Here is a 72089-nt window from a genome sequence, read left to right on the forward strand (position 1 = left end):
GCTGATATAACTTATGGAGCCTAGGGGCTGATTATAAGCCCCTAGTACAGAAATCATGTCAGCCCAGGATACATTTATGATCGCTGGGGGTCTGACCGTTGGGAATCCCAGCGATGAGTAGAAGAGGGGGACCGAAATTCCTCGAGGAGAATGGAGTAGCACACCAATGATTTCTATGGGACATCTGAGACCGCTGTCTCCGGCAGCTCTATAGAAATGTATGGAGCGCATGTCATTCATGCGTACCAACACTGCATTCTCATCGAGCAATTCAGGGAATTTCAGTCCCCTTTTTTCCTTTTCGGACCCCGAGCAATCCCACCTTTATCCCGTATCCGTTAAAATAGCTTTTTTTTCCACCCCCCTTCCACAAAAAATGTGATAAAAGTTAATTAATAAGTCCCATTTACCACAAAATTATACTAATCAAAACTACATCTCATCCCACAAATATCAAGCCTGCATACGGTTAACTCGACAGAAAAAAAAAAAGTTATGCTCCCTAACCAAATGCCTAACCAAAAGCCTTTTTATGGGAAAAAAAAGAACTACACATAATTGGTATTACCGTGTATGTGGTTTTTTTTTCATCTTGCTTACCAAAAAACAGAATAAAATCTGATCAAACCGATTATGACTGATTTTCGTCCCATATATTTCACAGTCACAGAAGCCACTGCAGAACAGTACTCTTAGATGGGACACGGTTAGATTGCGCCTCTCATTCGCAGTAAAGTTCTCAACAGCATAGTTGATAATTGTCTGATCGATGGGGGTCCCAACACTGGGACCACGACCGATTGTGAGAACTAGGGTTAGCCCCGGTTGCTGCCAATTTGGACCCACCCACAACATGGGGCCACTTTTAAAAAAATTTCCAGGGCCTCTTTAAGTTCCCAATCCGCCCCATTTCATTTGAATAACTTGACATTTAAAACAACAGTATAACAGCTACAGTATTGTGTACTGTATATCCTGAAATACCCTCAGATTCTCTCATGTTCACATGGCGTTTTTTGTCAAGCAGAAAAAAATCTGTGTCCAAATTTCCTTTAGGATTTTGGAGCCATTTTTTTTTAAATGCAGATGATTTTTAAGGTATTTTTTGAGGCAGTTTTTGGAGATTTTTTTGGTTGAGAACCTTTTTTCATGTGTAAAATCTGCTAGTGTTTTTTTGACAAAAACAAATGTCAAAAACCATTTCTAGTCGCAGGGCGCTGATTTTTTTCTGCCTTCAATTGATTTCAATGGAGGTTCAAAAGAGGAATCCGCCCAATGATAGAGCAGTACGTATTATTTTTTTTTTTTCAACAAGCAGAAAAAAAAATCTGTCCTAAAAAAGGATTCTGATACGGAAAACTTGTCAAAATGAGCGTGAAAAACTCCATGTGAACATACATTAACACCATTCATTCTTCAAAGGTGTTGCTTGACGCTCCTGCCCCCAATTCAAGAAGCATACCTTCTGTAACTTCACATTCACTGCATATGCAGATGTCCATCTCCCATCAATGACTTTACATGTTACTTACATGTAATATACATCACATGATATAGAGTATATGCACTGTAAATGATCATTCATTGATATAATGAGTATGGCTGGCCTTAGGGGTGTGTGACCTGTGCAGCCAAATTGGGCAAATCAGTCACCACTGCCAAAGGGGGCTCCTCAGGTGGTTTTGGCATCCAATTCTTGTGACCACTTCTAATATAAATACTAATTTTATAGCAGTATAATATAGACATTGTATAGCACTGCTATTAGATTACTTTATGTATGGAGCCATTTTTTGGTCACTGTATGTTGGTATTGTTTGAGCACTTAAAGAGGCTCTGTCACCAGATTATAAGTGCCCTATCTCCTACATAATGTGATCGGCGCTGTAATGTAGATAACAACAGTGTTTTAATTTTGAAAAACGATCAATTTTGAGCAAGTTATGAGCAATTTTAGATTTATTCTAAAAAGTTTCTTAACAGACAACTGGGCGTGTTTTTACTTTTTTACCAACTGGGCGTTGTAAAGAGAAGTGTATGACGCTGACCATTTAGCGTCACACACTTCTCATTTATTTTTAGCAGTACTCGCAACACAGCTTGATCTCGCGAGATCATGCTGTGAAGTCACATACACCCACATTAACTTTACCGAAGTGTCTTGAGAGTGAATAGACATTGCCTCCAGCCAGGAAGCGATGTCTATTCACACTCCCGACACTTCGGTAAAGTTTCTTGGGGACTTGCTCACACATCATGGCGTGATCTCGCGAGATCACGCTGTGCTGTCATTCACAGAAACTTTACCGAAGTGTCGGGAGTGTGAATAGACATCGTGAGCTGGCTGGAGGCAATGTCTATTCACTCTCAAGACACTTCAGTAAAGTTAATGTGGGTGTATGTGACTGCAAAGCGTGATCTCGCGAGATCACGCTGTGTTGCGAGTACTGCTAAAAATGAATAGAGAGAAGTGTATAATGCTAAATGGTCAGCGTCATACACTTCTCTAAAAAAGTAAAAACACACCCAGTTGTCTATTAAGAAACTAATTAGCATAAATCTAAAATTGTGCATAACTTGCTCAAAAATTATCGTTTTTAAAGATAAAAACACTTGTTATCTACATTACAGTGCCGATCACATTATATAGGAGATAGGGCACTTATAATCTGGTGACAGAACCTCTTTAATGATGATATTTACTTAGGCACTGTGTGGCACTGTACAGTATATATTTTTTGCAGTAAATGGTGGTGACACGATCTGTATGGAAGTGTTCTTTGGGCAATGCATGGCAGTATTTTGAGCACTATAGTGTATGGTGCTTATAAGTAGGCCCTGTTTTATATATTTATATGTACACTGTATGACAGTGAAGGTTCTGCACTGTGCATCATCTACCATCCAATGTAAGGCCAACCCTGATAATGAGAAAGCTCCATTAAGTGTGATTACATTATTGCGCAGTTTTTATGATATATCATCATACCTGGCACCATTACTTTTATGTCACTGGGTGGCCTATGGTGGTTGCTACCTCCTTAAACCTTTCTAACAACATTAATTTAAAATTAGATTTATAGGATGTTATATGAACTGTATTCCACACTGAGAGGTGGGCTGCTTAGACATTTGCAGTTCTGTGCGTCAGTCTCTGTTTCTGTGGCAATATGTCTGTGGAGAGATGTAGCTTAGAGCCAAAGGGGCTTACCCTAGGAAGGGTGCTTCTAGAATGCTCCCACCGCAGGTGCAGCGGCATTGGTCGCTATGTGATTCTGGACCTAACAGTAAGGACCTACTTGAACAAGTGACCTTAAAATAGCAATATGCTTATAACTTTATAATTTCTATGATGATATTTTAGGATTTTATTATACGGCCAGAAGGAACCAGTGCTGCAGGTATTGTTTTAATATTACTTTTCTTCACCTACATGATACAAGATTCTTCCATTGCTTTAGTAAATTCTTGAGTTGTAGTACTGACTATATTTCATGTTTACAGCGTTAACAAGGTGGAAAACACACTTATCTTTCTCATATTAATACTAGCCATCAGTGGTGATAAAACTGTCTCTTCCCAGGAAAAGACACATGAAAAGCAGATTAGTAGGTTTCATCTCTCATGGTCACTTGATCTGTCCAAAGCGGACACACTGGATACGCTAGATGTTTGGTATGTCAATCACATGACAGCTGATAGAGGTAATCCAGCTCTTAGGGTTACAACTACAGAAGCCAAGTAAACCTAGAGGAAGGTATGTATGCCAATGTGAGATATTTTACAGCCAGCAAGTGTTAGCCATTGTCCTATGTATAGATCTTTATAACTAACATGTTTTCTATTTCTATTAAAAGCATGTCTCTTCATTTGCATTGGATACATAATACTCAAGGGTCTATTTTTTTATGTAGAAAAGTTTCATCTAATTTATTATGTGCTGTAACGTCTATGGCCACGGCCCGTCGTTCTGACTTACCCCTCGACGGCCATGGACATCCGAGTTCCTTGCAGCGTCGTCCTCCTGTGAGGCTGCTGACACTCACTTCCGGGTATCGAGACTGTCTCCGGAGGGCGCGTGCGCCCGCGCGTGCACGGTCTTAAAGGGCCAGTGCGCACATAATTGCAGGAAGTCTGCAATCTAGCCCAGAATGCTCTTGGCTATAAAAGGGGCTCTGCCCTCTTGTTGTTTGCCAGAGCGTCATTCGTTACCCAAAGTCTGTCTTGCTAATGGTCTCCTAGTGTCTTCCAGTTTCCTAGTGTTCCCTGTTCCTGTATCCTGTTTCCTGTTCCCGTGCTATCCTGACCTAGTGCCATGCTGAGCTGTTGCCGTGTTGTTCTGCATTCCACGCCTGTTCTGCTACTCCACTCCTGACGTCTACCTGGTGCCTGGTCCCAGCCGTGCATGCCTTGCTACTGTCTACATTGCCTCAGGTATCCTCTCTGAACTATAGACTCTGTACTTACCTGTTTGGCCAGCTGCCATCCCGCTACGCGGTACGGTCCAGTGGGTCCACACCCCGCTTCGTGACATGTGCATGCCACATGATTCGAGGAACCTGTCCTGTGCCCACACACAATATATTATCTACTGCACAGGTATGCTGTACAGTTTGCAATGACTAACCCTAAAATTAACTAAAACACATACGTGGTGGGGGCCTGAAAATGAAATTTTTTTAAAAGTAAGTTTATTCAACAATGTATTATTTTATCATCTTTGACAAGTTTATTTATTTTTTATTTAATCTACAGACAGTGCTGCTCACCTGCATGAACCTTTTCCTATTGCTCTCACAGGAGCATGATAGGAATAATAAAGACATGATGCAGAGATTACGAGATGGAGCAATCACTTAAACAATGTGCAACAAATCACTTTCCAGGGGCCGTAAATCAACAAAGCAAGCCTGGAGATAAAATGGTTTATTTTCTTTTTGTTGGAAGGGTCTCCCGACCATAAGTTAATCAAAGAGTGTGGTGCTGCCGATATCTCCAGCAATCAACTCAGTAATCTTTAGGAGAATCCATCAGCAAGTGTTCAATTACCCTGCAGCTCCACTACAGGAAAAATGCAGCATTACACAGTTCTTATTGAAATCATGTGTGTGATGCATGGTCCTCCAGAGACCGAAACCTTCTTTGTGGCCTATATAAAGTACAGTGAAGTTTACCGCTCAGACGGCACTGGTAACAGTCCAATATCATTCAGTATGGACTCTCTCCCAGAAAAATGCAGTGGACAGTCCGCAATCCAATGAGGGTGTGGATTGTAATTCTTATCCTTGTAGTTCCACCAAGCTCCTTATCGTCTCTCTCCACATTCAAAGAACTCCTGGTAGGAAAAGGATCTTATGTCTCTAATAGATGGAAAAAGGAAGACACATAGTGCAACACCCTCTGAAAAAAGATTGCTCCACGCCAAGTTTAATTCATACTCACAGAAGTAACAAGAAATAAAAGCATCAAGGTAAGTAAAAATCTTTAACATTTCTAGGCGGCACTCCAAACACTCTCGCCCGACCCTGGGTTTCGCCCTTCCGGCTTCCTCTGGGGCATTGATGCCCCGAAACCCAGGGTCGGGCGAGAGTGTTTGGCGTGCCGCCTAGAAATTGTAAAGATTTTTACTTACCTTGATGCTTTTATTTCTTGTTACTTCTGTGAGTATGTGATTCACTGTAAAATTGGTAAAGAATGTCGTTCCAATGTTCAGAATTAGATTCACCGCCTGAAAGAACGATTAAGAAATTGTTTATTAATTGTATTAGTTAAAAATGTGGCTCAACTAGCCACTAATTCCAGAACCAGGCATAAGCAAGTGATTTGCGACAGAAAAGCGTCCAGAGTGAATGATGTCTCTCTAACACCCAGAGACCAACCTTCCCTGCTTGTAGTATAATGATTCGCTATATCCTTGCCATTAAATTACGATCTATCCAGATCCTACGCGTTTCAGCATCACACTCTAAGTGATGCCTCCTCAGGGATTACTAGATGTAGATTCTTAAATTGTAAAATGTTTGAACACTGGATAGCACTGTTCATGTGCTGATTATAGCCTCCAGACGTGTGCACGACTCTGATACACTGGCCGCACACGTCTGGAGGCTATAATCAGCACATGAACAGTGCTATCCAGTGTTCAAACATTTTACAATTTAAGAATCTACATCTAGTAATCCCTGAGGAGGCATCACTTAGAGTGTGATGCTGAAACACGTAGGATCTGGATAGATCGTAATTTAATGGCAAGGATATAGCGAATCATTATACTACAAGCAGGGAAAGTTGGTCTCTGGGTGTTAGAGAGACATCATTCACTCTGGACGCTTTTCTGTCGCAAATCACTTGCTTATGCCTGGTTCTGGAATTAGTGGCTGGTTGAGCCACATTTTTAACAAATACAATTAATAAACAATTTCTTAATCGTTCTTTCAGGCGGTGAATCTAATTCTAAACGTTGGAACAACATTCTTTACCAATTTTACAGTGAATCACTTATTTAACAACTTTATTTAGTGGGGATGGCAGGATTCCTGACTAGTGACATTAATACAGAAAAATGGATCACAGATGCTAGGGAGGTTTTCTCAGATAAAGAACTGATATCGCAGTCCCAAAATGTAAGCATTACTGCCTCCATTCGACAACTGACTAAAGTGTATAAAGACCACATTAGATCTTGGTGGGAAATCCAAACCTTAGAGACGTATATTAAAAATAAAATTGTTCCGAGGGGCCTTAGAATTTCCCTTATTCCTGCAGTGAGCGTCCGCTCCCCTGAACTTTTAAAAAAGTGGGAGAAAGAATCTATTGAATCCTCGCTGAGGTTTATGGGAATTCTGTTAGAAGAAGAGAATACCAGCCTGACACGTAGCACTCAAGAACTTAAGGAGTGCATTGCTGCTGGTAAAAAAAATAAAAAAATTCAATAATAATCCAGAATACGAAAGAAAGGAGGCTGTTTTACAACAAGCAGTAGAGAAGTTCACGTGTCACATAAAGCAAAGGAAACATTTCCAATTTGTACGTGACACGTTGGACTTCAAAGAAGGAAGAATCTTTGGCTACAGTGCTAGGGCTGGTATATCTCATGAGCCTGACACCGATCTTTCATCATCGGAGCAGGAACAATCGGACTCAGAGTTTGGTAGGAACCCACCTAGAAGAGGTCGGGGAGGGAGTGAGACTGGTAGATACCCGACCCGTCAAAAGCTTAGAGGCAGAGGTAGAGGAAAGAGTCAGCATCGTGGTGGTTTTTTAGCCAAGAACCACCCGATCTCAGACTATCTTCTGCGAGACAGAAGGGAGGTATAGGTACATCATTAGGGGAGAGTGATAGGCTCCAGGTAGTGAATCTCTCCACACGTAACCTTACAGGAGAGGAAGTGGAGGTGCTTAGCAAGGGTCTATCATTTGTCCCGACCAATAAATTTAACCTTTTCACGTGGGTCAAAGATCTCAATCTTTTCGCCAGAAAACTTAAGTGGAAAAAGTTTTTCAATATGCACGATAAACGGCAGTGTCTCGACTTTGGTATCATGGAAGAAGATCTCCCACACTTTAGACTGTTAGAGGGTCTATGGGAGGAGGGTCACAGGGAGGAGGGCAAGGGCCCATTTACCGAGTTAAGGGTTCCATCAACTAAATATGCACCCCTCAGTGACAATACCCCCATTGATGTTTTTGTGAAGGTGGTGGAGGACCAATTAAAACTGATTAACCAAAAAGAGTATCACTCAAATTTTTCTGGCAAGGAGATGGCGGGTCTACTATCTCTAGAAAGGGATGACAACATCATCATAAAGCCCTCTGACAAAGGGGGGAATATAGTCATTGAACTGTTAAGATTTATCCTAGAACACAACTTCTTTTTATTTGATCAGAAGATCTACCATCAGCTCAGAGGAGTGGCTATGGGCAGCCCTTGTGCCCCACCTTTGCCAACTTGTACCTGGGGTGGTGGGAAAAAGAGGTTGTGTTCAGTGACCTGATGGATAAATGGTCATCATTTATCTTGCTCTGGATTAGATTAATAGATGACGTGCTTATCCTGTGGACAGGGACCAGGGGGGACTTTCAGGAGTTTGTGGAGATCTTGAATGCCAATGAATTAGGTCTCTTTTTTACATCCAAGATTCAAGACACCAAAATTACATTCCTGGACATTATGATCTCCAAGACAGACACAGGGGTGTTACAGACAAATATGTACCGCAAGGAGACTGCAACCAATAGTCTACTGCGGTGGGAAAGCTGGCACCCAATAAACCTGAAGAGAGGAATACCGAAGGGCCAATATCTTAGGGCACGGAGAAATTGCTCAACCTTCTCGGATTTTAGGGTATCTGCACGTGATCTTGAGAGCAGATTCAGACATAGGGGATACCCCAGGGATGTGTTGAGAGGGGCATATCAGAACGTACTGGGGTGTAACAGAAACGATCTCCTGAACCCCAAACCGAAGAAAACGGAGGAAGAACAAATTAGGGTTATAGGCACCTTTGACTCTGCCAGTAGAGAGGTAAGGGAAGTCCTTAAACGTTTTTGGGGCATCCTCAAGGCCGATCCTGATGTGGGGGACCTGGTGGGGGACTCCCCACTGATTACATACAGGAGGGGACGCAATCTAAGGGATCGATTGGTCCATAGCCACCTACAACCGCAGGCACAATGCAGCACCTGGCTGGATAATAGTGTTAAAGGAACGTACAGATGCGGAACATGTAAAGCATGTGTGTCCATTCTATGTAGTAAGAAGTTCACGAGCACTAAAACCGGAAAAACTTTCGATAACAGGTCATTCATAAATTGTAAGACAAAGGGCATTGTCTATATGATCACCTGTAGATGTGGCCTACAATATGTGGGTAAAACTAGCAGGGAGTTTCGGAGAAGGATCCGGGATTGCATCGGGGATGTCAGAAGGAAAGTGGACACCCCGGTATCGAGACACGTGTGGTCTTGCCATGATGGGGATGCTACTGCTCTTGGTTTTCAGGGAATTGAACATGTTAGACCCCTCCTGAGAGGTGGGGATCTGGACAAGAAAATATTACAAAAAGAGGCAGAATGGATATTTAGAATGCAGACAATAAACCCCCATGGCCTGAATGAACAAATCTCATACTCCTGCTTTCTCTAGTCACACAGTGCGATTTTTATCACGATTTTTATCGCGGGCCATATGTCCTTTTGTTGACCCTGAATATTCCTTTAATAGGGCATCTATATTGCTATCTGGTACCCCATATGATATTAATATATGATGAGGTTTCATATGGGACCGTTTCTGGATAGGCGTAGAGATTGCGCCTGGTGCCCTTCTTGTCCTGCCTTATGTGGTAAGGGGCCGGGACGAGACTTTATTTAGTTCATCCCAATCCCTGTTCTTTTGTGCCTCATATATAGTGTACCTCAACTGTGATATTTTAGGGCAATGCCCTTACCTATCTGATACCCCTGGCTAATCTAGTGACGGTACGCAGCGATGCTGCGTGTGTGATGACCGGGAGTTAGTCTCTGATCAAGACGGCTCCCGTGACAGACTACACCTCCCTCTGATTCCACACTGCCCTGCATGTTATGGACAGGGCTAGGTGTGACAGTAGGGATACTCGATCACTATCCATATTGCTGTTTGATGTTGATGGACAGTGCAGGAGCCGCGTCTAGCGTCCTCTAGTTACTATGGACGCGTTGGTCGTCCAGGAACCCTCATTGGTTGCTAGGACCGAGGGGCGCCGCCTCCAGCACGTCACAGTGTGTCGTGTGCAATGCGGATTGGCGGTTCGCCCCGGTGATGACTTTTGGAGGGCGGGCTCTCAACCTTATAAGCCTGTAGTTTCTCCGGCGCGTGTGCGGCCAGTGTATCAGAGTCGTGCACACGTCTGGAGGCTATAATCAGCACATGAACAGTGCTATCCAGTGTTCAAACATTTTACAATTTAAGAATCTACATCTAGTAATCCCTGAGGAGGCATCACTTAGAGTGTGATGCTGAAACGCGTAGGATCTGGATAGATCGTAATTTAATGGCAAGGATATAGCGAATCATTATACTACAAGCAGGGAAAGTTGGTCTCTGGGTGTTAGAGAGACATCATTCACTCTGGACGCTTTTCTGTCGCAAATCATTTGCTTATGCCTGGTTCTGGAATTAGTGGCTGGTTGAGCCACATTTTTAACTAATACAATTAATAAACAATTTCTTAATCCTTCTGTGAGTATGGATTAAACTTGGCGTGGAGCAATCTTTTTTCAGAGGGTGTTGCACTATGTGTCTTCCTTTTTCCATCTATTAGAGACATAAGATCCTTTTCCTACCAGGAGTTCTTTGAATGTGGAGAGAGACGATAAGGAGCTTGGTGGAACTACAAGGATAAGAATTACAATCCACACCCTCATTGGATTGCGGACTGTCCACTGCATTTTTCTGGGAGAGAGTCCATACTGAATGATATTGGACTGTTACCAGTGCCGTCTGAGCGGTAAACTTCACTGTACTTTATATATGTTATTTAGGGTATTTGTTGGAACATACCCAAATTAGTTTTGCCTGCTCCGGTCTGAGAGAGATTTTGTGGGTATTTGAGCCAAGAGAAACCACCATTATATTTGCTTCTTTGTGGCCTGTCTATGGGCTGGCCATTAGAGGGGTTTCTGATCTCAGGACCTCCATCTATTAAGTCAAAATTCAGTTGTTTTTTTAAATCCCTTTAATAGCTATTTTTTTTATTTACTTATATACTGGAGATGGAGAAAACTGGAGCTACATTACGGCCTAATTCACACTTGCGTGGCGCATCTCGAACGGGAAAAACAACCGTTTTTCACGTCCGAGGTGCATCCGTGCTCTTCACCTATGGGATGCGATATCACGCTTCCCCCATAGACTAGAGTCTATGGAGGGGTGCGTGAAGCGTGAAAAAATAGGACATGTCCTATTTTCTCATTGACCCTTCTTACTGTCGTGGAAATCCATCGCTCAAAATATATTAGACTGAAATTTATACGAGTCCAAACAGACTCTCAAGGCCAGGCCCCATTAGTCAGTATCCTAATTAGGATATTTCACCGATATATATCGAGAGAGGAGAAGAAAACACACAGATATGCTGATATGTTCAAAAATACTCCTCTGAAGGATTTATTACCAAACTCAAACTGTTAAACTGAAATTCAGAAGGGGTGTAGGCTTGAGGTTAACCAATCAGAGACAATGTGACAATATTTGTTATTCAGTAAAAAGCATACAATAAAATACATCCCAGATACATCATTATAATTCTTCACACATTAGGTTTGCAGGCCTTATCTCTTTTGGACAGAATGTTCCCGTGGAGATGGGGGAGACCTTCCTTCACGCATACTTGCCACCCTCCCATCTCCCTCCCTGTCCATTCTCTACCAACTTCGCATGGGGACCAAGGTCAAAGATAAAACATACGAAATCAACATTACTTGTATTAAAGGAACAATGACTTTTCTATTCACTTCAAAAGAACCAAGACGGGAACTCCAGACAAGATGGCTGCTGCACGAAACGAAATCATTTAAACATTATGTAAAGGATCTGCCAGGCACAACTTCTGTGTATACGCCCATAGGTAATCAGTCTGCACCTGAGTCTATGTCTCTGAGACTGACTCCATCTTCCACCACTCAGGATGGCAGGCTTAGGAGTGGGAGAGCCTATCGCAGCCTGGCCAGACGGAGCTAGCTCCCGCCCTCTGTCTATTTATACCTGCCTTTCCTGTTCCTCCTTTGCTTGTGATTCTTCTCGTGTGGTTTCCTGGCCCAGCTACAGCTTCTGACTATTTGATTCTGCTCCATACTGACCCTGGCTTTCTGACTACTCTCCTGCTCTGCGTTTGGTACCTCGTTCACTCCTGGTTTGACTCGGCTCGTTCACCACTCTGTTGCTCACGGTGTTGCCCCATTTCCCTTAGCTTTGTGTACCCTTGTCTGTTTGTCTCGTGCACTTACTGAGCGTAGGGACCGCCGCCCAGTTGTACCCCGTCGCCTAGGGCGGGTCGTTGCAAGTAGGCAGGGACAGAGTGGCAGGTAGATTAAGGCTCACTTGTCCGTTTCCCTACCCCCGCCATTACACATTATCATCACTTTCACATAATACATATCTTAGTAATTCGGCATCCTGCTTGATAATTCACAATGTAATTTCATACAGAGAATATAAGCAAATAAATCATCCTTCACAAACCCCCCTTTTTCTCATATTAAATTACAGAAATTATATACTATGATTATGAAACTCCAAACAATATATCAATAGGGCCACAACTAATATGATGCCATCACCAATGTCCGGTTTGGATATGGGGTCCCACCAGTGTATTGACAAGTCCTGTACATCATCGTCCTCTTCTTCTCCTGTCTTCTGATTAAAACACTTGATACTGCTGACGGATTCACTCAGGTCTTTGGTCTTTACTTTGAACTTTGCTGATGTCATCAGGACTTGGTTTGGTCCTTCTCATCTGTCAGACCCCGTCTCTTTTAGTTTACGTCACCAGGCTGTACACAGCACCTCATGCTGTGAGCCTGGTGTGAGATCCCACGTAGGCGGATTAGTGGAGTGTTATTGTGACTACCACAAACCCTCCGCTCATCTGTCTTCTTCCTCCGGTAAGTTACTTGTCTTGGCGGCTGCTTGGAATTGTGACACTGCCGTCAGTTCATGACAAACGCGTTGTACTGGCTCCGGCTGCGCCTGCCGCATCTCAGTGATGGAGTTCATCGTATTAAAAGTCTTTTAGATCATGTTTACTGGCACTTGCTGGGGACCCCCAACTCTTGTCAATTGTTAAAATAAATACTAATCTGGTGATAACATCTACGTACTATAAAAGTTGTTCTAAGTACATACAATAACATTCTCAGGCCCTTAAACTAAATCAAACAAACACCTTTATATAAGAAAAACGTCTCTGCTCCAATGGACATGGCACCTAGAAGATGTGTAATTATTGGGTACATTTCATTTGCACTTGGTGTCACACTTTCCAGCAGGTTTTGTACCTTGATCTGAGCTGATTGCCTGGAACATCTCCAGCTCACCAAAATATACACAGATTCCACATGTTTATCTGACAAATGTCGCAAACCAATTTGTCTTACTCTTATTTGTATTGCATGGGAAGGCCTCTCAAGGTCTGTTCTCTTTGTGGGAGGCGGGTATGATAAGGTTGGCACCGGTCTGCCAGGACTGTTCTGTAGGCAAATCAAACAGCTCTAACAGAATTTAGCAGCAACAGCTGTAAAGCCTGGGACATACCAATTAGATCTTACCAAATCGATTCTTGCAGTCTTGGGGCATATGTGAGGTCATACACCATCAATACAAGTGCTATCAAGAATGCCTTGGGTGTTACCGGTTCACCTTCCCTTATCCGTCCACATTCTGTCAGAATCTGGTACTCACGCCTCCATTCGGAGTTGGACTCTTCCTGTGGAGAACAAGCTATATCATTGTATAAACATTAATTGATCTTAATCAAATAATTAATTTGAAGAAAAACATTAACAAATAACATGTTTACATCAAACGTTTACATTGAGCAATAACTAGAAGTGATACATGCAAACTCATTTTTCTTCTTTATATATATATATATATATATATATATATATATATATATATATATATATATACATACACACTGCACAGAATTTTCCTTTCATAATAACAACGACAAAAAACAAATAACTAAAAATGTTTTCAAATGGGAATATTCCACTTCTGTACCTTTTATCTGACGCATGACTCTAATTGTCCAATGCTAAGGCTGGTCCAGAACTTTACATAAAACTTAACTTCAGCATTTAATAGTCCCACAACACTTCTTAACCCGTTAGTGACCGGCCCATCGTGTTTCTACGTCGGTCACTAACGGGCCTTATTCCGATGCCATAGACTTTTTACGTTGCGGCATCGGAGTAAGTTTACAGAGCAGGGAGCTGTCAAATCTCCCTGCTCTCAGCTGCTAGGGGCAGCTGAGAGCAGGGAGCGTCCCTGCTCTGCCGTGTGAGATCGATATTAGTATCGATCTCACGTTTAACCCCTCAGATGCGGTGCTCAATAGCGAGCACCGCATCTGAGTGGTTTTGGAGAGAGGGAGGGAGCTCCCTCTCTCTCCCACCGACACCCGGCGATACGATCGCCGAGTGTCTGTGTCTCTAATGGCAGCCGGGGGTCTAATAAAGGCCCCCAGGTCTGCCTGGAGTGAATGCCTGCTAGATCATGCCGCAGGAATGACCTAGCAGATGCCTGTCCGTGTTAAACGGCCAGGCAGTAATACACTGCAATACAAAAGTATTGCAGTGTATTATAAATGCGATCGCAGAATCGCATATTATAGTCCCCTAATGGGACTAGTAAAAAAGTGAAAAAAAAGTTTAATAAAGTTAATTAAAAAAAAAAATGTGAAAAAAAATGAAAAACCCAGCTTTTCCCCTTACAAACTGCTTTACCATTAAAAAAACAAAATAAAGTTAAAAAGTTACACATATTTGGTATCGCCGCGTCCGTAACGACCCCGACTATAAATCTATTACATTATTTAACCCGCACGGTGAACGCCGTAAAAAAATTAATAAAAAACGATGGAAAAATTGCTGTTTTCTGTGAATACTGACTTTAAAAAAATGTGATAAAAAGTGATCAAAAAGTCGCATCTACTCCAAAATGGTACCAATAAAAACTACAAGTCGTCCCGCAAAAAAAAAGCCCTCATACAACCGCATCGGCGAAAAAATAAAAAGTTACGGCTCTTCAAATATGGAGACACAAAAACAAATCATTTAGAAAAAAAGCGTTTTTACTGTGTAAAAGTAGTAAAACATACAAAAACTATACAAATTTGGTATCATTGCAAAAATTTCAGATTTTTTTCTATTCCCCCCCAAAAAAAAGTTAATAAAAGTTAATCAATAAATAATATGTCCCCCAAAATGGTGCTATTAAAAAATACAACTCGTCCCGCAAAAAACAAGACCTTATACAGCTATGTCGACGCAAAAATAAAAACGTTATAGCTCTTGGAATGTGACGATTGAAAAACATAAAAAATAGCCTGGTCATTAAGGTCCAAAATAGGCTGGTCATTAAGGGGTTATATACAGTTATCAACCCCTTAAAGAGGCTCTGTCACCAGATTTTGCAACCCCTATCTGCTATTGCAGCAGATCGGCGCTGCAATGTAGATAACAGTAACGTTTTTATTTAAAAAAAACGAGCATTTTTGGCCAAGTTATGACCATTTTTGTATTTATGCAAATGAGGCTTGCAAAAGTACAACTGGGCGTGTTTACAGTAAAAGTACAACTGGGCGTGTATTATGTGTGTTACATCTAGGCGTGTTTACTTCTTTTACTAGCTTGGCGTTCTGACGAGAAGTATCATCCACTTCTCTTCACAACGCCCAGCTTCTGGCAGTGCAGACACACAGCGTGTTCTCGAGAGATCACGCTGTGACGTCACTCACTTCCTGCCCCAGGTCCTGCATCGTGTCGGCCACATCGGCACCAGAGGTTACAGTTGATTCTGTAGCAGCATCAGCGTTTGCAGGTAAGTAGCTACATCGACTTACCTGCAAACGCCGATGCTGCTGCAGAATCAACTGTAGCCTCTGGCGCCGATGTGTCCTCGCTCGTCCGACACGATGCAGGACCTGGGGCAGGAAGTGAGTGACGACACAGCGTGATCTCTCGAGAACACGCTGTGTGTCTGCACTGCCAGAAGCTGGGCGTTCTGAAGAGAAGTGGATGATACTTCTCGTCAGAACGCCCAGCTAGTAAAAGAAGTAAAGACGCCCAGATGTAACACACATAATACACGCCCAGTTGGACTTTTACTTTAAACACGCCCAGTTGGACTTTTGCAAGCCTCATTTGCATAAATACAAAAATGGTCATAACTTGGCCAAAAATGCTCGTTTTTTAAAAATAAAAACGTTACTGTAATCTACATTGCAGCGCCTATCTGCTGCAATAGCAGATAGGGGTTGCAAAATCTGGTGACAGAGCCTCTTTAATGACCAGCCTATTTTAGACCTTAATGACCAAGCTATATTTTAAGTTTTTCAATCGTCGCATTCCAAGAGCTATAACTATTTAATTTTTGCCTCGACATAGCTGTATAAGGTCTTGTTTTTTTGCAGGATAAGTTGTATTTTTTAATAGCACCATTTTGAGGTACATATTATTTATTAATATAATGGTGGTTTCTCTTGGCTCAAATACCCACAAAATCTCTCTCAGACCGGAGCAGGCAAAACTAAATTGGGTATGATCCAACAAATACCCTAAATAGCATATATAAAGTACAGTGAAGTTTACCGCTCAGACGGCACTGGTAACAGTCCAATATCATTCAGTATAGACACTCTCTCCCAGAAAAATGCAGTGGACAGTCCGCAATCCTTGCGGACTGTCCACTGCATTTTTCTGGGAGAGAGTGTCTATACTGAATGATATTGGACTGTTACCAGTGCCGTCTGAGCGGTAAACTTCACTGTACTTTACATATTATTTATTGATTAACTTTTATTAACTTTTTTGGGGGGGGAATAGAAAAAAATCTGAAATTTCGCCACTCTTTTTTGCGTCCTAAATCTACGCCGTTTACCGTGTGGTATAAATAACACAATAACTTTATTTAGCGGGTTGTTACGATTGCAACGATACCAAATTTGTATCGTTTTTGTATGTTTTACTACTTTTACACAGTAAAAACTCATTTTTTTAAAAACTATTTGTTTTTGTGTCTCCATATTTGAAGAGCCGTAACGTTTTTATTTTTTTGCCGATGCAGTTGTATGAGGGTTTTTTTTTTGCGGGACGACTTGTAGTTTTTATTGGTACCATTTTGGAGTAGATGCGACTTTTTGATCACTTTTTAATCACATTTTTTTAAAGTCAGGATTCACAGAAAAAAAAGCAATTTTTCTGTGGTTTTTTATTTAATTTTTTACGGCGTTCACCGTGCTGGTTAAGTAATGTAATAGCTTTATAGTCGGGGTCGTTACGGACGTGGCGATACCAAATATGTGTAACTTTTTTACTTTATTTTGTTTTTTTTAATGGTAAAGCAGTTTGTAAGGGGAAAAAGTGGGTTTTTAATTTTTTTTTAACATTTTTTTTTATTACCTTTTATGAAACTTTTTTTTTACTTTTTTACTAGTCCCATTAGGGGACTTTAATATGCGATTCTGCGATCGCTATTATAATACACTGCAATACTTCTGTATTGCAGTGTATTATGCCTGTCCGTTTAAAACAGACCGGCATCTGCTAGGTCATGCCTGCGGCATGATCTAGCAGGCATTCATTACAGGCAAACCTGAGGGCCTTTATTAGGCCCCCGGCTGCCATCGCAGACACAGACACTCGGCGATCTTATCGCCGGGTGTCGGTGGGAGAGAGAGGGAGCTCCCTCCCTCTCTCCAAAACCACTCAGATGCGGTGCTCGCTATTGAGCACCGCATCTGAGGGGTTAAACGGGTGAGATCGATACTAATATCGATCTCACCCGGCAGAGCAGGGACGCTCCCAGCCCTCAGCTGCCTCTGGCAGCTGAGAGCAGGGAGATTTGACAGCTCCCTGCTCTGTTTACTTATTCCGATGCCGCGACGTAAAAAGTCTATGGCATCGGAATAAGGCCCGTTAGTGACCGACGTAAAAACACGATGGGCCGGTCACTAACGGGTTAAACAAACTAACTTTGGAATAACATCTGGAGAACTGCTGACATCTTATCATTGTACAAACATCAGGTCAATACTTGGGATAACACTGTTCCCCTGTCACTACACAAGTTCTGCAGTGGGGAAGATACAGGCCGGGCTTCAGACCCCCCCTGAGAACAGGTCTACACACACGAGCACATTGTCATACACTTCTACCTTGGGTAGTTGTATGTTCTGCAGTCGCTGGGACAGGCAATCTGGCCGGGCCGCACTTTTCACAGGTACCTTTGCTGTTTTACCTATGTTATGCCGTGCGCACATCATGCCGGCTGCTACAAACCCAGTGGTGGCACCATTGTATCCAGGGACAAGCCAATTTACTGATACCTGGCTGCACATACCCTTGTTGTCAGTTCTGTCTTCTCTTGCTCTCTCAATTGGCTTACCCGATGATCCAATAAAATTCCTACTTCCAATGGGCCCATAATTGTGGGTGATGCCAAAAGCGTACCTAGAGTCAGTGTAAATGTCGGCCTTCTTACCTTCTGCCAGGTTACAGGCCTCAGCGAGCAACTCCAGCTCCGCTCCTTGAGATGAACAAGAAGGTGAGAGTGGTTTCTGGGTAATTTACCTTGTGCCTCGTATCCTGTTCTACACATACTGTATATGATGAAGTATGTCTACATTACAAATTTACATTGCAAACCCATGTCACATATAGATAGAACATTTCAAAAGGGTGGAGTTTTATTGTTCCACATTCATCTGATGATCCAGAACACTTGTAAATCCCACCCACCAGGTCCTGTAAATACCTGATTAATACAAAAACAAACAAAATATGCTACTGAAATCTGGCATAAAATAAACAATATTCAAACAATTTTTTTGTTTTGCCTTCTCCCCATCTAAATCTGTAAAGACTCATCTGTGAGAAACGTCACCTCGCCTCCTGTGTAAATTTGCTGGAGGGGGATGGTCTCTTACACAATACCTCATATTGGGTGGAGACTACAGCACAGCATACCCAGTGCCATATTCACCGTTCTGGAAGGATCTGGAACCATCTACACAGAAAAACCTCAAAATATAGGTTACTCTCATATGCATTTAATCTGGATTACTCATTGAAGCTCATACATATTTTGTAGACCTCCTAGAACTAAATTCATTAATTCAAAACAAAATAAAACACAAAACAAAACTACCTGATCAGTCCCTTCACCATTCCCTCCTATTTGGACTCTGCGAAAGTAATGTAGCAGGGTTCAAAACTACAGGTCAACATAATAAAATTAAACACTCTATCTGAGGGGCACTAGTTTAACCCCCTGTAATACACAACAGCCTGGAACAAAAATGACTTTCTCCTGACAAAAATGAATTTTATCTTTAAAATGACCTGCAACCATTTACTTGTAAAACATCTCACATTTTCAAAAATAACATTTAGGCAGCACCATAGCACGTGCCTCATGTGTGAAAGCAAAAAACAAAACAATTGTAATTAGTTATTCAATAACACAGAAAATAATATATCTGGTAATATTAATTACTGCAAACCAATAAACTATACATAAAAATAGGGAACAGTGGGGGCACATACATTTTCAAGACCCCGTGTCTCACAATATCTGTATTTTAATTCATTTGAATCAACATCAAAACATTCCAACATTAAATCTTATCACATCATAACACATTAATATGCAGTATAGCTTTTATCTTTTTACAAACAGATCCAGCCGGCTGTAATATTTTTCTCGCTTGATGTAGTTACAGACGACTGCGCGTGCGCGAAGATAAGACACATTCCATAAAAAAAGTGGAACTGATTTTAACCCCATACACAAAACACTAAAAATTTTTAGACATTACTGCTGTTAAAAATTGGAAACATACAATATAGATCTGCTTCATTGTGGCCACAAGTTTCAAACTTCAGACATGTTACATTACACACATCACACATCACACATCACACACATGTCTCATCACATTACATATGTATCACACATCACACAGATGTCACATCACACCTATTCACATTACACTCCCCCCGTTCTGACCCACATTAGTCACTACAATATACCCGACTGCTCCGTTTTCTTCACTCTTCCAATGAAAATTTACACCTGTATTTAAATTGTTCTTTCTCACATCATCTTACTTGTAACCACCTGTAATCACCTGCTTTGTCCTTTTAACTTCTGCCTTGTCCTGGCCACTCCACTCCCTTTCTCAACTTTCCACAAACCATTGTCTTTATCACATGCAAACATCCTTCTTACCGCTGCCAGCCTCTTCAACAATTTTTTACAGTGTGTTATTTTGCCTTCACATACTTTACAATTAAAGCCCCAGCTCCTTTTGCTCATTCTAATGTTGGCCGGGACCAGTGCCCCAAAGCATCTTTGTCCAACTTCCTCCTGACCCCATGGTCGGAGAGCAGTAGGGTGATTTCCGGTAAATCCCCCACCTCCAGGCAAACAGGCCACGTTTGCCGACAGATATCTCAGACCAGTCTATCTCCTAGACTGTCTTACCAATACGATATCAAAAGACGTTCCTCCAGACATTCTAGCAGTAGGATCCTCTGATCCCTCACTGTATTGAACATCAAGAACAGACAAAATGCTGCCAATCAACAATTACAAGAGCAAATTCTTCAACACAATCGACATTCATGAACTTCCATTGATTCAAGCAGGAGTTGGTAACACTTCACTTATGCAGAACACTTGCTGCCGGGGTGTGTCTTTTGGTTCATACAGCCCGTGATGTAGCATATATCCCAAACTCTTTCCTCTAGCACTTTGCAATGGTTTCACATGCAAATTATATTTGGTAACATATATATATGTATTATCCTCCCCGCTCAGTCGTTCACTCTGTGGGTTGTAGTTTAGGGGGCTGTTATCTATGTTGGTGATGATTTCTTTACGGGCTCTGGGTCTGAGCCAATACCAACGTCCTTCACTGTAATTACTACTACGACGCAGGTGGCACCTGGGGTAAGTGTCAGGGTCATTCATTGAATACAGGATGTTATATTACAACGGTATTCAATCCAGCGGTCTGATGTTATTCTACTACAGACTTAATTACTTGGATGTTATTTTACATCAAAGTGTATATGCCGGATTATCACATGTGCTAGAAATCAGTCTGTACTGATTCCCACCTTATGCCAGTCTGGCAATGCATACAACTGGTTTATGGACCCTTACACACAATATCACTGTCTGGCAATGAGTTAGGAAAATATAAATGATTTTCTAATACAGTATTCAAAGTTTTACCTATTGCACTGGGTAATGTATTGAGTGCAAATTCAATATAGCTTCTCCTTGCACTGGATTCTACATTATCAGGACTTAACATTGAAGCCCCTGTGGTACTACAGGATATTACTCACAACTATCCAACTTTCCTCTCACCTACAAACAGTCAATTACCTCCCAACTATAATCCCAGACAAACGGGTAACAGATCAACTATTAATCCTCAACAATTTTACACAACTAAATAACAAATTACGCTACAACAGAGAAGCAAGCACAGACTACAATCTTTTCATTTCAAATACTTCACATGTGAGTTACGACTTCTCTCCACCATGCGCTACGTCACTGCATTCCAAAGGCGGAGGTCTTACACTTCTCACAATTTTTCTGGTTAACAATGTAATTGCTGGCAAAAATTCTCTCATGTCTTTCATATCAACAGTTTAAGATCACGTACACACCTGCAATCCTTCATCACACAAAAAGCTTCAACATACCTTTTTGGATCCATCTTTCAACCCACTTCTGACTAAGAAGGCCTCGTCCAGAAGATGTGACGTCTGACAACTAGATTCCAAGGCTTACGCAATACATGTGTGAATGGTGTAAGAATAAGCTCCTTACCTACCGCGGTTTTTTGTAATTCACAGATGCAAAGCCAGACCTCTCCAGTGACAGCTTATCAGACGTGCAATCTCCCGGGTTTCGGCACCATTACTGTCGTGGAAATCCATCGCTCAAAATATATTAGACTGAAATTTATACGAGTATAAGGATATTATAAATATTATAAATTTATACGAGTATAAGGATATTAGGATATTTCACCGATATATATCGAGAGAGGAGAAGAAAACACACAGACATGCTGATATGTTCAAAAATACTCCTCTGAAGGATTTATTACCAAACTCAAACTGTTAAACTGAAATTCAGAAGGGGTGTAGGCTTGAGGTTAACCAATCAGAGACAATGTGACAATATTTGTTATTCAGTAAAAAGCATACAATAAAATACATCCCAGATACATCATTATAATTCTTCACACATTAGGTTTGCAGGCCTTATCTCTTTTGGACAGAATGTTCCCGTGGAGATGGGGGAGACCTTCCTTCACGCATACTTTCCACCCTCCCATCTACCTCCCTGTCCATTCTCTACCAACTTCGCATTGGGGACCAAGGTCAAAGATAAAACATACGAAATCAACATTACTTGTATTAAAGGAACAATGACTTTTCTATTCACTACAAAAGAACCAAGATGGGAACTCCAGACAAGATGGCTGCTGCACGAAACGAAATCATTTAAACATTATCATCACTTTCACATAATACATATCTTAGTAATTCGGCATCCTGCTTGATAATTCACAATGTAATTTCATACAGAGAATATAAGCAAATAAATCATCCTTCACAAAACGGTCCGTTGAAACAACGGCCATGTCAACGGTCACAATGAATTATATCGTTCCGTGTGACGGCCGTGTGACGTTCATGTGAATAAGGCCTTAATAAGACGTTATGCTGTATATAAGTCCTTGCTGCAAGGCTTGCCAGCAGCACAAAATAAGGTGTTCTAGATCCATCTATGGTAGTAGGCCTTGTCCAGCCAGACAGACCCTACTGCTGTCAATTGCAATGAATATTAAATTTGTGTTGGGATATCCATATTCTTTAATAGTGTCAACTGACTCTAGCCTTGGATACGCCATTGCTGATATGAAGCAGGAACATAATCCTTATATTGTTTGAAATAATTTGAGTTTCATCACAGCTTCATGTGTCAATGTTAAACCTCAGGACTCAGTCACACATTGAAGCAATATTTTAACTTGTCTGAACTAATAAAAAATTGGGTTCACAAACATAGGTAAGTAATCTTCCAATATGAGCACCAAATGAAAATTTAGGGTATGTTCACATGTGGCAGATGTGTTACAGACATTTCCACAACTCAAAATCCCTTCCATACATGTGAATGCGACTGTTTCTACAGCATGTGCATAGATTTTCTTCAAACGCTCCATGGAACAGTTGCAGAAATTTCTGCGCCGCATCTGATACATACGAATATACTCTTACACAGCTTTTGTATTATATCTGAAAGAACGACTTCAGATACATCCATCTTTTGATAAAACATTCTGTAGTAGTGAATTGTTCATGGCTTTATGAAACTTCATGATTTTATTTCTGTCGTGGAATTCTATCAAAGAATATTTTCTTTATTGGAGACCTGATGAGTTTTATTATACATGGTACATTGACAATCATGTGAGAAACTAACAGTGCTGTGAAAAAGTATTTGCCTCCTCCAGAAGTTACCTTTTTATTGATCCCAATAGATAGTGTAGCAGTATCCAAACCTGGTTTTATTGTAACCAAACCTGGACAGTTCTGCTTAATCACTAGTCTAATTATCCTGATCCACTTCTTCTGCAGGTCCCTTCATTACAGTGATCGTTGGAAGTGCCAACTCCCACAGATTCTATCCTTTGAAATGTCACAGTGGTAATGGCAAGAATGGCAATCGCGATCCAACAATACCAAAACAGCTACAACAGAATGCCACCTTAATCAATATGTATTAGAAATGCATACTACCCAAAATGCCAACAGACATTACCAAACACTGAGAAATATCAGACCCTAATACACACCAAGCGACCCTGATTAAGGATGCAACAAACTGAAAACGTTAAAAAATAACTACCTGAATGCGTTAAAGAAGGTACCCAGCTCTTTATGAACACAGTCTGTTCCCGTAGTTTATTCTTCCTGTTAGGGTTGGCATGGGTATGCAAAAGGTTTTACTGGGTGCAGATGTAGTGTAGTTTGAGAAGAGCTCCGTATCAATGAGTGTTGAGAATGAGGGAGATGATCCGGCCGGTAGCGTATTCCTCATACATACTTTCAGAACTCTCACAGAGTAAGTAGTATGCATTTCTAATGTACATTAGTTTAGGTGGCATTTTGTTGTAGCTGTTTTGGTAATGTTGGAGTGTGGTCGCCATTCTTGCTTTTATTCTTTGTCCGATATGTCACAAGATTGCGAAGGTAATCATTTACTTTAAATGGACACTAACTTTTCAAACAACTTATGCTGATCTAATAGTATACCTGATATAAACCAACTTTGTAAATAATATACAATGTCACTTACACTTTTGTCAATGTATATTTTCCTCATACAAGGCATCGTAGATTTTGGTCCTCTCTTATGTTCAAAATTTCTGATATTGGTAGGGGCCTTGTGATTATCGGCGGTGACTTTAATACCGTACTTGACCCAAATTTAGATTCTCCCACCACTAGTAGACATACTGACTCCTTGGCGGTCTCTATTGTAGAGGACAGTTTCTACAACATGGTAGTGAAAAAGATTTTACTCCCCCCCCCCCCCCCCCCGCAACTCATACTCAAGAATCGATTTGTTTCCTTGTTAATAAGTTGGCCCTCCTTCAGACTAGTTCCTCTGCGATAGGGGATATTACTTGGTCGGATCACACCCCTATGCAAATTAGTTTACAAGAACATTTTACTTCTTCTCCCTCTCAGTGGAGATTAAATGATCATATTTTAACTCACCCCGATCATGCTACTACATTAAGAGATAACTTAGAAACGTATTTCTCCATCAATAAGGATTCAGTAGATAGCCAACATGTGCTATGGAATGCCCATAAGGCTTTTATGCGTGGTCTCTTTATCCAGGCATGTGCCCAAGCTAAGAAAAAACGCATACAGGAAACTAATACTTTGCTTTTGAAAATTCGTACTTTGTAATCTCAAAATAAGGCTGTTCCTCTTCTTTCTCGGTCAGTAGAACTAAAATCTCTAAGGATTCAGTTGCAAACCATACTAGCAGCAAAGCATGAATACTATTATAAAAAAAATGAAGATGCAATTTTATGTACATAACAATAGGGCGGGGGCGTTGTTAGCTAAACGGGTGAAACAAGCTTCCCCTAATTTGCATACTGCGTTCCTGCTTGATAGTCAAGGTAATAAAATCTCTGATCCACGTCTTATAGCAGACCAATGCTATTATAGCTCTCTTTATAATTTAAAGAATGATCCACTGGTACATCAGCCTACCATGACATTGATGGGTTCTTAAAGAGGCTCTGTCACCAGATTTTGCAACCCCTATCTGCTATTGCAGCAGATCGGCGCTGCAATGTAGATTACAGTAACGTTTTTATTTTTAAAAAACTAGCATTTTTGGCCAAGTTATGACCATTTTTGTATTTATGCAAATGAGGCTTGCAAAAGTCCAAGTGGACGTGTTTAAAGTAAAAGTCCAACTGGGCGTGTATTATGTGCGTACATCGGGGCGTTTTTACTACTTTTACTAGCTGGGCGTTCTGACGAGAAGTATCATCCACTTCTCTTCAGAACGCCCAGCATCTGGCTGTGCAGACAGCGTGTTCTCGAGAGATCACGCTGTGACGTCACTCACAGGTCCTGCATCGTGTCGGACGAGCGAGGACACATCGGCACCAGAGGCTACAGTTGATTCTGCAGCAGCATCAGCGTTTGCAGGTAAGTCGATGTAGCTACTTACTTGCAAACGCTGATGCTGCTGCAGAATCAACTGTAGCCTCTGGTGCCGATGTGGCCGACACGATGCAGGACCTGGGGCAGGAAGTGAGTGACGTCACAGCGTGATCTCTCGAGAACACGCTGTGTGTCTGTGCACTGCCAGAAGTTGGGCGTTCTGAAGAGAAGTGGATGATACTTCTCGTCAGAACGCCCAGCTAGTAAAAGTAGTAAAAACGCCCCGATGTACGCACATAATACACGCCCACTTGGACTTTTACTTTAAACACGCCCACTTGGACTTTTGCAAGCCTCATTTGCATAAATACAAAAATGGTCATAACTTGGCCAAAAATGCTCGTTTTTTTAAAATAAAAACGTTACTGTAATCTACATTGCAGCGCCTATCTGCTGCAATAGCAGATAGGGGTTGCAAAATCTGGTGACAGAGCCTCTTTAAGAGCCACTAGTCTTCCTTCTTTGTCCCCGAGTCAAATAGATTATATTTCAGCTCCCATATCAACTCTTGAGGATGAGAAGGCAATTCTCACATTGCAACCTTTTAAATCCCCAGGCCCTGATGGTTTTTCTAATTCATATTTCAAACATTTTTCTGGTATCTTGGCCCCATTTTTGGCAGATAGTTTTAATAAGGCTGCGGTGGACGGTTGCTTTCCTCCTGAGATGTTGGAGGCTACTATAATCACCCTTCCCAAACCTGGGTAAGAACCCACGACTCCTGCTAACTTTTGGCCGATATCACTGCTCAACACAGATCTAAAGCTTTATGCTAAGATTTTATCGCTAAGGTTGGTGCATATCTTACCGAAATTAATTCATCTCGACCAAGTTGGGTTTGTGACAGGAAGACAATCCTCAAACGGTACTCGCCGGTTTATGGACCGGTTTATGGACCGGTTTATGGACCTTGTTTATGAATCCTCTTGAACGCCTTCTCTGCTTCTTGCTTTGAATTGAGTTTTCTGGGGATATTTGTCGGCTATGTTGGACAAGTTTGGATTTATGGGTATGATAAAGTCTGCTATTCTTGCGTTGTATTCACGTCAGCTGCTAGAGTATTCTCCGCAGGGTTTCTGCCCGACAAATTTGATATCACTAATGGAACTAGACAGAGTTGCTCATTGTCCCCTTTTATCTTCGCCCTAGTAATGGAACCTTTTGCAGAACATATCAGGACCAATTGTAATGTTCACGGTATAACAGTAGGCACCTTCTCACACACTATAGGCTTATATGCAGATGATGTAATACTTTCTATAACAGACCCTATTGTTTCCATTCCAGCTGTCTAACAAATCATTACAAATTTTGGGGATGCATCATACTATAAAATTAACCCTTCTAAGTCGCAAATCCTGAATGTAGGTATAGCTCCTTTAACTAAATCCTCGTTGGAGGCCAGTTTTCATTACCATTGGCAAGATAAGTGTATTACTTATTTGGGTATTTCTCTAGGCTCCAGTAAAGATTTTTTTGGGTGTAACTACACTACCGTTCAAAAGTTTAGGGTCACTTAGAAATGTCCTTATTTTTGAAAGAAAAGCACAGTTTTTTCAATGAAGATAACATTAAATTAATCAGAAATACATTATACATTGTTAATGTGCTAAATGACTATTCTAGCTGCAAACGTCTGGTTTTTAATGCAATATCTACTTAGGTGTATAGAGGCCCATTTCCAGCAACCATCACTCCAGTGTTTTAATGGTACATTGTGTTTGCTAACTGTGTTAGAAGGCTAATGGATGATTAGAAAACACTTGAAAACCCTTGTGCATTTATGTCAGCACCGCTGTAAACAGTTTTGCTGTTTAGAGGAGCTATATAACTGACCTTCCTTTGAGCTAGTTGAGAATCTGGAGCATTACATTTGTGGGTTCAATTAAACTCTCAAAATGGCAAGAAAAAGAGAGCTTTCATGTGAAATTCGACAGTCTATTTGTTAAGGATCTGCCAGGCACAGCTTCTGTATCCACGCCCATAGGTAATCAGTCTGCACCTGCTTCTATGTCTGTGAGACTGACTCCATCTTCCACCACTCAGGATGGCAGGCTTAGGAGTGGGAGAGCCTATCACAGCCTGGCCAGACGGAGCTAGCTCCCGCCCTCTGTCTATTTATACCTGCCTTTCCTGTTCCTCCTTGCTTGTGATTCTTCTCGTTTTGTTTCCTGGCCCTGCTGCAGCTTCTTGTACCATTTGACCCTGCTTCATATTGACCCTGGCTTACTGACTACTCTCCTGCTCTGCGTTTGGTACCTCGTACACTCCTAGTTTGACTCGGCTTGTTCACTACTCTCCTGCTCTGCGTTTGGTACCTCGTACACTCCTGGTTTGACTCGGCTCGTTCACCTCTCTTGTTGCTCACGGTGTTTCCATGGGCAACTGCCCCTTTTCCCTTGCTACTGTGTACCCTTGTCTGTTTGTCTGTCGTGCACTTATTGAGCGTAGGGACCGTCGCCCAGTTGTACCCCGTCGCCTAGGGCGGGTCGTTGCAAGTAGGCAGGGACTGAGTGGCGGGTAGATTAGGGCTCACTTGTCTGTTTCCTTACCCCCATCGTTACATAATCACAAGCCCATATACCTACTCTACCCTGGTCCCTCACACTACTATGGACCCCCTTGAGACCCTGGTTCAGCAAATGCAGGGTCTCTCCCTACAGGTCCAGGCCCTGGCTCAGAGGGTCAAACAGCCTGATGCTACCATGGTAGTGCCCCTCACCTCACCTCTTGAACCCCACCTCAAGTTGCCTGACCGGTTCTCAGGGGACTGGAAGAATTTTCTCTCCTTTCGGGAGAGTTGTAGGCTCTATTTTCGCTTAAAGCCCCACTCCTCAGGTTCTGAGAGCCAGCGGGTGGGTATAATTATGTCCCGGCTCCAGGAAGGGCCCCAAGAATGGGCCTTCTCCTTGGCTCCTGACGCCCCTGAACTTTCCTCCGTTGATCTTTTCTTTTCTGCTCTCGGACTCATTTATGACGAGACTGACAGGACTGCCTTTGCCGAGAGTCAGCTGGTGACCTTACGTCAGGGTAAGAGACCTGTTGAGGAGTATTGCTCTGACTTTAGGAAGTGGTGCGTAGCTTCTCGGTGGAATGACCCTGCCTTAAGGTGCCAGTTTAGGTTGGGTCTGTCGAACGCCCTGAAAGACCTGCTAGTTAGCTATCCCTCTTCTGACTCCTTAGACCAGGTTATGGCTTTAGCGGTACGACTTGACCGACGTCTCAGGGAACGACAACGTGAACGTTTTTGTGTTTTCTCCTCTGACTCCCCCATGATGCCTCCCGAGGTTCCGTTGCTTCGTTCTTCCACGGAAGACTCGGAGGTACCTATGCAACTCGGGGCCTCCGTGTCCCCCCAACAACGTAGAGAGTTCCGCAGGAAGAATGGTCTCTGCTTCTATTGTGGGGATGACAAGCATCAAGTGAACACCTGTCCTAGGCGTAAGAATAAGCAGCCGGAAAACTTCCGCGCCTAAGTGATCATCGGGGAGGTCACTTGGGCGCACAGGTATTTCCCGTAAATATGAAACGTAATAAAATCTTGCTTCCCTTTCAGGTTTCTTTTGGTGGTAGGTCTGCTACCGGCAGTGCCTTCGTGGATTCAGGGTCATCTGCTAATATCATTTCTGTGGAATTTTCTATGTCTCAAGCTATGCCTTTGATTGATTTGCCTAAACCTGTCCCGGTAGTGGGTATCGACTCTACTCCTCTTGCTAATGGTTATTTTACACAGCATACCCCTGTTTTTGATCTCCTTGTTGGCTCCATGCATTTGGAGCAGTGCTCTGTACTGTTGATGCAGGGATTATCGTTCGATTTGGTTTTAGGCCTTCCCTGGTTGCAGTTGCATAATCCCACGTTTGACTGGAATACTGGGGATCTTACCAAATGGGGTAATGAATGCTTGACGTCATGTTTTTCTGTTAATTCTATTTCTCCCCCTGAGGAGGTGAACACGCTACCTGAGTTTGTTCAGGACTTCGCTTATGTTTTCTCTAAGGAGGCCTCCGAAGTGTTACCTCCTCATAGAGAATACGATTGCGCTATTGATTTGGTACCAGGAGCTAAGCTCCCTAAGGGTAGGATATTTAATCTCTCTTGTCCCGAACGGGAAGCCATGAGAGAGTATATCCAGGAATGCCTGGCCAAGGGTTACATTCGCCCCTCTACTTCTCCGGTAGGTGCTGGCTTCTTCTTCGTAGGGAAGAAGGATGGTGGTCTTAGGCCATGCATTGACTACCGTAACTTGAATAAGCTCACTGTAAGGAACCAGTATCCCCTTCCTTTGATTCCTGATCTCTTTAATCAGGTTCAGGGGGCCCAATGGTTCTCTAAGTTTGATCTACGGGGGGCGTATAACCTTATCCGCATCAAAGAGGGGGATGAGTGGAAGACTGCGTTTAACACGCCCGAAGGTCATTTCGAATACCTCGTCATGCCCTTTGGGTTGTGTAATGCTCCCGCGGTCTTCCAGAATTTCATAAATGAGATTTTAAGAGATTACCTGGGGTTATTTCTTGTAGTGTACCTTGATGACATACTTGTGTTTTCCAAGGACTGGTCCTCCCACATTGAGCATGTCAGGAAGGTGCTCCAGGTCCTTCGAGAAAACAAACTGTTTGCGAAGACCGAAAAATGTGTGTTTGGGGTGCAGGAGATACAATTTTTGGGTCAAATCCTCACTCCTCATGAATTCCGCATGGACCCCGCCAAGGTCCAGGCTGTGGCGGAATGGGTCCAACCTGCCTCCTTGAAGGCGTTACAGTGCTTCTTGGGGTTCGCTAATTATTACAGGAGATTTATTGCTAACTTCTCGGTCATCGCTAAGCCTCTTACGGACCTCACTCGCAAGGGTGCTGATCTCCTCCGCTGGCCTCCTGAGGCTGTCCAGGCTTTTGAGGTCCTTAAGAAGTGCTTTATCTCGGCCCCGGTGTTGGTTCAGCCCAACCAAATGGAGCCATTTATCGTGGAGGTTGATGCGTCCGAGGTGGGAGTGGGGGCTGTCTTGTCCCAGGGTACCAGGTCCCTCACCCATCTCCGTCCCTGTGCCTACTTCTCCAGGAAGTTTTCGCCCACTGAGAGTAACTATGATATTGGCAACTGCGAACTCTTAGCCATTAAATGGGCATTTGAAGAGTGGCGCCACTTCCTGGAGGGGGCTAGGCACCAGGTAACGGTACTTGCCGACCACAAGAATCTGGTTTTCCTAGAATCTGCCCGGAGGCTAAACCCGAGACAAGCTCGATGGGCGTTATTTTTTACCAGATTCAATTTTTTGGTTACCTATAGTGCTGGGTCTAAAAATATTAAGGCTGATGCACTGTCGCGTAGCTTCATGGCCAGCCCTCCTTCGGAGGAAGATCCTGCTTGTATTTTGCCTCCAGGTATAATAATTTCCTCTATTGATTCTGATTTAGTCTCCGAAATTGCGGCTGATCAAGGTTCAGCCCCCGGGAACATTCCTGAGAACAAGCTGTTTGTTTCCCTGCAATTCCGGCTAAGGGTACTTAGGGAAAATCATGACTCCGCACTATCTGGTCATCCAGGCATCCTGGGTACCAAGCACCTCATTGGCAGAAACTATTGGTGGCCTGGGTTGCCTAAAGACGTTAAGGCCTACGTCGCCGCTTGTGAGGTTTGTGCTAGGTCCAAGACTCCCAGGTCCCTACCAGCGGGCTTACTACGTTCTTTGCCCATTCCCCAGAGACCTTGGACCCATATCTCCATGGATTTTATCACCGATTTTCCTCCATCTCAAGGCAAGTCGGTGGTGTGGGTTGTAGTAGACCGCTTCAGTAAGATGTGCCACTTTGTGCCCCTCAAGAAACTACTCAATGCTAAGTGTTTGAGTACCCCTTGAAAAAGCTACCGCGAAACGCGCGTCAGGGCTCTCGCTGTGGAGTTAATTTTTTGGCTTGATATGCAACACACGGGTTGGTATGGCTTCTAGGACCTATTCTGATTTCTGGTGATACCCTGGTCTCTATACCACTCTATTTACACTGACCATTCAGTGTTGGTTACTAGTTTCTCCCGCATACCATTCTTTACAGGGTCTGTATTATTGTTCTGTTTTAGCATGCTCTTTAGAGACACATTTTGTGGTGTCTGTTATCCTTGTAATTCACATTTATGGCATGACTATCAGAGCGACCCTGTATGGCATTATTGAATGTTGAATATATGCCATTCTGAGTAGCCTTATGTTCTCCACATTGTATATTTTAATTGTTTGTGGTTTTTAGGTCCTGATGGCCAACATGTTCTTATGTATATTGTAATAAAAAATGTATATTTTTTGCAAGTTACTGATTGTACTTGGTGTTATTTTTTCCCTTCGGGGAGTTATGATCTGTCCTCACATACAGCTATAGGTATTTATTGTCTGTTCTTCTTTGATATGTGTGGACGTTTACTATAACGTTTATCGTTAGGTCTGGTTCAATATAGGTATTCATCAGATGTGCCACTTTGTGCCCCTCAAAAAACTACCCAATGCTAAGACGTTAGCTACCTTGTTTGTCAAACACATCCTGCGTCTTCATGGGGTCCCTGTCAATATTGTTTCTGACAGAGGGGTACAATTTGTTTCTTTGTTTTGGAGAGCCTTCTGTAAAAATTTGGAGATTGATCTGTCCTTCTCCTCTGCCTTCCATCCTGAAACTAATGGCCAAACTGAGAGGACTAATCAGTCTCTAGAACAATATTTAAGGTGTTTTATCTCTGACTGTCAATATGATTGGGTCTCATTCATTCCCCTCGCCGAATTTTCCCTTAATAACCGGGTCAGTAACTCGTCAGGGGTCTCCCCCTTTTTCTGTAATTTTGGGTTTAATCCACGGTTCTCCTCCGTTTCACCTGGTAGTTCCAACAATCCCGAGGTAGAGGTCGTTCATCGGGAAATGTGCACAGTTGGGCCCAGGTTCAGAAGAACCTAGAGGCGTCCCAGAGCATACAAAAAACTCAGGCAGATAGAAGACGTTCTGCTAACCCCTTGTTTATGGTCGGGGATCTGGTGTGGCTATCGTCAAAGAACTTGCGCCTTAAAGTCCCGTCCAAGAAGTTTGCTCCCCGGTTTATAGGGTCGTACAAGGTCATTGAAGTCCTCAATCCTGTCTCCTTCCGACTGGAGTTGCCCCCATCTTTTCGAGCACACGACGTGTTTCATGCCTCCCTCCTTAACCGCTGCTCCCCGTCCTTGGCTCCCTCGAGGAAACCTCCTGTCCCCGTTCTCACCCCTGAGGGGGTAGAATTCGAGGTGGCCAAGATTGTAGACAGCAAGATGGTCCAAGGCTCCCTCCAGTACCTGGTCCATTGGAGAGGATACGGGCCTGAGGAGAGGACTTGGGTACCCGCCCGGGTTGTTCACGCTGGGGTATTGGTCAGGAGGTTCCACCTTCGTTTCCCCAATAAACCAGGTCCATCTAGAAAGGGTCCGGTGGCCCCTCATAAAAGGGGGGGTACTGTTAAGGATCTACCTTGCTTCTGTGTACCCTTGTCTGTTTGTCTGTCGTGCACTTATTGAGCATAGGGACCGTCGCCCAGTTGTACCCCGTCGCCTAGGGTGGGTCGTTGCAAGTAGGCAGGGACTGAGTGGCGGGTAGATTAGGGCTCACTTGTCTGTTTCCTTACCCCCATTGTTACACTATTCTTGTTCTTAGAAATGAAGGCTATTCCATGCGAGAAATTGCCAAGAAACTGAAGATTTCCTACAACGGTATGTACTACTCCCTTCAGAAGACAGCACACACAGGCTCTAACCAGAGTAGAAAGAGAAGTGGGAGGCCCCGCTGCACAACTGAGCAACAAGACAAGTACATTAGATTCTCTAGTTTGAGAAATAGACGCCTCACAGGTCCTCAACTGGCAGCTTCATTAAATAGTACACACAACGCCAGTGACAACGTCTACAGTGAAGAGGCGACTCCGGGATGCTGGCCTGCAGGGCAGAGTGGCAAAGAAAAAGCCATATCTGACACTGGCTAATAAAAGGAAAAGATTAATATGGGCAAAAGCACACAGACATTGGACAGAGGAAGATTAGAAAAAAGTGTTATGGACAGACGAATCGAAGTTTGAGGTGTTTGGATCACACAGAAGAACATTTGTGAGACGCAGAACAACTGAAAAGATGCTGGAAGAGTGCCTGACGCCATCTGTGAAGCATGGTGGAGGTAATGTGATGGTCTGGGGTTGCTTTGGTGCTGGTAAAGTGGGAGATTTGTACAAGGTAAAAGGGATTTTGAATAAGGAAGGCTATCACTCCATTTTGCAACGCCATGCCATACCCTGTGGACAGCGCTTGATTGGAGCCAATTTCATCCTACAACAGGAGAATGACCCAAAGCACACCTACAAATTATGCAAGAACTATTTAGGGAAGAAGCAGGCAGCTGGTATTCTATCTGTAATTGAGTGGCCAGCGCAGTCACCAGATCTCAACCCCATAGAGCTGTTGTGGGAGAAGCTTGACTGTATGGTACGCAAGAAGTGCCCATCAAGCCAATCCAACTTGTGGGAGGGCCTTCTGGAAGCATGGGGTGAAATTTCTCCCGATTACCTCAGCAAATTAACAGCTAGAATGCCAAAGGTCTGCAATGCTGTAATTGCTGCAAATGGAGCATTGTTTGACGAAAGCAAAGTTTGAAAGAGAAAATTATTATTTCAAATAAAAATCATTATTTCTAACCTTGTCAATGTCTTGACTATATTTTCTAGTCATTTTGCAACTTATTTGATAAATATAAGTGTGAGTTTTCATGGAAAACACAAAATTGTCTGGGTGACCCCAAACTTTTGAACGGTAGTGTATATACTCTTGTTGTCTAAGATTTCTCAATTAGTAGAGAAACTTAATAAACCACTATTTACCTGGGTTACTAGAGTGGCTATTGTTAAGATGTTACTTTTACCTTCCATTCTGTATGTATTTCGGACTATGTGTGTGCCGGTGACCAACGTGTATTTTGCAAAATTGCAGAAAATTTTGTCAGACTTCATATGGGCGGGGCAGAAACCTAGAATTAGATTCAGCACCCTGACTAGACCATGGACCAAAGGCGGTATGGGAGTACCGGATTTGAAAAAATATTACTAGGCGGCTATTTTGGATCAAACAAAATTTTGGTGAAACAATTCACACAAAAAACGGTGAGTGAACATTGAAAGTGCACATTTGGGGATCCCATTAAATGCATTATTTTGTATGTCATCATCGCCCCTTTACAAGGTTTCTAATAAATTGTCCAGTATTTCAGCTTCAATTTCTTCATGGAAATCGCTTTGTACATGTACCTTCGCATTAGATATGACTATTCTTGGAGATTTACCCATACAATTCTTGAATACACATATTCCTGAGCTGGACCTCAGTAATTGGAAGGTAGCAGGTATAAAGACAATTGGACTTTTATACTCTGGAGATTCCCTACACACGTTTGAACATATCTCCCGTACTTATTCTCTTCCTGCAAGAGATTTTTATAAGTTCCTCCAAATCCGTCATGCACTTCACAAAACTTCAATTCACTCACCAACATTCCCAAGGGTTATATATTAGCTCTTTTCATCTCTAAGGCTTGCTCTTCGAGGGATTTCATTGTTTTATAAATTGTTAGTGCAACCACAAATGATAATATATTCTTAAATGGGAACAAGATCTAAATGTTACTATAAATTCAGAAGAATGGTATACTGCAATCAAGGTTCTTAAAGAGGCTCTGTCACCAGATTTTGCAACCCCTATCTGCTATTGCAGCAGATAGGCGCTGCAATGTAGATTACAGTAACGTTTTTATTTTAAAAAAACGAGCATTTTTGGCCAAGTTATGACCATTTTTGTATTTATGCAAATGAGGCTTGCAAAAGTCCAAGTGGGCGTGTTTAAAGTAAAAGTCCAAGTGGGCGTGTATTATGTGCGTACATCGGGGCGTTTTTACTACTTTTACTAGCTGGGCGTTCTGACGAGAAGTATCATCCACTTCTCTTCAGAACGCCCAGCTTCTGGCAGTGCACAGACACACAGCGTGTTCTCGAGAGATCACGCTGTGACGTCACTCACTTCCTGCCCCAGGTCCTGCATCGTGTCGGCCACATCGGCACCAGAGGCTACAGTTGATTCTGCAGCAGCATCAGCGTTTGCAGATAAGTCGATGTAGCTACTTACCTGGAAACGCTGATGCTACTGCAGAATCAACTGTAGCCTCTGGTGCCGATGTGTCCTCGCTCGTCCGACGCGATGCAGGACCTGTGAGTGACGTCACAGCGTGATCTCTCGAGAACACGCTGTGTCTGCACTGCCAGAAGCTGGGCGTTCTGAAGAGAAGTGGATGATACTTCTCGTCAGAACGCCCAGCTAGTAAAAGTAGTAAAAACGCCCCGATGTACGCACATAATACACGCCCACTTGGACTTTTACTTTAAACACGCCCACTTGGACTTTTGCAAGCCTCATTTGCATAAATACAAAAATGGTCATAACTTGGCCAAAAATGCTCGTTTTTTAAAAATAAAAACGTTACTGTAATCTACATTGCAGTTCCTATCTGCTGCAATAGCAGATAGGGGTTGCAAAATCTGGTGACAGAGCCTCTTTAAGGGAATATTCAAGAGTGCAAGTTATTGGGAGACGTCCTTTAAGATAATGTTGTGCTGGTATCTCACTCCCGCGCATATTTCTAAAATGAACCATACTTATACACATTATTGCTGGAGAGGCTGCGGCTTGATAGGCACATACAGACAAGTTTGGTGGGATTGTCCCCTAGTTTACTCGTTTTGGCTGGCAACGGCGGGTCTTATAAAGTCTGTTACTGGTCTCTGCGTTCACATACAACCTGCATTAGCATTGTGTTTTAGTGGCATGTCAGAATTTGAGGTGGAGGTGCGAACAATGATAGGTCATATTATACTTGCGGTCAGATCCATGATTGCGAGAACTTGGAAGTCCAATTCTCTCTTAACTGCCAAAGAATTATGCCAACATGTACAATTCGCACATAACATGGAAAGACTATTGGTTAAATCGTCTCATTCTATTACTGAGTTTGATAATAGATGGGATCCATGGGTTTCATATTACACGACTCAGGTCCCTCATATAAGCAATTCTACTCCATAAAAATCTGTAGGTGTCACATTCGTCAGATTGGGGATGTTGATTATCCTTTGGTCTGGGGTCTATAGGGTCCTATTAGAGGTATTTTTTTTTTTTAGTATCACGGTCATTAATATGCAAAGGTGTTGATATTTGTAGTGATATATTGTATTGTATCTTCAGAGTGTATATGTGAGCAATGTTTTAAATGTTGTATGTGTTTTTCTCTGTTTTATTTTATTTGTTTTCGTTATTTTATTTTCTGCTATGTACGCACTGTTGTATATGAGTGATACATCGAGATTAATTATTTTGGGTTCCTGTGAGCACCCCTCATCTTTGCGGAATTGTATCATTTTCTGAAAGTGGCTATTTTATATGACTTTAGAAACTAATAAAAAATTTAATGTTAAACGAAAAATAAACCAACTTTGTAATTTAATTACTGTTAAAATATAGTTGTTTTATCCATGCAAATTCTGTATGACGTTACTGTCACTAGGGGTCTCCATTCCTGTAATCTTCTGTCCCCCCCTGTTGTCAAGCATTTGTCGTACCTGGTTAAAGAGCAGAATTGACAGCTCTAGAAGGTGGGGGGGGGGTGGTGTCTCTTCACTGCCTGCTATAACTTTCTGTGGAGAGGGGAGGGGGAGCAGGAGGAGGTAGCAGAGAGAAAGTGTGACTCAGCAACACACAATGCATGTAAGGCTATGGAGGGTGGAAAGTGAGCAGGGGGAGGAAACAGGAGAAACACACAGAGACTCTACTGCAGGCTGCTGGTAAGATGTAAATCTCACCCCAGTGCTGGATTCTCACTCACTACTGCTGTATAATCTCCATGCTACTGTAGTGTAACGACCAGCAGGTTTGTGGATCCACTGGGCTATTCCACTAGTTTGGCTTAGGGCCACTTCTAAGGGCATTGTCTAAGCAGCCTCCCCGGTCTTCACCCTACAGGATTCTGGTTTTCACTGCGGGGAGACTGCCAGGTCGCTACCTCCTGAGGTGGTCCGAGAGGAGTAGCTGCTGACCAGACAGATGCAAGCAGGCACAGGTAGATGGTACCTTGATGGATGGAAGCTTGACTGCGGATCACGGATGACAGGTGGATAGCAGACAGTGTAACACAGGCAGGTAGCGGGCAGCTGGACACAGGCAGGTAGCAGATTACTGGATGCAGGCTGTTAGTGGATTACTGGATGCAGGCTGGTAGCGGATTACCGGATACAGCCTGGTAGTGGATTACCAGATACAGGCAGGTAGCGGTTTACTGGCTACCGGCTGGTAGCGGATTACTGGATACAGGCTGGTAGCGGATTACCAGATGCAGGCTGGTAGCGGATTACTGGATGCAGGCTGGTAGCAGATTACTAGATGCAGGCTGGTAGCGGATTACTGGAAGCAGGCTGGTAATGTATTACCAGACACCGGCTGGTAGCAGGTAGCAACAACAGACTGCATACAGACTGGTAACGGACAACTGGTACAGGCTGATAACATAAGCAGACAAGATTAGATGCATACAGGAACCATCACAGGATAACTCTTGGTATTTCCAATATTGCTCAGACACCTGGGAGATGGTGAAGGTGCCTTAAAAGCTCCTGGAGAACAGCTGATGGTTGGGTGATTTTTGAATTTTGTGTGCTGGCCATTTAGGAGACGGCCAGGGAGCACGCGCGCACTTGGAATACAGCGGCTGAAGGCAGAAGACGTCGGCAGTTTCGTTGGAGGAGAAGCCAGCAAGGAAGGTACAGTATCCGGTGGCAGAGACCGCGGGCATGACCGGGGCACACCCCTGTGTAATTGATGCATTTGAGACAAACTTAATACATTTTTTAATAACTTGTCAGAAGATGATTTATATATGAATAATTTTTTTTTCAGAGGGACATTAATAATAAGAGTAGAGTGTAGAATCAATGATTTATTGAACTCTGCTTAGTTCATTTGTAAAAGTTAGAAACACTTGACAGCTCTATGGTCCCACATCTTTCATATTAATAAAAAAAAGTAAATTAAATGAAGGATCAGTCATACCTTTTTCAGAACACAAGTGACATATCAGAATGGTTAAAGTGAGATTCATGGGGTAAGGCTAAAGATACATATGCACTTTTTACCCACTTTTTACTCAAATGTTTATGCATGAATATTGCCATACAATGTCAAATAATACTTCAAAACAATGCCCACACAATACAGCCAGTAAAGAGAATGTGTCATCAGAAAATGACATATTGTTTAAATCAAGTTTTTAGATTAAACAAATTTTTATGAATTTTTGTTGTTTTTTTTGTCATTATCTATATTAAAAAAATAATCCTAGAATCTTGCAGTTTTCACACTGGCCACTGAGCCGCACAATAAACTGACACTTCCTGTTCTGTATAGATCACTTCTCAGTTCATTATCATCACAGGCAGAATTACAATAAAAAATAACACCTATATATAGATAACACAGGATCCACTATTGACAGCTCCCGACCTATCCATTCCTGCACAGTGACCTCTCCATGTGTCACAGAGTATGCATAGAAAACTGTACCATAGAAGTCAAAGGATTAGCTCCAGACTATGTGGCTGCTGTAAAGCATATCTTAGAAATAAAAACAGATTTTTCTTTTTTTTTTTTTTAAATAAGAATTTTTTTCAATATTTGGTTTTAGCACTTTTAGGACTGTGCTATTTTTTGCTTTTACATTTTCGTTTTTCCACTCCCCACATTCCAAGAGCCATAACTTTTTTATTTTTCCACCAATAGAGTGGTTTGAGGGCTTATTTTTTTGCGGGAGGAGTTGTAGTTTCTTTAAAGAACCATATAATGTACTGGGAAAGTGAAAAAAAATCTTTGCCATCTAAAATTGGAAAAAAATTGAATCCTCCATTGTTTTATGGGTGTCTTTTTTACGGCTTTTACCGTGCGGTAAAAATGACAACGTAACTTTATTTTGCGGCTCAATATGATTACGGTGTTACCAAATTTATATAATTTTTTTTATATTTTACTACTTTTACAAAGGAAAAACTGTTTGTTAAAAAAAAATTCTTTTGTTTCACCACATTTAGAGCCATAACTTTTTTATTTTTCAGTCGATTGAGCGGTGTGAGGGTTTATTTTTTGCAGGATGAGCTGTAGTTTTTTTGGTACCATATTATTGTACATACAACTTTTTGATCACCTTTTATTAATAATTTTTTTTTTTAGAGCTAACGACCAAAAAACTGTGATATTTTTTTACAGCATTCCCCGTGCGAGTTAAATAATGGTACTTTCTTTTACAATACTTTAGAGGAAAAATGGTAGAAGAGGGCTTTTTTGAACTATTAATATTTTTTTTCCACTACTTATAACTTTATTTCACTTTCTTTTTTACACATTTAAATAGGCACGGTTTAACAAAGTAAAGGCAGACCTAGGGACCATATCAACCATCGGCACCCCGCGAACACCTCAGATGCTGCGGTCACGATTGACCGTGGCATTTGAGGGGTTAAATGGCCAGGAACAGCGCGATCACTGTTCCTGGACGTTAGTCCCAGGTGTCAGCAGTAATACACAGCTGATATCCGCAGTGTATGGAGCGGGATCAACACTTGAGCCCACTTCATACTTCACCCCCGCACCAGGATGTGCTATTGCATCCAGGTGCGCGAAGGGGTTAATTAGTAAAAAAAAATGACAGGTGATACATTACGTTTAAGTTTGCAAATAATAGCGCCATACAATGCTCAAATAATACTCACGGCACGAATAACCCCTTCCCGACACTTCCCTTCCTGTATGTTACAGCCGACACTTCAGAGTAACGAGCCGCATCGCGCTCGAGCACGATCCCGCTCGTTTAACTTGAGCGGGATTAATAGTTGCCTGTCAGAATCACGATATACTGCAATACATTAGTATTGCAGTATATTGTGCAAGAGATCTAATGATCGCTGGTTGAAGTCCCCTAGGGGGACTAATAAAAAAAGTTAAAATGAGTTAAATAAAGTTATTCTTTTGTGTAAAAAAAAATAAAAAAATTAAAAGTTCAAAAAATACCCCTTTTCCCATTTTCCCCCTAGAGCATAGTAAAAAAATAAATGAATAAACATAATTGGTATCGGCACGTCTGTAAAAGTCTGAACTATTACAATATATAATTTATTAACACGCACGGTCAACGGCGTAAAAAAAATTTAAACGCCAGAATCTCTATTTTTTGGTCACCTAATCTCCCACAAAAAATTAAATAAAAAAAGATCAAACCGTGGCGTGTACACCAAAATGGTATTATTAAAAACTACAGCTTATCCTGCAAAAAATAAGCCTACATACCACTTAATCGACGGAAAAATAAAAAAGTTATGGCTCTCGGAATTTGGCGAAACAAAATACATTTTCTTTTTTACACTTTTGTAAAAGTAGTAAAATATAGAAAACACTATATATATTTGGTATCGCCGTAATCGTATTGACCCACAGAATAAAGTTAACATGTTGTTTTAATTGCACAGTGAATTCTGTAAAAACGGCGCGCAAAAAAACCATTGAGGAATCGCTGTTTTTTTAATTTTCTACCCCACAAATATTTTTTTTCCCGTTTACGAGTACATTATATGGCAAAATAAATGGTGCTACGAAAAACTAGGACAGAGGCATCAAGCAGCGCTCCAGGACCGGAATCCCCGGCCACACGGGGATTCCGCTCCTTCAGGGAGCTACGGTGGCGCTATCTTTACTGAAAGGAGGGGGGGTTGCTATCTACAGGGGGGCTGTGGGCTGTGTGGCACTACCTACAAAGGACAACTGTGCAGGAGCACACAAAATACCCAGATTTCCCGGGTATCAAAAAAAAAGTGTGGAAATAAACTAAGATATAACTTTTATTTAATCTAGCTAAAAGGATTAATCCTTTACTCAGACTAAATAAAAGTTATAACTTAGTTTATTTCCACACATTTATTTGATAGCTGGGAAAGCTGGGTATTTTGTGTGCTCCTGCACAGTTGTCCTTTTTTGAATGTCTATTGCCCGCCAGCTATCGGTCATTTCGTAGTCCTTGCACTACTTACAAGGGGGCTGTGGGCAGTGTGGCACTACCTACCAGGGGGCTGTGGGCTGTGTGGCACTACCAACCAGGGGGCTGTGGGCTGTGTGGCACTACAAACTAGTGGGCTGTGTGGCACTACCTACTAGGGGGCTGTGTGGCACTACCTACCAGGGTGCTGTATGGCACTACCTACCAGGGGGCTGTGGGCTGTGTGGCTCTACCAACCAGGGGGCTGTGGGCTGTGTGGCACTACCAACCAGTGGGCTGTGTGGCACTACCAACCAGGGAGCTGTGGGCTGTGTGGCACTACCAACCAAGGGGCTGTGTGCACTACCAACCAGGGGGCTGTGTGCACTCCCTACCAGGGGGCTGTGGGCTGTGCGGCACTCCCTACCAGGGGTCTTTGCGACACTTCCTACCAGGGGGCTGTGCGGCACTCCCTACCAGGAGGCTGTGCGGCACTCCCTACCAGGGGGCTGTGCGGCCCTCCCTACCAGGGGGCTGTGCGGCCCTCCCTACAGGGGGCTGTGTGGCACACTCTACAGGGGGCTGTGTGGCGCTACCTACAAGGGGGCTGTGTGGCGCTACCTACAAGGGGGCTGTCTGGCGCTACCTAAAAGGGGGCTGTCTGGCGCTACCCACAAGGGGGCTGTGTAGCGCTACCCACAAGGGGCTATGTGGTGCTACCCACAAGGGTGCTGTGTGGTGCTACCCACAAGGGGGCTGTGTGGTGCTACCCACAAGGGGCTGTGTGGCACTACCTACAAGGGGCTGTGTGGCGCTACCTACAAGGGGCTGTGTGGCGCTACCTACAGGGGGAATCTGTGAGTGGGGGTCTGATGGTCATTTTGCTGTGAGTGGTGGGCTGATGGTCATTTTGCTGTGAGTGGGGGGTTGATGGTCATTTTTCTGTGAGTGGGGAGCTGAAGGTCTTCAAGTGGTTTCCACCTCTGACCTCCAATTGAAATTAATAGGAGGCAGAAGATAAGTGCGGCACTCGTTTGGAGCTTTTTTTCCTGCGTCTTTTGCATTCGCTTCAACAGCTTATGAAAAAACACAAAAAAAAAGGTCACACAACGCTGTCAGTTGCTGAAGGAATTTGAGGCAGATTTTTTTTGCCTTACAAAAAAACGTGTGTGAACATGCCCTACGAGTGGAGTGCTTGTTCTTAGCCGTTTTCTGTCTTTCTCAAAACTATTTTTGGTAGGGGGGCCCTGAGGAAATTTTGTTTTTCCAGTGCTGCCTTGAGTCCGAAAAGGTTGGGAAACTCTGTACTAGGGTCCCGTCATGGAGCAGCTCAGTTCGTCATGGGAACGGGGCCTAGGTGAGTACAATTTTAGTTTTTGTTTGGGGGCACTGTCTACAAGGGGGAGGTGCGGGGACTGTATGGCACGATCTACAGGGTGGGCCATTTATATGGATACACCTAAATAAAATGTGAATGGTTGGTGATATTAACTTCCTGTTTGTGGCACATTAGTATATGAGAGGGGGGAAACTTTTCAAGCTGGGTGTTGACCATGGCGGCCATTTTTAAGTCGGCCATTTTGTATCCAACTTTAGTTTTTTCAATGGGAAGAGGGTCATGTGACACATCAAACTTATCGAGAATTTCACAAGAAAAACAATGGTGTGCTTGGTTTTAACGTTACTTTATTCTTTCATGAGTTATTTACAAGTTTCTGACCACTTATAAAATGTGTTCAATGTGCTGCCCATTGTGTTGGATTGTCAGTGCAACCCTCTTCTCCCACTCTTCACACACTGATAGCAACACCGCAGAAGAAATGCTAGCACAGGCTTCCAGTATCCGTAGTTTCAGTTGCTGCACATCTCGTATCTTCACAGCATAGACAATTGCCTTCAGATGACCCCAAAGATAAAAGTCTAAGGGGGTCAGATCGGGAGGCATTTCTTCTGTGGTGTTGCTATCAGTGTGTGAAGAGTGGGAGAAGAGGGTTGCATTGACAATCCAACACAATGGGCAGCACTTTGAACACATTTTATAAGAGGTCAGAAAATTGTAAATAACTCATGAAAGAATAAAGTAACGTTAAAACCAAGTACACCATTGTTTTTCTTGTGAAATTCTCTATAAGTTTGATGTGTCACATGACCCTCTTCCCATTGAAAAAACTAAAGTTGGATACAAAATGTCCGACTTCAACATGGCCGCCATGGTCAACACCCAGCTTGAAAAGTTTCCCCCCTCCCATATACTAATGTGCCACAAACAGGAAGTTAATATCACCAACCATTCCCATTTTATTTAGGTGTATCCATATAAATGGCCCACCCTGTACAAGGGGGAGGTGGGGGACTGTATGCCACTGTCTACAAGGGGGAGGTGGGGGCTGTATGGCACGATCTACAAAAAGGAGGTGGGGGATTATGGCACTGTCTACAGGGAGGCTATATGGCAAAATCTACAGGGGGGCATTATATTTTGTGGGGGCCACTAAGTGGACATTATACTGTGTAGGGGTACTACAGGGGGCATAATACTGTGGGCACAATTAGAGGACAAAATACTGTGTCCTTGAAGGGGTTGTAATATATTATATTATTAAATATTATTATTATACTGTATGGGGGCACTAAAGGGGCATTATAATTTTTTTATGGGGCATTTTTTTTTTATGATGGGGTGGGGCGCCGAAAGATCATTTTGCACAGGGCGCCATCTATCCTAGGGCCGGCCCTGGTCATCAGTATATAATCCGTGGGGGTCCAAAACCCGGACCCCGCACCGATCAGCTGTTCCGCTGCCTCCAGCCACCGGAAGGTATGCAGTGGTCAGTGTCGGAAGCAGATGGCTCCGGTCACAGTATAGCGGCCGCCTTGTAGCTCTGCTCCTATTCCAGTAAACCCAGCCCGGCCGCTATACAGTGTACGGAACCATCTGCTTCCGGCACCGACCACTGCATAACTTCCAAATCCTGGAGGCAGCCGGAACAGCTGATTGGTGCGGTGTCCAGGTGTCAGACCCCCACCGATCATACATTGATAACTTATCCACAGGATAGATCATCAGTATGAAAACCGCTCCCTGCCTGGACAACCCCTTTAAGGGGTAAAGATCAAACTGAGTATGACTTGATCTGGAGCTTTCAGAATAGAAAATACAAAGAGTCTAAACCGTCATATTAATATCAATTATAATACCTCCCAGCATTCTGTATATGCACATCCTTTAGATTCATGGATTAATAGGAAAGTCCACCTTTCTCTATATATTATTGCTTTTCGGACAGAATGCATAGTAAAAATAACAGCAGCTTAAATTACCAGTCAATAGGATCCAGAAGCCACAACGGTACTTTAATGAGTGAGATTTGGGATCGCACAACAACAGCTGTGCCTCTAACTAGCGTCATACATTCTTTCTCTCTAGCTCATAGTGGTAATGTTGGACAGGGTAGCATATAGCAAAGCCTTTGTTTATATGTTTTTGTGTCACCTTACAGCGTTGCATTATAAACTAATTCTCTGACTCATATGTTAGTTTTATGTTGTCAATGAAATATGAACTTAGCTATTTACATTTTACAAACCGCAGAATGACCAGCAAGTGTATTTTTACAAATCAGAAATTAAGATAATAAGTAAAAACATCTTCAAAAATAAAATGTAAAACTAAGCAAAAAAGAAAAAAAACTTACAAATAAATGACTTCCTAGGTATTTAAACAAGCTATTCTTAGAAGGAACATCTCCTGTATTTAATTTTAGTTTTATCAATGTGTATGTACATACAGTCTGTGGAGGAGACATTTTTAAACGTTGTAGCTATTTTGTTTTTATTTTTAAAGACTTCCCTGGGGCGGCCATATTGGAGATACACACTTCTGTCCCGTATTGTCTGTATATACAGTGCGGCAGACTCTAATGAGAATTAGATGACTGCCCATCCTTTCTTAGTCTAGACAGCAAAGCTGAAAAGTAAGCTACACAAAACAGAAAATGACAGCTTTTTGTAACTGCTCTAGTGTGAACAGTAAAATTATTATTTGTTTTTTAAATGAATAGTCACATAAAAACACACACCAAAAAAATCTGATTTAAATAATATGTAATTTTCTGATTTGAAGCATTCTCTTTAAGGCAAACGTGACTGCTGGCTCTTACTTTTAGGCTACATTTACATGACAGTGAAAAACGGGCATGTGCCAGACATTTTTTTGCATGAAGTTCTATGGGTGTATTCACATGGCCGTTTTTTAACGGCCCCTGAGCACCGGTTGTCAAAAAATAGGACATGTCCTATTTTTTAACGGCCCCTGAACACCGGCCGTCAAAAAATAGGACATGTCCTATTTTTGGCCGTTTTCGTGGGCTGAGTGCTCCTATGGACAGTGGCATCAGGGGCTCTCTCTGACCCCCCGTGTAGATAGCACCTCCATGTAGATAGCACCCCCCTGTAGATAGCACCAACCCCTGCCTTTAGATAGCAACTCCTGCCTGAAGATAGCAACCCTCCTCCTCATAGATAACATCCCTGAAGCAGCGGAATCCCTGGTGGCCACACCCCGCTCTGGCAAGGGATTCTGCTCCTGGAGAAGCCCCCGGCGTCACTATCCATATATGGACAGTGACGTCAAGGGGTAACTGCTGGATCGGAATCCCTGGTCCACTCCGTTTTTTTAGCGGCCGTCACATGGCCGTTTTCAGAACAATGAGGTTCTATGGTTGTATTCACATGGCCATTTTTTTAACGGCCCGTGAATATTGGCCGTCAAAAAATAGGACATGTCCTATTTTTGGCCGTTTTCACGGCCAGACGGCTCCCATAGAATTTAATAGATCAGTTTGAGCTACAGTGGCGCTATCTACAGGGGAGGGGAGTGGTATCTACAAGGGGGGATGCTATATACAAGGGGGGTGTTATCTACCGGAAACGTGCTATCTACAGGGGGGTGCTATTTGGGGAGTGTGGCACTAACTACAGGGGACACTGTGGCACTGTCTACATGGGTACTGTGGCACTATCCAAAGGGGACACTGTTGTGCTATCTACACACACATGGGCACTGTGGCACTATGTGGGCTCTGTGGCACTATCTACAATGAGCACTGTGGCACTATGTGGGCACTTGCACTTTATATGTGGTCACTATGTGACTTTATATTTGGGAACTGTGGTACTATGTGGGCAATGTGGCACTGTCTACAATGGGCACCGTGGCACTATGTGGGCACTGGCACTTTATATATGGGCACTATGTCACTTTATATGTGGGCAATGTGGTACTATGTGGGCACTGTGGAACTATCCATAGTGGGCACTGTGGCACTATGTGGGCTCTGGCACTATCTACAGTGGGCACTGTAGCCCTATCTACAGTGGACACCATGGCACTATGTTGGCACTGTGGTACTATGTGGGCATTATCTACAGTGGGCACTATGGCACTATCTACAGGGACATTGCAGCACTATCTACATGGGCACTGTGGTGTTTTCAGGGGGTTGGGACAAAAAAAAAACCTGACAAATGAAATCCATCCTTTTTATTAACGGCCATGAAAAACGGATGGCAAACGGATGACAAACTGCCATTAAAAACGGACAAACGGACTAGAAATGGATGAAAATTTAAAGACACACTGATGCAAAATAGCCATGCAAAAACTGACAGTTGATCAGTTTTGTAGCCCTAATTCTGTAGTCGGCTTGATTTAACTAAGGAGCCAATACCAGAAACTGGTGCCTTAAAGGGGTTTTCCCATAATCATCATTTATCACCTATCCACAGAATAGGTAATAAATGTCTGATCGGTGGGGGTCCGAACCCTGGGATCCCACCGATCCTGAGAACGGGGGTCCCCAAGTGCCCTATGTGAATGGAGCACTACTGCGCATGCTTGGCCACCACTTCATTCCGCTGCTGGAGATAGGTGGCATAGGCTGTCGATCCCTGTATACACACACCAACCATCATTCCTGTATATAAACCCCATCATCCCTGTATATGCCAGCCAGGCTGGTATTTACAGGGATGATGGGGGTTATAAACAAGGATGATGGCTAGTACATACAGGGATGATGGGGGTTATATACGGGAATGATCGCTGTTATAAACAGGGATGATGTTGATTATATACAGTGATCATGTCTGGACCAGCCATTATCCATGTATATAACCCCCATCATCCCTGTATACAACCCCATCATCTCTATATATACCAGCCATCATCCCTGTATGTAATCCCCATCATCCCTGTATATACCAGACATCATCCCTGTGTAAACTAGCCATCATTCCTGTATATAGCCCCTATCATCCCTATAAATACCAGCCTGGCTGGTATATACAGGGATGATGCGGTCTATATACAGGAATGATGGCTGGTATATACAGGGATGATGGTGGTTATATATGGGGATGATTGGGGTTATATGCAGGAATGATGGGTAGTCCAGCTGTCATCATGGCATTAACTCCATCATCCCTGTATATATCAGCCATTATCCCTGTATACAAACCCCATCATTGCTGTATCCATTCATTATTGAGGAGGTGTGCTTGCTCACCCTCTCTTCTAACATGCAGGCTTGTTCTGCTCCTTTTTGGCGGGCAGTGTTAGAGGTGTACTCTGCTCTAGCAGATGTGCCTAGCATCTGTCCCTGATTATAATAGCACCATACAATGTGTCCCACACACAATGCTCCCTGTAGATAGTGCCCCCATTGAGCCCCCTGTAGATAGTGCCCCCCATAGATCCCCCTGTAGATAGTACCCACATAGAGCCCCCTGTAGATAATGGCACACATAAAGCGCCCTGTAAATAGTGCCTCACATATAGCCCCCTGTAGATAGAGCTCTATATATAGCCCCCAATAGATAGCGCTCTACATATAGCCCCCAATAGATAGCGCTCTACATATAGCCCCCCTGTAGATAGCGCTCTACATATAGCCCCCTGTAGACAGCGCCCTACATATAGTCTCCCTGTAGATAGCGCTCTACATATAGGCCCCTGTCGATAGCACTCTACATATAGCCTCCCCGTAGATAGTGCCCCACATATATCGCCCCCTGTATATAGTGCCACACATATAGCCTCCTGTAGATAGTGCCCTACATATAGCCCCCCCCTGTAGATAGTGCCCCTCATATAGCGACCCCTGTATATAGTGCCCCACATATAGCCCCCCCTGTATATAGTGCCCCACATATAGCCCCCCTGTAGATAGTGCCCTACATATAACCTCCCCTGTAGATTGTGCCCCACAAATAGCACTCCCCTGGAGATAATGCCACTCACACTTTAAGTAAAAAAAAAAAAACCTTTACATACTCACCTTGATCCCATTCCCGCAAGGTCCTGTGTCAATGCAGGTCTGCTGGGGCTGAACGATGCTAGCGTCGTTGAAAGGCACTGATTGGCAGGGCAGAACGACTTGACCCGTCAATCAGCGCCTTTCAACAACGGAAGCGGCGCGATGACGTCATCGCGCTGCTAGCGTCGTTGAAAGGTGCTGATTGGCGGGGCAAGTCATTCTGCCCTGCCAATCAGCATCATTGATAGGTGCTGATTGGTCGGGCACGGAATGTGCCTAGCCATTCAGCGCTTATGCATGCAATTGTATCTCCGTCTTACAGACGCAGGTACAATTAGTGCAGGAGGGGTTGGCGGGGGCTGGTTTCAGTTGCGCCACCGCCCCCCTCAGTCTGCCTGGGGCCACCGCCCCCCTGCTAGCTACGGTATTGCTTATTTGACATTGGTGTCCGAGAGACTCTATTTTGTCCTAGATGCAAAACACAATAGGCGGACATGGTCCATATGATATTAAAGTTTTTTCGGATATTGATGTGACCGAAAACCAGCAATTCTGCCATTGTGAATTTTTTTTCCTATGCCGTTTACCAGGCATATTATAAATATTTTTGCCTTTAACGGACATGGCGATTCTAATTATGTTTGTTTTAATTATTGCTTACATTGTTTTTTTCATAGAACTGGAAAAGGGCTTTTTTTAACTTTTTGTATTTATTTTTTATATTTGTAAAAATGTTCTTCAACATTGAAAAACATTTTTTAGTCCCTATATGGGATTGTAAGATCGCTCATGCAATACACCACAATACTTATGTGTTATAAATATGTTATGTATGCTGTGTATTGCCTTTATTTGTCCTCTACTTTTAATCCCGGGAAGGGGGTCAGGGGACAGAGGGAGCCATCTCCCTCTGTCTAACCACTCAGATGTTGCAGTCGCTTCTGACTGTGGCATCTGAGGGGTTAAACAGCTGTGATCAAAATTATCTCTGATCCCAGCCGTTGCAGGAAGGTGTCAGCTGTATGAAACAGCCAGTACCCGCCGCATATGGTTCGGGCTCTGCTCCTGAGGGTTTATTTATTGGGATATCGCAGATCTGCCATACATGTACCATAGATGTTGCTAAGGGGTTAAAGGGGTTGTCCGAGATAAAATGACTATTTGTTAATGCTTGTAATTTATTAATATAAATACATTTGTAATATACTTACATTTTCCAAAGTGGCCCCGTTTCCAGATGCTGCCGCAGGGTACTTGACAGGTGACGTCACTCTCCGGCCGCTGTGTTGATCTTCAATTTTTTCCGGGTATACAACACGTCACTTGTGACGTGCCGTGTATGGGCTGTTCTGCCGTACAGCCCGCAACGCGCATGCGCAGTCCCTGCTGTTCTCGATATAACAGCAGGGACCGCTCATGCGCGTTACGGGTGGTATAACAGACCAGCCCATACACGGCACGTCACAAGTGACGTGTCGTATACCCGGAAAAGAATTGAAGAGCAACACAGCGGGCGGAGAGTGACGTCACCCGTCAAATACCTCACGGCAGGATCTGGAAACGGGGCCACTTTGGAGAATGTAAGTATATTACAAATGTATTTATATTAATAAATTACAAGGATTAACACATAGTCATTTTATCTCGGACAACCCCTGTATGCATGAGTAGAAGCTGAGTGTATTTAGGCTGCTATATGGCACACTACAGTACAAAGATACAAAAAAGAAGTGATCAAGTGACAGAGAGGCATAGGGTTTCGAGTTAATGATATTTGTGAAAACCTCCATATAGCTTGTGAATGTTATAAAACTGTCTTCAGCCCATTAAACCCATCAGCAAGTTAAACTGCATTACTGGAATCAGAAACAAAGTATCTGCAGTTCCTAAAACTGAGTTTCTTTGTTCTGTACAAACGCTATATAAATCCATCTAGTAATATCTATAGTTTAATAATAATAATAAGGATATGTTTTATATTTATTTAACCCCTTCCCGCCGCAGCCATTTTTCAGATTTTCATTTTAGTTTTTTCCTCCCCACCTTCCAAAAGCCATAACTTTTTTATTTTGAGTTGTAGTTTTTCGCAGCACCATTTATTGTACCGTATAATGTACTAGGAAACAGGGAAAAAAATATTTGTGTGGTAGAAAATTTAAAAAAACAGCGATTCCTCCATTGGTTTTTGCGCGTAGTTTTTACGGAATTAAAAACAACATAACTTAGTTAACTAAGTGGTATGAGGGCTTATTTTTTTGCGGGATAAGTTGTAGTTTTTAATAATAGTATTTTAGTGTACATGCGACGGTTTGATCATTTATTATTTCATTTTTTGTGGGAGATTAGGTGACCATAAAATAGAGATTCTGGCATTTACAATTTATTTATTTTTACTGTGTTCACCATGCAGGTTAAATAATGATATATTGTAATAGTTCAGACTTTTACGGATGCGGCGATGCCAATTATGTTTATTTAGTTTTTTACTATGCTCTAGGGAGAAAATGGGAAAAGGTTTTTTTTTTTATCTTTTAATATATATTTTTTTTTTTACATAAAAGAAACAACTTTATTTTACTAATTTTTACTTTTTTTTATTAGTCCCCCTAGGGGACTTTAACCAGCAATCATTAGATCGCTTGCACTATATACTGCAATACTAATGTATTGGAGTATATCGTGATTCTCACAGGCATCTATTAATAGGAGGACAAAGATGGCGGACCTGGGGGTCTTCATTAGGCCCCCAGGCAGCCATAGCAACCATCGCCACCCCGCGATTGCATTGCGGGGGGCACGATGAGCTGTTAGAGCGGGTTGCCTCCCTCTTTTTAACGATTTAAATATTGACCGCGGCATTTAACGAGTTAAACAAGCGGGATCGCTCTGAAGTGTCGGCTGTCATCGCGGCGTTCAAAGGGTTAACAGCGGAGAGAAGATGTTTCTCTTCCCTCCGCTGTCAGAGCGGGGCCGTGGCTGTGTATTACAGCCGTTGCCCCGCTCTCGATCGCACACACAGAGACGGCAGAGACTGCTGTCACACAGGACGAGTATGCTCATCCTAATGCGCGAAGTGCTCGCCGCTCAGGACGAGCATACTCGTCCTGTATCGGCAACCAGTTAATGGACTTTCTTTGTATGTTTCCCCTGGGAATACTATAGCATCCTAGGAAGCATGTTACTGGGACATCACACAGCTAGAGATTGTAAATGATTTGCTTTTTCACTCAAAGTTCCATCACCCAGAGGCGTAGCTAGGTTCTCCAGCACCCGGGGCAAAGATTCAGTTTGGCGCCCCCCCCAACCTCTTTCCCGACATCTCCTTCCCCCTCGCCGTGTTTGTTTTCTCTACCAATCGACGTGTCATTTATTTTTATGTAACGCGAGCATAAAAACATTTGTACATTTTACAAGCAATATGGTTCTATACACAACACCAGAACCAAGCTCAATACGTATATACAGCACCAGCACAAATACAGCTCAATTTAGTGCAACCCCTGCCGTATAGGTGTGTACGGCGTAAAACTACAGCTCCCAGCATGGCCCGAACAATGATAAGGATATGCTGGGAGTTGCTGTTTCACAAAAAATAAATCCTATCATAATCACACCACCCATCATCTTGCTGCGGATCACACAGTGACTACAGTGCTGATTAGAGGCAGAATAAACATTTACATTAAGTGACTCACTTGTGACGTCTCAGATTCTAGTTCTTTTTCTCCATCCGGTGCAGACCACTATGATGACTTCTCCCGGTAACAGACCATTTCTGCAGTTTGCCGCTCACATGTCTTCAGCTTCTCACTTTTCCAACATTTCTGCACCTATAAATAAATATAAAGTTATCATTATACCACACACTACGCCCCTAAATATAATAGCGCCATACACTGCACCTCTAATTATAATAGCACCATACACCGTGTCCCACGCACACACTGTGCCCCCTGTAGATAGTGCCCCCATATAGCCCACCCCTGTATATAGTGTCCCACAAATAACTCCCCCTATAGTGCTCTACAGATAGCCCACCCCTGTATATAGCCCCCTGTAGATATAGCCCAACCCTGTATATAGCCCCCTGTATATAGTGCTCCACGTATAGCCCAACCCTGTATATAGCCCCCTGTATATAGTGCTCTACAGATAGCCCACCCCTGTATATAGCCCCCCTGTAGATATAGCCCAACCCTGTATATAGCCCCCTTGTAGATATAGCCTACCCCTGTATATAGTGCTCCACAGATAGCCCAACCATGTATGTAGCCCCCCCGTAGATATAGCCCACCCCTGTATATAGTGCTCCACATATAGTCCACCCCTGTATATAGTGCTTCACAGATAGCCCACCCCTGTATATAGCCCTCTTGTACATATAGTCCACCCCTGTATATAGTGCTTCACTAGATAGTCCACCCCTGTATATAGTGCTCCACAGATGGCCCACCCCTGTATATACTATATACAGGGGTGGGCTATCTGTGGAGCACTATATACAGGGGTGGACTATATGTACAAGGGGGCTATATACAGGGGTGGGCTTTCTGTGGTACACTATAGGGGGAGCTATTTGTGGGATACTATATCCAGGGGTGGGCTATATCTACAGGGGGACTATATACAGGGGTGGGCTATATCTACAGGGGGACTATATCTTCAGGGGGACTATATCTTCAGGGGGACTATATCTACAGGGGTGGGCTATATCTACAGGGGGACTATATCTACAGGGGTGGACTATATCTACAGGGCTGGGCTATATCTACAGGGGTGGGCTATGTACAGGGGGACTATATCTACAGGGGTGGGCTATATCTACAGGGGTGGGCTGTATCTACAGGGGTGGGCTATATCTACAGGGGTGGGCTATATACAGGGGGGGCTATATACATGGGGGGCTATATACACGGGGGGCTATATACACGGGGGGCTATATACACGGGGGGCTATATACAGGGGGGGCTATATACATGGGGGGCTATATACATGGGGGGCTATATACAGGGGGGCTATATACAGGGGTGGGCTATATACTATATAGCCCCCCCTGTAGCTATAGCCCACCCCTGTATATGGTGCTCCATAGATAGCCCACCCCAGTATATAGCCCCCCCTGTAGATAGACACCCCCCCCGTAGATAAAGCCCCCCGCGTGTAGATAAAGCCCCCCCCCGTGTAGATAAAGTCCCCCTTGTAGATAAAGTCCCCCCGTGTAGACAAAGTCCCCCCCGCAGATACAGCCACCCCCTTCTATTACAATTTAAAAAAAACAAAAAAAAACCTATTCAAACTCACCTTATTCCCGCTCCCACACCGTCCGGCAGCCATGGAGACCTACTCTCTTCTGCGCAGGTCTCCAGGGGGTTGAATGCAGCGTCTATGAAAGGCGAGGATTGGCTGGGCAGGATGACTTTCCCTGTCAGTCAGTCAGCGCCTTTCATCGACGGAAGCTTCACTGGTACAAAAGGTACCAGTTGCTTCATTCGTGGAAAGGCGCTGAATGGCCGGGCACGGAACGTGCCTGGTCATTCATTGCTTCTAATTGTACCTGTGTCCTTGCGACACAGGTACAATTATAGTGCAGGAGGAGGTGGCGCTGGCGCCCCCCTCTAAGCTGCGCCCGGGGCACATGCCCCACCTGCCCCCCCCTAGCTACGCCCCTGCCATCACCTATATTATGTATGATAGCTTTTCATATGTTATAGGCGTAGTTTGTCAGGTAGGAAGTCACGCTCAATCCAAGCATGCATTTTTATGGGGAAGTCAGGGAAGATAGATGTCAGCCAAACAAGTGTTCAACTGATAGCTATTTTATGCTGGGCCGTATTTGGAGTTGGTGCTGCCCTAGGCACTCTTAGGGTATGTTCACACGGCCAAATTTCAGACGTATACGAGGCGTATTATACCTCGTTTTACGTCTGAAAATACGGCTCCAATACGTCGGCAAACATCTGCCCATTCATTTGAATGGGTTTGCCGACGTACTGTGCAGACGACCTGTTATTTACGCGTCGTCGTTTGACAGCTGTCAAACGACGACTCGTAAAAATACAGCCTCGTCAAAAGAAGTGCAGGACACTTCTTTCAGACGTTTTTGGAGCTGTTTTCTCATAGACTCCAATGTAAACAGCTCCAAAAACGGACGTAAAAAACGCCGCGAAAACGGCGCGAAAAACGCCGCGAAAAATGCGAGTTGGTAAAAAAACGTCTGAAAAGCAGGGTCTGTTTTCCCTTGAAAACAGCTCTGGATTTTCAGACGTTTTGGTTGACTACGTGTGAACATACCCTTAGGGCTGATGCCCCCGATAAGGCAGCAGTTCCACCGTAAAAATCGCAAAATGTGCTCATTGTTGTGGGTTTTACCTTCCAATGAATTCAATAGGGAAAACCTGCAACAGAAAATCAGCGATCCTGCAGCATAAATTGTCATGCTGCGGATTTAAAAAACGCACCGCAGGTCAATTTATGAAAGTTTTTTCGGTGGGTTTTTTATGCAGCATGTGGATGAGATTTGTTCAAATCCACTCTGCTACAACTGTATTATGCTGCAGAGTTTTCTCCATTAAATCCGTTGTGTAAATTCCGCAGTGTTTACGCTACGTGTAGACACACCCTAAAATAAATGCTCAGTGCTACCTTATTAACATTCCCTGCCCCCCACATGAACACGGAGACCCATTTCCCCTTTTATTGATCAGGTCACAGTTTATTTTTTTTTTTATTAAGAAAAAACACTCCTGCAGCGGCCTCCATTCCCGAGGCAAAAAACGCTGTGTCGGTGACCTCAGTACATCTTTCTACTTTTAAAGGTAGGCCAATGAACTGAGGTAACATAGGATCATGTGATGTAAACTAACAATGACAGCTTAGAGCTGTCACTGCTTAGTTTACTGTCACAGACCCAGAAAGGTAAGTATAATAATCATTTTGCTTTTTTAGTTATAAGGGTATGTTCACACGGCCAAATTTCAGACGTATACGAGGCGTATTATGCCTCGTTTTACGTCTGAAAATACGGCTCCAATACGTCGGCAAACATCTGCCCATTCATTTGAATGGGTTTGCCGACGTACTGTGCAGACGACCTGTTATTTACGCGTCGTCGTTTGACAGCTGTCAAACGACGACGCGTAAAAATACAGCCTCGTCAAAAGAAGTGCAGGACACTTCTTTGGACGTTTTTGGAGCTGTTTTCTCATAGACTCCAATGAAAACAGCTCCAAAAACGGACGTAAAAAACGCCGCGAAAACGGCGTGAAAACGCTGCGAAAAATGCGAGTTGGTAAAAAAACGTCTGAAAAGCAGGGTCTGTTTTCCCTTGAAAACAGCTCTGGATTTTCAGACGTTTTTGTTGACTACGTGTGAACATACCCTTAGTGTTACTAATGTGTTGTGTTTTTACAGGTACCATTGTTAGAATACGTTGGATTTGAGGACTAGTTTGATGATGGCGGTTTTCTTTTCAATAAAATGGTTAACGAGAGTTGTGTGGGGGACTTTTATTTCAATAAAATATTTTTTCTGTGTAGGTGTTTTTTTAACTTCATTACTACTGCCTTAGTAATGGCGGCTGTCAGTCCCTTTTAAAAGATCGTATATCGAGCTGTGGGAAAAAGATCTTTCCATTACCTTGAATAAAAAGGATATAATTATTCTTTACAGGAATTCTCATGGTCCCTCCCAGTGCATCAAAAGGCAAGAAAACTCTTATAAGATAGTGTCTCGGTGGTATACCACGCCAGATAAAACACACCTTTGGTACCCATCCAGTCCAGACACATGCTGGAGATGCTTGGGGGAACCCGGTTCCTACATACATACTTGGTGGTCGTGCGATAAGATCCAAGGTTACTGGGTACCTGTTCTAGAGTATATAGCGAAAATTTGTGACATCTCTATCCAAATCCCCCCAGCTACCGTTTTTCTTAATCTACCTATGGCACAATTAAGTAAATCCACAAATATTCTAGTTAAACACCTCTTATCGGGAGCCAAACTTCCCCCAAATTGGAGATCGACTCAAGTTCCCACGCTCCTTCAATGGATAAACAAAGTGGAGCAAATCTACTATATAGAAGAAATAGCGGCACTCTCCAACCGCTCTTACACTAAATTTACAGAGATATGGAGACCCTGGACAACATTCCGGTCTTCAACTCAGTTCTTGGATGTAACATTGAGTACCCATTAGTCAGAATGGATAGGAAACATTGTAGGAACTGTTAGCTCGCGATTAAAGTTGTTAAACTATAACCGACAATCCTTGTCTCAGATAAAATTATCCTGTAAATCTCTCTCAATTCCTCTCCCTTTCTCTTATTCCCCTTAGGGTATGTGCACACACACTAATTACGTCCGTAATTGACGGACGTATTTCGGCCGCAAGTCCAGGACCGAACACAATGCAGGGAGCCGGGCTCGTATCATCATACTTATGTACGATGCTAGGAGTCCCTGCCTCTCCGTGGAACTACTGTCCTGTGCTGAAAACATGATTACAGTACGGGACAGTTGTCCTGCAGCGAGGCAGGGACTCCTAGCATCGTACATAAGTATGATGCTAGGAGCCCGGCTCCCTGCACTGTGTTCGGTCCGGTACTTGCAGCCGAAATACGTCCGTCAATTACGGACGTAATTAGTGTGTGTGCACATACCCTTATCCTTTACCCTCCTACTCCCCCTTATATTTGTGTACTTATATTTTATCTTTCTAAATGGTTTGTTCCAATTTTGATAATTTAACCTGAACGTTAAGTCATTGCTGCATATGTGAAGTTACAATGTATCTAACGACACTTCTTCACTGTTTGGTTGTACCTTCATATACTGCCATGACACCCTATGCAATTTCAGTTGTATGATTTAATTCTGTTTAAAACAATAAAAAGAAAATTGAAAAGAAAAAGTAATGGCGGCTGTCTGATAGATAGCGTCCATTACTAAGGCAGGGCTTAGTGTTAGCCAGTGAAGAGGCTAACACTAACCCCTCCATTAGTACCCCGATACCCACCGCCACCAGGGGTGTCAGGAAGAGCCAGGTACAATCCAGTACCCGACCATCTGAAGTGATGGTTGGGTACTGGAGCGACTGTAGGCTGGTATTATGACCCTGTTAATGCCAGGCTGCAGCTGCTTTATTGTATCTAGCTGGTTATGAAAAATAGGTGGACCCCAAGTTGTTTTTTTCAATTATTTATTTTAAAAAAATGACGTGTGGTCCCCCCCCATTTTCCATAACCAGCCAGATACAATAAAGCAGCAGCAGCAGCCTAGCATTACCAGGATGGGAAGGCCCTTTGTTTTTGGGCTTTCCCAGCCAAATATTACCAGCCTGCGGCCGCCCCAGTACCCAACTATCACTTCAAATGGACTGGACAAAGACCTTTTGTGAAATACAAGGTTTTCATATAATAAACATGTCAGGAGAGGTGGCAGATACTCTATAAATCTCGTGAATTACAGGTGACGACGTCTCAGATTCTAGTCGTTTTTTTTCCTCTTCTCTTCTCCATCTGGTCCAGACTTCATGACGACTTCTCCCAGCCATGACACATTTATGCACAATTTGCCACTCAGGTGTCTTCAGCTCATTAACTTTTCCAACATTTCCACACCTATAAACGAAAATAAAATTATCATGGTGCCACACACTGTGCCCTTAAATATTCTAGCACCATACACTGCGCCCCTGAATAAAATAGTACCAAACACTATGCCCCAGAATATAATTGTGTCAAACACTGTAATGTAAAGCACCACATACACAGTGCCCAGTGTAGATCGCGCCACACACAAACCCCTGTAGATAACGCCACATACAGCCCCCTGTAGATACCACCACACACAGCCCCTGTAGATAGCATCACACCCCCTGTAGATATCGCCACACAGCCCCTGTAGATAGCATCACACACTGCTCCTGTAGATACTGCCACACTCCCCCTGTAGATAGTGCCATACACCCCCTGTAGATACTTCCACACTCCCCCTGTAGATAGTGCCACGCAGCCCCCTGTAGATAGTGCTATACACAGCCCCTGTAGATATCGCCACACATAGCCCCTGTAGATAGCATCACACACAGCCCCCTGTAGATAGCATCACACACAGCCCCCTATAGATAGTGCCACACAGCGCCTCCGCCCTTGTATATAGTGCCACATAGCGCCTCTTCCCCCTTGTATACAGTGCCCACCAAAAGTTCCCGTAACACCCTCATAACACCTTCATAACTTTTCATAACGGATCGAGGTATAGGTTTGAAATTTGGGGGGATTTAATGGGGTCAAAAATCTACCGGCGGTAGGGTGGACGGGGGGGTCGAGTGGGGGCTCATTTGAAAGGTCTTTTCAATACAAAAATGATGCTGCAAACGATTTTGAGATATAATTTTTATTTCGCTGAGATATTTAATGTCAAAGTTATCATCTTCATTATCGGCTACCGCCGGAGTTAGCATTACCCAAAATGTACCGTGCAGGTAAAATCCTAAATGTGTGTGGGCGCGTGTGTGTGTGAGCTTGGGAATGTCACATCAAGGTGACTTAAATTACGTATTATTACAATCGGCCTTTGGCGATACAAAATGGACCTTGTCTACGATTGTAACATGATTTCATGTGTACACATTTCGGTAGTCGCTTGTGAATTTCAGAGAGCGCTAATTCGGAGAGTAATTTTCATTTTTGTACATTTCCATTGTCATATCAAAAAAATGCATTTGACCGAAACGGAAAGGATCACTGTATTGATGATGAGAGGGTATGGCAAAGAAAAAATACGATCCTATCGCGCGTGTGTGTGTGTACACGGCCCGAGATAAGGACTCCGGTATTTAATGACTCCAAACCCCTTCTGTACTGTGTGTGTGTGTGTGTTGTCTGGACAGTCAAAGCAAGACCGAGGACATGTATTATGTGTATTAGTACAAACATAACAATTACTGTATTAAATCAAATGTTCGAACTGATGTCCTTCAACAACTTGACAGTGTCCTAAGTGAACGTAAAACGCGGCGTCACTAACGTTATTTATAACATCTGGTGTGATTGAATTAGAGATGTTCACTATTCTTTCCCACAGCTCGTCTAAGTTTGCGATCCTAAGTCTCATAGACTTTACTTTTTAAATACCCCAGTAAAAAAAGTCTAATGGGGTCAGATCTGGTGATCTCGGTGGCCATTCTATCGGGCCTCTTCTACCAATCCATTGATCAGGAAAATTATCGTTCAGAAGATTTCGAGCTCGCAGAGAAAAATGAGCAGGAGCTCCATCCTGCTCATACCAAACATTGCGGAAAGCTTCTCTAGCAATATTTTGAATAGCCGATATCACTTGGTTTCTTAGCAAATTGCAGTAATTTTCTGCATTTATGTTTCCTTCAATGAAAAATGGTCCTACAATATGATTGAGCAATATTCCGGCCCAAACGTTAACCTTCTGAGGATACTGGGTATGACTGTCTCTCATCCAATGTGGATTTTCGTCTGCCCAATACCTCATGTTTTGTCGATTTACAGAACCGTTTAGTTCAAACGTAGCTTCATCCGAAAAACAGGTCCAGTTGAAAATCTGCTGATTATCATCAAATCGTGTCATCATTGTATCGCAAAATTCCACTCTTCTGTCATAATCATCTTCGGATAGCTCCTGAACTAACCGTATTTTATAAGGATGATAATGATGCCTCTTCAAAATTCGACGGACTGATGTGGCGCTGATATCATTTTGTTGTGCTCCACTCGAGACAGATGTATGAGGATTATCATATACAGTGAGCAGAACATCTAAAGCTTTTTCATCATTACTAGCATGTTTGGGTCTTCCGGATCTTGGAGCGTCTAATTGAACCGGTTATTTCGAAACGATGAACAGTTCTTTAACAGTTGGCAATAAAACTGGATCACAGATAGGATAAGTTGCATTGAATAAAGCCGCTACTGCTCGATAGGATCTTATTTTTTATTCGCCATACCCTCTCATCATCAATAAAGTGATCCTTTCCGTTTTGGTCAAATGCATTTTTTGATATGACAATAGAAATGTACAAAAATTAAAATTACTCTCCGAATTAGCGCTCTCTGAAATTCACAAGCGACTACCGAAATGTGTACACATGAAATCATGTTACAATCATAGACAAGGTCCCTTTTGTATCGCCAAAGGCCGATTGTAATAATACGTAATTTAAAGTCACCTTGATGTGACATTCCCAAGCTCACACACACGCCCACACACATTTAGGATTTTACCCGCACGGTACATTTTGGGTAATGCTAACACCGGCAGTAGCCGATAATGAAGATGATAACTTTAATGTTAAATATCTCAGCGAAAAAAATCCTATCTCAAAATCGATTGCGGCATTGTTTTCGTATTGAAAAGAGCAGGCAGGCAGAAAGAAAACGAGCATTGCAGGTTTTTTCTGCCTCCCATTGATTTCAATAGGAGGTGAGAGATGGAAGCTACGCCAAAAAAGGACACACCGTGCTTTTCTTTCCCCCGCGAGCGGCCAGAAACCGCCCGGGAAGAAGACGCATCTGCATCACAATTTCGGGGGTTTTATAGTGCTGACTCAGACGCGGCTTCCACTCCTTAAATCCCTGTATGAACAGAGAGTTATGTCTCTGCTTTTTAATACTTTATTAGCGCCTTAGTAATTCTCAGCCTCATAATACCAGCCTGTGGCTGCCCCTCATTGTATTGGATTGTACCCAGCTTTTCCCGATATCCCTGGTGGCGGTGGGTACCGGGGTAATAATGGGGGGTTAGTGCTAACCTTTCTACAGGCTAACACTAAGCCCTTCCTTAGTAATGGACGTTGTCAAGCAGACAACTGCCATTACTAAGGCGCTAATAAAGTATTAAAAAAAACACAGAGACATAAGAAAATATTTTTTTATTGAAATAAAAACTCCCCCACAAGACCCTTGTTTATCCATTTTATTTATTAAAAAAACAAAAAAAAAGGTAGATCATCGCAGTAGTCCAACAAATCTACGACGTAGTCCAATAGGTCTAGCAGAATCTGCAAAACAAAAAAAATTCTGCAGCAATTGCGTTGAAAGTAGCAAGCTTTCAGCTGCGGCAAAACCGCAGCATTTCCTGCGTTTTTTTCAGCAGAAAATTCTGTGTAAATTTGCTGCGTTTTTCACAATGCTGGGAGATGGTGACATCTCCTCTGAAAAACGCAGCAATTTTGTCCACTTTCCGCAACAAGGATTGCTGCAGTCTGAAAATTACGCACCGCAGGTTAATTTCTGCACGGAATATTTACACAGCGTCTGGATGAGATTTGTTAAATCTCATCCATTATGCTGCTTCTGAATTCTGCGTTTATTCTGTCCGCAATTCCGGATGGAAAAAATGCAGCAATTCCGCAGCATGTGGACGAGCTCTAATAGTTATTAATAATTCTCGTGCATCATGGAGCTCCCCTCATAAATCCCCCCCAAGTAGTTGCTCCTCCAAAAAAAGACCCAACACACCACTCCCCAACGTACCGACACACACACACACACACACACACACACACACACACACACACACGCACACACGTACACACCCGTGCACCCCCACACACATTCCCCACTCCCCCCACACAAACCACCCACCACACGCACCCCGACACCCCCCCACACGTACTACCTCCCCACACACCGCCACATGTACACAACTACGTACCCCCACACACATTCCCCACCACACTCACCCCCACACACACATACCTCCCCACACACACACTTACCCCAACACGTACGCACCACCACCGATTCCTCGCCCCACACACATCCACCACACGCACCCCCCAAACATGCAGCGGCTCCAAAATAAAACCCACCCAACGCTCCAAAGTACCCCCCACACACACGTACATACCCCCCCCCCCATACACACACACACACACACACACACACACGTACGTACCCCCCTCTCACACACATGTACCCCCCCACACACACCCACACGCGAACGCCTACACACACATACAAGTTACCTGCAGTGCAGCCGGTCTTCACCAAAATTGCACCAGCTTTCCCCCTACAAACTTGCTTCTATGCTGGGTCGCTCTGAACTGCGCATGCGACAGAGCATGTGCAGTACAGAGTTAGACAAGCGGAAGCTTAGGAGATAGGAACGGTGGCCGTTCCTATCTCCTATGCACTGTAGCTGCCATATTTCATCTGTGTGTGTGTCGTGAAGAGACACATACACAGATTAAATAAAAAATGGCAGCCCCCATTAAAGTAAAAAAGGTTAAATAAAAAAAAACAAAAACATTTTATGTGGAAAAATAAAGTAAATATAATATTTTATTAAATAAAAATACATAAATTAATAATAAAAAAAAAAATCATGACACCATTCCATTGTTAAAGAGGCTCTGTCACCAGTTTATAACTGCCCTATCTTCTACCTAATCTAATAGGTGCTTTAATGTAGATAAGTAATGTGTTGTTTTTTTAAAAACACGTTTATTTTTGACAAAGTTATAAGCATTTTAAGTGTTATGCAAATTTGTTCTTAATGCCCAAGTGGGCGTTTTTTTTAATCTTGAGCAAGTGAGTAGTAGTAGAGAGAAGTGTATAACGCTGACCAATCAGCGTCATACACTTCTCTTCATTCATGTCCAGCCTAATCGACAGCACAGCGTGATCTCACTAAATTACGCTGTGATGTGGATTAAAGAGGCTCTGTCACAGATTCTCAAATCCCTATCTCCTATTGCATGTGATCGGCGCTGCAATGTAGAGAACAGTAACGTTTTGTTTTTTTTAAAACGTTCATTTTTGGCCAAGTTATGAGCTATTTTATATATATATGCAAATGAGCTTTGAAATGGACAACTGGGCGTGTTTTTTTTTTCGTATGTCCAACTGGGCGTGTATTGTGTTTTTAACTGGGCGTGTTTACTTGTTTTACAAACTGGGCGTTGTGGAGAGAAGTGTATGATGCTGACGAATCAGTGACCAATCAGCATCATGCACTCCTCTCCATCCATTTACACAGCACATAGTGTTCTTACTAGAACGATGTGCAGCCACATACACAAGTGTCCTGATAATGAATACACATGACCTCCAGCCTGGACGTCATGTGTATTCAGAATCCTGACACTTCTGAATCTTTTCTGTGAGATTCCAGCAAGCCACGCGTAATCTCGCGAGATTACGAGGTAAACGAGATTTCGTTTCCCTTGCTGGAAAACTCACAGAAAAGATTGAGAAGTGTCAGGATTCTGAATACACATGACATCCTATTGCACGCCGATCACATGCAATAGGAGATAGGGATTTGAGAATCTAGTGACAGAGCCTCTTTAAGCTGGACATGAATGAAGAGAAGTGTATGACGTTGATTGGTCAGCGTCATACACTTCTCTCTACTACGCCCAATTGGTCATTAAGTAATAACACTTAAAATACTCATAACTTTTTTCAAAAATAAACATTTTTAAAAAACGACAACACATTCATTATCTACATTAACCCCTTAACGACCGGCGTATAGTCTTTTTACGTTGGCCGTTCAGTGTAGTTCTTCTGAAGCGCCGCCTTTTCACGTCGGCACTTCAGAAGAACTTTTTACCACGGAGTGCTGCTGAAGCCCGGGCTGTTAGTCACAGCCTCGGACATCAGGGCAACGATTGGAGACCACTAGCATTGGTCTCCGATCATATTTAAGCCCTCAGATGTGGCGCTCAATAGCGAGCACCGCATCTGAGTGATTTTAGAGGGAGGGGGCTCCCTCTCTTACCCCACTGGCACCCCGCGTTCATCGCGGTGTGCCGATGGTTTCTATGGCAGCCTGGGGGCCTAACAAAGGCCCCCAGGTCTGCCTTTAGTAATTGCCTGTTAGGCCATGCCAGATGCATGACCTAAGGCCTCATGCACACTTCCATCACCATTTTCTCGGCCGTTTTTGACAGATCCGTGTGTCCGTTTTGGTATCTGTGTGTTTTCCGTGTGTACTCAGTGTCCGTTCCGTGTTTCCGTTTTAAACAAATGTTGTGCTTCCGTTTCGCTTCCGTGTTTTCGTTAAGAAAACGGTAGGTATTGAACTTTATTTGAACTTGTCACATGTCCCAGTCTGTGAGCTTTGGCACGCCCTGCCGTTGCTAGGGCAACAGATCCGTCAAAAGCCTTCCGTGTGCCGTCCGTTTTTTTGATGGACCCATTGACTTCTATGGACCCCACGGTCACGGAATCACTGACCAAAGTAGGACATGCTCTACTTTTGACGAACGGAACAACAGATCCATCAAAATAACGGAAGTGTGCATGGGCCCATTGAAATGAATGGGTTCAGGGTGCTATCAGTGACAAAAACGGATAGCACCCTGAAGGAAAAAACTGAAGTGGGCATAAGGCATAACAGGTGACAGGCGGTAATATACTGCAATACAAAAGTATTGCAAAGTATTATAATAGCGATCAAAAGTTGCACAGTGAAGTCCCCTAGTGGGACTAAAAGAAAAAGTAAAAAAAGGTAAAATAAAGTTTGAAATAAAAAAATAAATGTCCCAAGTAAAAAAAATTAAAAACCCACTTTTTCCCTAACAAAATACTTTATTATGAAAAAAAGTAAAAAGTTACTCATATTTGGTATCGCCGCGTTCGTAACGAACTCAACTATAAAACGATTACATTATTTAACCCGCACGGTGAACGCCGTAAAAAATATAATAAAAAACAACGCCAGAATTGCTGTTTTCTGTTCATCCTGCCTTCAAAGGAATTTGATTAAAAAGTGATCAAGCCGTCGCATCTACTCCAAAATGGTACCAATACAAACGACAAGTCGTCCCGCAAAAAAAAGCCCCCATACAGCTGCATCGGTAAAAAAATTAAAAAAGTTATGGCTCTTAAAATATGGCGAAACACAAAAGCAAATAATTTTGAAAAAAAAGTATTTTTACTGTGTAAAAGTAAAAAATCTATATAAATTTGGTATCGCCGCAATCGTAACGACTTGCTGAATTAAGTTATTTATACCACATGGTAAACGGCGTAAAATTAAGACGCAAAAAAAATGGCGACATTTCTGTTATTTTTCCAGTACCCCACTAAAAAAGTTAATCAATAAATTATAGGTACCCCAAAATGGTGCGATTATAAAATACAACTTGTCCCGCAAAAAAAAGTCCTTAAACAGCTATGTCGAGTTATAGCTCTTTGAATGCGACGATGCAAAACCGAAAAAAAATTGCTCGGTCATTAAGGTTTCAAATACCTTCGGTTTTAAGGGGTTAAAGCGCCTATTAGATTAGTTAGAACATAGGGCAGCTATAAACTGGTGACAGAGCCTCTTTAAGTAAAAAAGCAAAACCATTATCATATTTGCCTTCCTGGGTCTGTGACAGTAAACAAAGCAGGGGTAGCTCTTAGCTGTCATTGGTTAATTTACATCACGTGGTCCCAGGTTACCTCTGTTCATTGGCCTACCTTTAAAAGTAGGCGAATGAACTTAGGTAACCGGTCACCACGTGATGTAAACGAACCAATGACAGCTTAGAGCTGTCACTGCTTAGTCTACTAAACCTTGTTAGTAGCGCAGTATCACCCGAAATGAGCCCGAATTTTGGCACATCACTGGTGCGTGTGCCACTATAAACCTAGTGCGGGGACGACTTCAGATACAAAGGAATCCCCACACTAGGAGTTACTACCATCGGCGGGGCTCAGCGGTAAGGCTTACGTTGATGCAGGCCTGGTCTTTTCTAATCAGGCCTGCTCCACCGGAACGACGGCAGGCAGTGCAATAACGTCATCGCACCACTTGCGCCAAAAGAAAGTGCCAAATGATGAGGAAGGGAACTAATGGTTCCCTTGCTTCACCTGCGCTTTTATTTGTATCTGCTTCCTTGGGCCTTATTCACACGAGCGTGTGCGTATTTCGCTCGCAAAAAAACGCTGCGTAGCAGTTCCGTGTGGCATCAGTATTTTGTGTGTGCCTGCGTGATTTTCGCGCATATGGCATAGTTCTGACACTCTGTTTTTATGTTTACAAACAGAAAAGCAGGAGGTGCGTTTTATTTTTTCATTTATTTAATTTACAACTGTAGCGTGAATCACACGCGGCACACGGAAGTGTGCCGTGCACGATTTTCACGCACCCATTGACCTCAATGGGTGCGCGCTGCGCGAAATACGGCCAAGTATAGGACATGTCGTGAGTTTTACGCAGCGGACACACGCTGCGTGAAAATTAGGAACAGTCTGAATGTCCCTTTGCCTAACATAGGTCCGTGCGACGCGCGTGATTTTCACGCGCGTATCACGGACGTAAAATACGTTCGTGTGAATAAGGCCTAAGGACGTGGATACAATTGAAGACAGTACAATACATTAGGGTTGTCACGATTATTACTTTATTATTATTACTTTATTTCTACTTCCTTATTTTTAAACTTTAGAGGTGAATTCCAGTTACCCCGTATCCGTAGGGTAAGGGGTAACTTGCTGATCGGTGGGTGTCCGACAGCTGGGACCCCCACCGTTTACGAGAACGGAGGTACAGTACCAGCAGTTTGCTCATGCGCACTGCCGCTCCATTCATTCTCTATGGGAGCACCGGAGATAGGAGAGTACAGCGTTTGGCTATTTAACGCACTGCCATAGAGAATGAAGGGAGTGGCAGTGTGCATGAGCGACCTGCCGCTGGGTTCAAATGAGGGGTATGGGATTCCCGGTTCTCGGAAACGGTGGGGGTCCCAGCTGTCGGTCACCCACCGATCAGCAAGTTACCCCCTAACCTACGGATAGGGGGTAACTTGTTGTAACCGGAATACCCCTTTAATGAACTGGCATATATCTATATGCCAGTACATTAGCTTGTGTACTGATAGTACACAGGCAGTTGTTAGGACATACCTGAGTATGCCCCAACAACAGGAAATATTGTCAGACAGCCCTGGGGTTCTTCAATGGAGCCTGGGCTGTCTGCCCATATATGGTATGTCCTTCAATCGCGTCACAGGAATTCCCTGTGACGCAATCCATGGGGCATCCCCCTTCGCATTTTTTCCTTGAATGCTGCGGTCAGCTTTGATCGCAGCATTCAGGGGAATAGCGGCGGAGATGAGAGATTTCTCTATTCGCTAGAGCGGGGTTGCGGCTGTGTAATACAGCCTTTGCCCCGCTCCCGATAACAAGTGTGTGTGCGCGGTCATCACGAGGTGATGTGACCAGCGCTGCACTAATGAGCGCCGGCACTGAAGACAGAACATGGGGGTGTTTTGCAGTGTGCCCACCATGCTCTCTGTCTTCAGTGCCGGCGCTCATTAGTGCGATCCTTCAGCCCCCCTCCCAGCTGGACGTCCTAGGCACTGCACCCCTAATGCCTAGTAGTAAATACGGCCCTGTTCACAGCTAGAACTGCGATCCTGGTGCCATATGAAAGTTTAGAACTACTGTTCTCCACAGACAGAGATATGGGTATTTGAGTGATCCCCCTTGCCCCCAGAATCTGTCTCTCACACTGTGTGAAGCAGCATAATGCTGATAGGATAGCCTCATTTACATATTTAGAAAAAACACATAACTTTTAAAATACAAAAACTTTTTGGGACACAATTTTCACTAGCATTATCAGTGTGGCAGAACCTATTGGGTTAGCTAGGAGATTGGGCATTACTAAACTAATGACAGATCCTCTTTAAAGAGGCTCTGTCACCAGATTATAAATGCCCCATCTCCTACATAATCTGATCGGCGCTGTAATGTAGATAACAAAAATTATTATTTTTGAGCAAGTTATGAACAATTTTATATTTATGCTAATTTGTTTCTTAATGCCCAACTGGGCGTTTTTTAACTTTTGACCAAGTTGGCGTTGTAAAAAGAAGTGTATGACGCTGACCGATCAGCGTCACACACTTCTCTTCATTCCAGCCCACCTTCTTTCACTGCACAGCGTGCTGTCACACACATTAACTTTACCAAAGTATCTTGAGAGTGAATAGACATTGCCTCCAGCCAGGATGCGATGTCTATTCACACTCCTGACACTTCGGTAAAGTTTCTGTGGGACTTACACAACACAGTGTCATTGCGCGAGATCACGTTGTGTAGGGAGTACAGATGGACGTGGATGACAGCACAGCATGATCTTGCTGTGATGTATGAGTAAGCCCCACAGAAACTTTACCAAAGTGTCGGGAGTGTGAATAGACATCGCCTCCTGGCTGGAGGCAATGTCTATTCACTCTCAAGACACTTCGGTAAAGTCAATGTGTGAGTAAGTGACAGCACAGCGTGATCTCGCGAGATCACGCTGTGCAGTGAAAGAAGGTGGGCTGGAATGAAGAGAAGTGTATGACGCTGATTGGTCACTGATTGGTCAGCGTCATACACTTCTCTTTACAACGCCCACTTGGGCATTAAGAAACAAATTAGCATAAATATTAAATTGTTCATAACTTGCTCAAAAATAATAAAAAATAATCGCGTTTTAAAATAAAAACCACTGTTATCTACATTACAGCGCCGATCAGATTATGTAGGAGATAGGGCACTTATAATCTGGTGACAGAGCCACTTTAAAGTCACTGAACCCAAAATACCTCTTCATCTAGTCTTTTTGCAATTACAAATGTAAAGTTTTGATAATACAACCTAATACAAGCATTGAAGATTAGATTTATATTTGAACGCTGGACACCAAATTGGGTCTACACTGCTAGATTTAAATTTAAGTGGGCCTAAATGTATTTATTACCCAATAGTTTTTTTGATTGATTGCATGGTAGTAATAGTAATTCTAATTTTGTTTTATACAGTATTTGATACCTCATATTTGGTTTCTAGAGTCATGAAAGACTGCAGACAATGTTAAGTTAACTTTGTTCGCTAATCATCACAACCGATCGTGTTTTGTGAGCCGGTGTCTATAGTCATCATAGTGGGTCATATTTATTAATTCAATTGTGCCATATTTACAAAGCCCCAACCCCTTTTTCCAGCACTTGAGAGCAGGGGCGTCGCTAGCACCGGGCTTTCGGGGCCCAAAACCCGGATCTTTGGCCCGGTGCCCCAGATCCCCGGTGACTGCCATATTCGGGTCGCAATTGTGACCCGGTCACAATTGCGGCCGGGCCCGCGGCTGCACGCACCACCTCTAGAAATATTACTATAGTAACTGGGGCCTATGTAATAAAATACACGGGCCTCTGTTACTATAGTAACGACACATACTTACCCATCTTCTTTCCCGAGCAGCAGTGGAAGTCCTGATATATTCTCTCTTCATGAAGTCACGACGATGTGCGCCGCGGATGACGTCACAACGCTAGATGGTGTCGGGACATCCACTGCACCCGAAGCTGAAGAAGAGGGTAAGTAACGTTGCGGTCTGCTAGGGTCCTGTATCTAAGCCAACCTTGTGGTATGCAGGGTCTAACAGACAGTATCACACATGGACCCTGCATCTAAGCTTACCACATTTTAGGCTTAGATACAGGGCCCCAGCAGACAGTAATCATACAGTATAAGATTACTGTCTGCTGGGGTCCTGTATCTAAGCCCATCTTGTGGTAGGCTTAGATACAGGGTCTAACAGACCATGTCACACATGGACCCTGTATCTAGGCCTACCACATGGTATTCTTAGGTACATGGCCCATGTCTGATCCTGTCTGATGGGTCCTGTATTTAAGCTTACCATATAGTATGCTAAGATACAGGGCCCCAGCAGACCGTAATCTTATACAGTATAAGATTACTGTCTGCTGGGGCCCTGTATCTAATCCTACCTTGTGGTAGACTTAGATATATGGTCTAACCGACAGTATCACACATGGGCCCTGTATCTAAGCCTACCACATGTGTTACTAATGTTTTTTTTTGTGTTTGTGTTTTTTTACCGGTTCGGTCGAGAGACTTCGTCGGATTCAAGGACTACTTCGATGATGGATTTTTTTTATTCTCAATAAAATTGTTAGTGAGGGTTGTGAGGGGGTTTTATTTCAATAAAATATTTTATCTATGTCTTTGTATTTTCTTTTAAACTTTATTACTACCGCTTTGGTTATAGGCCGCTTTCTGATTGACAGCGTCCATTACTAAGGCAGGGCTTAATGTTAGCCGATGCAGAGGCTAACACTAACCCCCATTATTACCCCGGTACCCACCGCCACCACGAGTGCCAGGAAGAGCTTGGTACGATCCAGTATCCGACCATCCGTAGCGATGGTCAGGCACTGGGGTCTTTCCCGGCCTGATAATACCAGCCTGCGGCCGCCCCATTAACCGGCCATCCCTAGAGATGGTCGAGTACTGGATCGTACCCGACTCTTCCCAGTACCTCTGTGGCGGTGGGTACCGAGGTAATAATGGTGGTTAGTGTTAGCTTGTGCATCAGCTAACACTAAGCCCCACCTTAGTAATGGACCCTGTCATTCAGCCAGCAACTTTTAATAAGGCAGTAGTAATAAAGTTTAAAAAATACAAGGATATAAAAAAAAATATGTTATTGAAATAAAAAAAAACACACAACCCTCATTAAACATTTTATTGAGAATAAAAAAAATCTGTCATCGAAGTAATCCTCGAATCCGAATAAAAAAAGCAGTCATCGATGTAATCCTTGAATCCGAATCTGTCTGCTGGGCCATGTATCTAAGCCTATCATGTGTGATACTGTCTGCTGGGGCCATGTATCCAAGCCTATCATGTGTGATACTGTCTGCTGAGACAATGCATCCAATTCCATCCAGCACTGTAGGTATAGGAGCCTTAGTATTATAGATATGATATCTCCGATATATACTGTATGTAAAAAACATTGGGGGGGGGGGGGGGCGTAAATATATGTCTCGGGTTTGTGCCCCTGATCTTTTAAGACCCTAGCAACGCCCCTGAGAGAGATTCGTCATCTTGATGAATATGGAGCTGCATAAAAGATGCTGGGCACTGCACCAGTATTAGTGAATATGCCAGTGTCTATTCCATTTTATATACAGAATGAACTTAATGTTAGACAATGAACACAGCCTATAACTGCTAGCCATGCTGTAGTTGAAATGTTTGACTAAAAGTAATATTACTGGTCTAGTCGAAAACTGTTTCCTGCTATTCATTTGTTAATCTATTCATATGACATTGAATTG

Source organism: Rhinoderma darwinii, chromosome 1, assembly GCF_050947455.1.
Source record: "Rhinoderma darwinii isolate aRhiDar2 chromosome 1, aRhiDar2.hap1, whole genome shotgun sequence".
NCBI classification, from domain to species: Eukaryota; Metazoa; Chordata; class Amphibia; order Anura; family Rhinodermatidae; genus Rhinoderma; species Rhinoderma darwinii.